The sequence below is a fragment of the Muscardinus avellanarius genome (genome assembly GCF_963383645.1).
Source record: "Muscardinus avellanarius genome assembly, chromosome: 17".
Classification (NCBI taxonomy): domain Eukaryota; kingdom Metazoa; phylum Chordata; class Mammalia; order Rodentia; family Gliridae; genus Muscardinus; species Muscardinus avellanarius.
Genome location: NC_137803.1, coordinates 62,853,080 through 62,924,257, shown reverse-complemented (window position 1 = coordinate 62,924,257; position 71,178 = coordinate 62,853,080). Strand labels below are relative to the sequence as shown.

The 71,178-nt window shown below is 48.0% G+C and overlaps 1 protein-coding gene across 2 annotated transcripts; it reads left to right on the top strand.

The window, feature by feature from the left end:
* Positions 1–19,619: 19,619 nt before the first annotated feature.
* Positions 19,620–57,637, top strand: VAPA (VAMP associated protein A; the record flags this gene model as incomplete). Of its 2 annotated transcripts, XM_080714541.1 has the most annotated exons (7): positions 19,620–19,698; positions 39,358–39,510; positions 43,516–43,619; positions 44,010–44,090; positions 51,052–51,186; positions 55,233–55,406; positions 57,479–57,637. In XM_080714541.1, the coding sequence occupies 7 exons, from the start codon at positions 19,620–19,622 to the stop codon at positions 57,635–57,637; spliced, it is 885 nt and encodes a 294-aa protein (XP_080570667.1). The 2 variants fall into 2 exon arrangements, with proteins under 2 accessions (XP_080570667.1, XP_080570668.1); XM_080714542.1 differs by lacking the exon at positions 51,052–51,186.
* Positions 57,638–71,178: the final 13,541 nt, after the last annotated feature.

The window sequence follows — 71,178 nt, the reverse complement described above, 5'->3', positions numbered from 1 at the left end:
CCAACACCTGGAAGTTAGGGTATATCTTTGCTTAGAATCCTCTTGTGAGTGGGCATGGTGACCCACACCTGTAATCCCAGTATTTGAGAGGCTGAGACAGGAGGATGGCAGGTTCCAGGCCAGCCTCAGCAACTTATTGAGGCCCTCACCAACTTAGCAAAACCTTGTTTCAAAATAAAAAATAAAATAGGCCTGGAAGTATAGCTCAGAGGCAGAATGCTCCTAAGTTCAATCCCCAGTAAAATACACACACACACACACAAAAAAAAAAAAAAAAAAAAAAAAAAAAAACTATTGTGATTTTTGGCAGAGTTTCCCAGAACTTGTAAGAGAACTATAGATATGACATTCTACATTCGATGGAGATGAAAATTAACTCAGAAACAAAGTGAGCCAAGAGGAGAAGTTCATGTACAAATCTTGAAACAATAATGGCCCTTTAACCAGGAGCTGCACCGAGTCCTGCGGTGAACAGAGACCCAGAAGGCTTGTTCCGGCAGCACTAGGCCAGGGAACGCCCACGCCGCAGACTAAAGGCTGAGGGAAATCAAGATTTTGAAATTCCAGAATAGACAAAAGGTGATTGCTTTGAAAATCAACGTGTTGATCATAGAAGGTGGTCAAGAGGGCAGGGATGGGGGCTGAGAAAGGCAGGTCCTGAAGACAAAGCAAATGCCACCCTGCGACACGTGGCCACAGGTGTGTCCTCCTACCTGCACAAGGTGAAGGGCATTTTCAGGTTGAAATGGCGGTTTCCAGAGAGACCCAGCAGGAGAAGAACAGCACAGGGCTGCTCTCCATCACCTGAACTTAGTGTTTAAATATGAAATAAATCACCAGGCATGGTGGAACACGCTTGTAATCCCAGCACTCGGGAGGCTGAGACAGGAAGATCTCAGTTCGCAGCCAGCCTCAGCTACTTAGTGAGGCCCTTTGCAACTCAGTGAGACCCTGTTTCAAGATAAAAAAAAAAAAACAAAAAAAAAAATAAAGCTGGGGATGTAGCTCAGAGGTAGAATGTCCCTGGGTTTCATCCCCAGTACCACAAAAAAATAAAAAAATAAAAAATAAATAAGGCTAAGTGTGTAGCTCAAAGGTAGAATGCCCCTGAGTTTAATTCCCAGTACTGCAAAAAATAATTAAATAAATATCTAAATAAATAAATCCCCCGAGGAAGGGATCTCTGGTCTCTCGGAAGACACTACTGGTAGGTATTCTGGTTTTTGTTTGTTTCTTTCTTTCCTTTTTTGTACTGGGGATTGATCCCAGGATCATTCTACCTCTGAGCCCCCCCCTTTTTTGGTGGTACCGGGGTTCCTGGAAGCCCTTCTACCTCGGGCTACACTCCCAGTCCTATTTTACATTTTTTATTTGGAAACAGGGTCTCCTAAGCCAGCGCGCACAGCTGGCTTCGAACCTGCGCGATCCTCCTGTCTCTGCCTCCTGAGCGCGTGAGCCCCCTTTTTTTATTTTTTATTTTGGAGTAGGGTCTTGTTAAGTGACTGGGAGTCTTGCTAAAGTTGCTGAGGCTGGCCGCGAAACCGCGATCCTCAACTGAGCCTCCCCATGCTGCGTTTGCAGGTGTGCAGATGACTTGGAGGTCTTGAGAAATGTCTTGAAAACAGGCTGTTTCTGTCTCCCTTGTCCCGCAGAAGCCACAGGGCTTGGCGTTCGGAAGCAAAGCTGAGTGCAAACCCAACACTCAGACATCAATCAGTCTGCCGCCAGCCTGGGAAGGCAGGGAAGCCGGATGCTTCTTAGCTTAGAGCACAGGTGAGCTAGCCGCCCACAGAAGGCTTTCAAATGTCAGGCGGCAGTGGCTGTGAGAGTGTGGTCTTACTGTCAGAAAGAGCTGGATCCAAGCAGCATCTCAGCGTAGCAATTCCAAATTCTGCATCTTCATGGCCGGCTCCTGATGACATTTCCTGGGCTAATTTCATCTCTTCCTATGAGCTCAGAGTTACTCACATTGTAAAGGTCCTCTCGCCAGGCACGCTTGGGATCCCAGATCGCAGGTTCGGCCAGCCCTATTTAGTGAGGCTCAATTTAAAAATAAAAAATAAAAAATAAGGCTGGGAGTGTAGCTCAGAAGTAGAATGCCTCTGGATTCCATCCCCAGTGCCCAAATAAAAAAGTCCTTTCTCCCCATCTTTCCTCCCTACCTTCATTTTATTTTATTTTTATTTTTGTGGTGATGGGGATTGAACCCAGGAGCATTCTACCTCTGAGTCATCCCCTGAGCCCTATTTTATTTTTAAACAGGGTCTTGTGAAGTTGCTGAGCCTGGCTCGGAACCTGCGATCTTCCTGTCTCAGCCTCCCAAGTACTGGGATTACAAGTGTGTGCCACCACCCCCTCTCCTTCCTTCTCTTTAAAAATATCAACCTTACAAAGAAACCTTATATATGATATAAGCACATAATCAGTGCCTTTATAAACCTTTGTTGAACTAATGAAAGAAAAAGATGCCACTTTCAAAGAGTCTGTTTTGGCACCTGAGATTTTAAAAGTATTTATGACCCCACACCGTTGGATTGCTATTTTTATATACTGTATTACACATCAGACACAAAAATGCTGAGATAGTGGTGGTTAAGTAAGTTGGATACCGGTTGCCATTATGGTCTTATTCTTTCCTTATTAAAAAAAAAAAAAAAAAAAGAGCCGGGCGTGGTGGGCACGCTTGTAATCCCCGCGCTTGGGAGGCTGAGACAGGAGGAGTGCACAGGTTCAAAGCCAGCCTCAGCTACTTAGTGAGGCCCTTTGCAACTCAGTGAGACCCTTCCAAAATAAAGAGAAAAAAAATAGGGCTGGGGGTGTACTGGAAAAAAAAACTAAAGGTGCTTAGCAGACTGAAAATTCTATTTTGAATTAAATAGATTAATTTCCAGTTTTTTTTTTTTTTTTTTGTAATACTGGGGATTGAATTCAGGGGCATTCTACCTCTGATCTATAGCCCCAGCTTCTTTCTTTCTTTCTTTCTTTCTTTCTTTCTTTCTTTCTCTCTCTCTCTCTTTCTTTCTTTCTTTGTTTCTCTTTCTTTTTCTCCTCTTTCTTTCTTTCGCAGTACTGGGGATGGAACCCAGGGGCATTCTACCTCCAAGCAACACCCCCAGCCCAATTTTAATTTTTGGTGGTACTGGGGTTCCTGGAAACCCTTCTACCTCCAGGCTACACTCCCAGACCTATTTTTTAATATATATTTTTATTTGGAAGCAGGGTCCCTTTAGCCAGCATGGCTGGCTTCGAACCTGTGCGATCCTCCTGTCTCCGCTTTCAAGCGCGGGAATTACAAGTGTGCGCCACCACGCCCGGCACCCCAGCCCAACTTCTTATTCCTTATTTTTAAACAGGGTCTCACTGCATTGCAAAGAGCCTCACTAAGTAGCTGCAGCTGTCCACGAACCGCAATCTTCCTGACTCAGCCTCCCGAATGCTGGGATTACAAGCTTGTGCCACCACACCTGGCTGTTCTTTATTTTTTTGAAACAGGGTCCCACTAAGTTGTGAAGGGCCTCCCTAAGTAGCTGAGGCTGGCCGGGAGCCTGGGATCCTGTCTCAGCCTCCCAAGTACTGGAATTAACAAGCATGCACCACCAGGCCCAGCTTAATTTGTTTTTATTTTGAAACAGAGTCTCCCTAGGTGGATGGGTCTCACCACTTGCTGAGACTGACCTCCAACCTGTGATCGTCCTGTCCCAGCCTCCCAAACACTGGGATCACAGGCGTGCGCCACCAGGCCCGGCTTTAATTTCCAGTTCTTAGGACTCTTTTATATTTTACTTGCTGAAGTGTGAGATTTGAAAATACTAGTTTCTCCTTCTGGATGGAGATTAGGTTGCTTTCCTACAATTCAAGTGAAACACTCCCAAGCCTTTCCTCTGCAGGGGAGGGGCTGACTGATAGGCAAGGAACAGGGTTCTTTAAGGTCAGGGGCTGGCGGCAGAGTCCAGCAGAAGAAGCCAGAGAAGCCAGTCGTGAGGCCTTCATGAAAGTCAGAATCTGGAGTTGGGTGTGGATGGAGAGGAGGTGACTGGCCGCGCAGGCCCTGGAGGAGCCGCGACCTGCACCGCGGCGGCGGCCGGGCTGAGGCTCCGCACAGAGTCCTGGGGCGAAGTCCTGGCTTCAAGGGCTTCCTGGGTGGAACAAGTCTACCCCTCCCTAGACCTCAGCAGCACACCTGCTGGACTTTCCAGGGTGTGATATTAGGAGATAGAGATGTATATATTTGTACACACACACACACACACACACACACACACACACACACACTGGGACTGAGCTCTGGCGCTTTCTACCTCCACATTACAAGTTAACTCCAGCCCTTTTTATTTTTCATTTTGAAACAAGGTCTCATGAAGACCTAAGGGTCTGATTAAGTTCCTAAGGCAGAGCTGGGACCTCAGTCCCCCCCCCCCAATACTGCAATTCCAGGCCTGTGCCACCATGTCTGGCTTATTTTTTAAATATATTTTAGTATTTCTCCGTGGATTTTGGCTCATAACCCCCCCTTACGCTCTTGACCTGAGAATGTCGTTCAACTTGTGAGCTTACCAGTGTGCGTTCACACTCCTTGCCATGTGGCATAGAAGGGGACATTGTTTTCAGTTTTCACACCCTACCTTTCTCAGTTCCCGTACCTGCTGTCTTGACCAACCTTCTTTGTACTTAGCAGTTTCTGTGATCAACATGTCAATTTTCAAATAAATCATCTGTTGTCTTTTTGTCTTTTCTGAAATTTCAATATCTTTTTTTTATGCTACTGGGCATTCTTTTATTTATTTATTTATTTATTTTTGGTGGTACTGGGGTTCCTGGAAGCCCTTCTACCTCCGGACTACACTCCCAGACCTATTTTTGCATTTTTATTTGGAAACAGGGTCTCCTAAGCCAGCACGCGCGGCTGGCTTCGAACCTGCGCGATCCTCCTGTCTCTGCCTCCCAAGCGCGGGGATTACAAGCGTGCGCCACCACGCCCGGCCCGTGCTACTGGGCATTCTACTTCTGAGCTATAGCCCATCCCTTTTAATTTATCTTTTATTTTTTTTGAAACGGGCTCACTAGGTTGCCGAGGGTCTTCCTAAATTGCCGAGGTTGTCCTAAACCCGTGGTCCTCCTGTCTCAGCCTCCCAAGTACTGGGAGAGGTTGTAAGCCTGCGTAGCCACACCCAGCTTCAAAACCTTGATTTCCCTAAGCCTTTAAGGCAGGCCTTTGGAACTCAGGAGGCCCCAAGACCCTCTTCATTCCAGAGAGAGCCTGCTCCAGACCCTTGGGGAGGAGCCGCTGAGGAATCTGAGTGGACAGCTGGCATTTGTGCCTCCACAGACCTCAGGACCGGGTGGGAGACTTTCAGGAAGGCCAACACCTGGGCACACCTGGAGGGCGGCTGTCCAGAGGCGTGCTGAGGCCAGCACCAGCGCTGCCGACTCCGTCTGCTTCTTTGTCCTCGCTCATAAGCCACTAAATGCAAACATTTCTCTGAGCTGCTGGAGCAACCGGACCCCAGGAGAGGGGTGGGAACCCTGATTTTTCGACCTGATTTGGTCCAAAGCACAGGTCAACAAGTGGGACGTGTGGCTCGGCTGGGCGGCAGTGCCAGGGACCAGAGTGCCCCGTCAGAGCAGCCTGCAGCTGAATGCAGTTTCAGGACGCCATTCCCGGTGCCCGCTGCGCACTCGCTGGTGTGGGGAGTTGCCACACCTTTGGGGTCACAGACGCCTTCTCTGTTAATCGTGGTAGTTTGAGGAGGGAAAAAAAGACAGTTTGTTCTTCCTGTAAAATCCTATAAACTGTCTGTGCCTGTATTCCACATTGTGTGTGTGGTACTGGGAATGGAACCCAGGGGCATTCTACCTCTGAGCTACACCCCCAGCCCTATTTTTTATTTTTGAAACAGGGTCTCACTAAGTAGTTGCAAAGGGCCTCACTAAGTAGCTGAGGCTGGTCACGAACCCCGATCCTCCTGACTCGGCCTCCCAAGTACTGCGATTACAAGCGTGCGCCACCATGCCCGCTTTGTATTCCTACGTTGGACTACACCAGAAACTTAAACCGTGCTGCGTGTACACAGGGAGAGGCGGTGCCCAGCTTCCCAAGGATCGCTGGACACAGGGACGTGGTTGGTGTGGACTCCCAGGGATCTGAGCTGCCATCTCTGCGTCCCCTGCCTGTTCCACAGAGTCCTGGCCAAAGTCAGATGCTTTCTTTGCCCTCTGTGACCTCACATCCGAGTGGCCATGTCCCTGGGCTCTGAGCAGCTCCCTCCCTCTCTGTCTCCTTGGCGTGTGGAGTAGAGCCTTCATAGCAAGGAGCTGCCTCCACCCTCAGGGCCAAAATAGCAAATCGAAGCCCTCAGTGCCCACACAGCGAAGGGACGGGGGCTGGCGGGCCCCCCTTTCCTGTCCAGCTGCTCGTGAGCCAGTATCTGCAGACTCCGGGCGTCAGGTGCCCCCGTGCCTCGCCGCGCCCCGCCAAGCTGCTGAACAGGGCAGTTCAAGGGTGATTTGCTAACGCAAACGAATAAGGCCACAGGCGCAGGTGTATGGCCACTGATTGGGCATACATGCCCCTCCCTGTTCCAAAGAGAAGCAGTCCGTCTTCAGGTGCAGTGGTCAGCAAGATCCACATACTGGTTTGCTGCAAGGCTCCGTGAACTTTCTACTGTCGGTCGTGACAGAGTAGGAAGAGACGCAGACCCCGTGGAGTGTCACGCGGCCAAGAGCACGGCGCCCTGCCCCTGGGCCAGGAAAGAAAGAGGAGGCAGGGGTCTTGGTAGCAGGTGGAGATTGGCTGCCTGCCACTACTGAGGTATCCAGGGCCACTGCTCAAAGATTGCTGCGATACCCCCTCCAGATTAAAAGATAAATTCTGCCGGGCGAAGTGGTGCACGCTTGTAATCCCATGGCTTGGGAGGCTGAGACAGGAGCATCTCAATTCGAGATCAGCCTCGCCTACTTAGTGAGGCCCATTACAACTCAGTGAGACCTGGTTTCGGAATAAAGAATCAAAAATAGGGCTGGGCTGTAGCTCAGAGGTAGAATGCCCCTGGGTTCAATTCCCAGCACCGAAAAAAAAAAAAAAAGATAAATTCGTGCCCCTCTGCCTCTGTCCCAGCCACAGAGAAGAAGGCAGAGCCCCAGCAGTAGAGCCCCTGAGACAGAGCAGTGTTCCCAGCGCAGAATGCGGTGAGCAAGAATGTACAGAAAAACTGCAGAGAAAGGGGGCGAGGAAGCCAGCGATTCGGGCTGAAGTGGAGCTAAACTCACTGCCGGAAAGAAAACGTCTCTTCCAAATGGGGTTTCACTGAGTTGCAAAGGGCCTCACTAAGCAGTAGCTGAGGCTGTCCTCGAACCATGATTCTCCTGTCTCAGCCTCCAAAATGCTGGGATTGCAAGCATTCCCAGCCTGGCTTATTATGCCAACCACATTAGTGCTTAGAACCATGCCAATCTGACTCCTGGAACCATATTGTCTTGGTCCACATCCTCACTGTGGCAATACAAAATAAGCAACCACGCAACCCAGGAACAGGAAGATTTTATTTGCTCACGGTTTCTGGAGATTTCAGGGTTTAGTCCATGTTGGGCTGCTCTGCAGAGCTCGGGCACAACAGCAGGGAGCAGGGAGGGAGAGTGAGGGCTCCGCTCTCACATAACAGAGGCCAGAATCCAGAGAGCCAGGAATCAAGGTGATGTGGGGACACAGCGAGGCCGCAAGGCCACACCCAGGACCCACCTGTCCAGCCACGCCCAGCTGCCTAGGTCACCACCCAGTACACCCATCACAATGGGTTTATCTAACCCTCACCACTTAATGGCATAAACTCTGAACGTTAATGCTTGAGCTCCAGGGGACATTCCGTATCTAATCATAGCAATACTAATGTTTGCATAGCCCTGAATGAACACCAAAACATTTTACCCCCAAAAGTGGAATGTGAGACGAACTCTATTACAAATGAATGCCCTGGGCACACCGAAGTGAGAGGGAAAGAGAAGCCTCATCAGAAGAGCTTTCAAAAACATTATTCTGATTGTGTGTTGCAAAGTAAAAACCAAAGTGAACTGAGCGCAACTACTGTACTCTAGCCAGCAAATCTAATTTTCACATGGGCCTGGGCTAGCGATAATATGACTTTCTTACGTGCATATTAGGGTTTAACAAATAAGCAAACCTATGGAGAATAATGAGGTCTCATTGTTGGAGAGGAGTTACAAAGAGAAAAGGAGGAGAGGGCCGGGAGGGCTCCACAATGTTGGTTGCGATGTTTCAGTATGAACTCACGGTTTTCATACCTATACAGATGGATATGTGTGCATAGGTTTGTTTTGGCATATGTCCTTTCTGAACTTTGTCCACTGAAAAAGCCAAGACTCTCCGGTTGCAATGAGCACACCTAGTGGCCAGATCTTGGTTTCTAAGTATCATTAACCAATAAAAGGGACCAGTGCCTTCAGGATGCGGCAAGGACGGTATAGGAGGGTGCTGGGAAGGAAGCCGCTGAGAAAAAGACCACTGAAGCCAAACTGCAGGTCCAGTGGCCAAGTGTGGGGGGAGTGGGCACTAGCGTAAACAATGAGAGGAGCGGGGTGAAAAAACATAAATATTTTTGCTGGACGTGGTGGCACACGCTTGTAATCCCAGCGTTCGGGAGGCAGAGACCAGAGGATGGTGGTTAGTGAGGCCCTTCGCAACTCAGTGAGACCTTGTTTCAAAAATAAAGAGACTAAAAAATAGGGCAGAGGGTGTAACTCGGAGGTGCAATGCCCCTGGGTTCCATCCCTGGTACCACACACACACACACAATTATGAGCTCTTACTTATAGATTAGGGAGCGAATAAAAAGCAACTGAGGAGAAGGGACAGTAGGTTCCAGTTAACAAGTGCAGGAGAAATTATGGAAACAGGAAATTATTGTGAGGCAAAGTAATTGTTACAAGCAAGCTACACGCCCAGCCCTATTTTCCATCCTTTATTTTGTAACAGGGTCTCAATGAGTTGCAAAGGGCCTCACCAAGGAGCTGAGGCTGTCCGCAAACCGGCATCCTCCTGTCTCAGCCTCTGGAATGCTGGGATTACATGTGTGCGTCACCACGGCCAGCTAGCAGGAATTATTAATGGCTGCGTCACTTAGAGCAAAGTCTGACTAGGAATGGGGCATTTGCATAGTCTTGGAGTGTTTAGCCACAAGGTAGTTATTACCAAAGGAAAGATGGTAACTTTACGTTGCAGGAACCTGTCAGACACCACTTTAACCCATGGCTATGGTTGTCACCATCAGTAATAAACTGGCATCGGGTAGCATACCGCCACCCAGGATACGTGAGGGTGTACCCTTGCCCAAACTGCTGGACCTCAACCTAACCAGACAAGAACACAGAGCCTTCCAAGCCTGGACTGCCGCGCAGGATAACAGACCAATGGCTTCAGAGGCGTCCAGGTCTTGGAGGACGAGGAGACTAAGGTCCCCTCACACAGCAGAGGGGACTGAGGACTCAGGACAGCTGAGCGCAAGCTGGTGTCTGACTGTACCTCTGACAAGCCGAAGGACACTCGTGGATGAACTGGAGGAGTTCTGATGAGGTGTAGAGATTCATTTTCAATACTGAATCAATGCCATTTTCTTCTTATCAATAATGGTTCTGCTGCCGGGCGTGGTGGCGCACGCTTGTCATCCCCGCGCTTGGGAGGCGGAGACAGGAGGATCGCGCAGGTTCAAAGCCAGCCGCGCTGGTTTAAGAGACCTTGTTTCCAAATAAAATATATAATAGGTCTGGGAGTGTAGCCCAGAGGTAGAAGGGCTTCCAGGAACCCCGGTACCACCATAATAATAATAATAATAATAATAATAATAATAATAATAATAATGGTTCTGCGGTTATATCAGATTGACTGTAGGAAAAGCTGGAGAAATTATCTATGCGGAAGCCTAAGATTATTTCAAAATACAAACTAGGAAACATATGTGGAGTGCATTCTTGTTCCTGATACTGGACTCGATCTGGAATGTTCCCCCCAAAAAACTCACGTGTTGAAGGTATGGTCCCAGCTGGGTGGGGCCAAAAGAAGTATGGTCCCCAGTGCAGCAGGTGGGGGTCATCAGCTCTGACCTCACTAGCCCCTCTCAGGGGTTCATCCTTCCCTAGCTGACGGACCACCAAGAGGTGGGGCACGGAAAAGAAGAGGGTCACTGGGCACGTGCCCTGGACGGACTCTCCCCTCCTGCCCCTTCCTCTCTTTCTGCTTCCCTGGCTGCTAGGAGCTTCCCTCTGCCACACCTCAGGCCAGAGCCAGGGAGCCAGGAGTCCAAACCCATCTTCCCCTCTACATTGTTCTTGGAAGGCATTTTCTCCTTCCTTTCTTTTCTTTCTTTCTTTCTTTCTTTCTTTCTTTCTTTCTTTCTTCTTTCTTTTGTGGTGGTACTGGGGATGGAACCCAGGGACATTCTACCTCCGAGCTACACCCCCAGCCCTATTTTTTATTCTTTATTTTGAAACAGGGCCTCACTGAGTTGTAAGGTATTTTTGTCACAGCAACAAAAAGAGTTATAACTAACACACTGACCATTTGTGATGAAGACAGTAAGAATATTATCTTTGCCCGGTGTGGTGGCGCATGCTTGTTATCCCAGCATTTGGGAGGCTGAGACGGGAGGACTGAGGTTCACGGACAGCCTTAGCTACTACTTGGTGAGGCCCTTTGCAACTCAGTGAGACCCTGTTTCAAAATAAAGAATAAAAACTAGGACTGGGGTCCACCCCAGAGGTAGAACGCCACCACTCAGAGGTGGAATGCCCCTGGGTTCCATCCCTAGTACTGCAAAAAAAAAAAAAAATTATCTTTTATAGATTGCATTACTCTGACTCATGGTTTACATAACTTCCAGGGATACTTGTCTTCCATCTCAAGGGTTTTACAAAAGAGAATGTACCATCAGGGGCCAGATATTGTTGACTACATTGCCAAACAGTTTTGAAATTTACATACTCATTTCCAAACTTGCGTGGTTACTAAGTCTCCTTGGTGGGCGTAATCTAATTTGAGCTTCATGTATTTCTTCTGAAATTCAATCACGCTGGAAAGATTGATGTGAGACAAGCCACGAATTATTCGAAATGCCCTTTGTAGACACTTAAAAGAGGATGAGTAGTGTTTAAACCGATGACTCGTGTCTGAGTCTGAAGAGTGATATCATCTCTAGTACGTAGGGTCACAATTCTTCAGGATCTATAATTCTATTGATAACTGACCAGATTAAAAATAGGAATAACTGCTGGGCGTGGTGGCGCACGCTTGTACTCCCAGCACTTGGGAGGCTGAGACAGGAGGATCCAGGTTCACAGCCAGCCTCAGATATTTAGTGAGGCCCTCTGCAACTTAGTGAGACCCTGTTTCAAAATAAAGAATACAAAATCATCAGAGGTAGAATGCCCCTGGTTTCATCCCCAGTACCACAAAAACAAAACAAAAAGGAATAATTGCAGCGGCCGTGGCCATGGCCATGCTCAATCCGTCTGTTGAGGTTGTGTCTAGTCAGTCTCCTCTGTTGGGGAAACTGGTCCGGGGATCCTGTGGGGTCTGTCTGTCTGTCTGTCTGTCTGAGACACATGCACAATACTAACTCTTCTCCAAAGCGCAGAGCAAGGTAAGGGTGTGTTGAGGGAGAGCCCCGTGGAAGGAGAGCCCCCGCTGGAGTTCTGGAGTCCGCATCCTGATGCCATCTCTGATCTTTTCGTGTTACCAGCATGCTCTGGTGTGAGCAGATCAGTCATTTAAAGGGTGCCGAGAGGAGAGATACAGAATCGGCAAAGGTGTGAGTCGTCAAGGGTTCGAGGGCTGTTGTCACCTCTGCAAGGAAGTAGTCCTGTGAGTCAACTTGGCCGATGCACGAAATCTCTTAGGATTTTTTTTTCTTAATTCCAAAGAAAGACCTCAACCTGAAGAACCCCTCAATACATTTTCCCAACAAGTTCCCATGGCATGGCTGCTTAAGACAAATTTTGGGTGTAGATTTTAACGATTCGCTAGTTATATTTCAGAGAAAACAGGAAAACTACCAAACAATTTTGATGATGGTTTTGAGTGTCTAACAAATTATATTTCAAAGAGAAATAAAAACTTACACCAATCATTTGTTAGAAGCTTACTATTTGCCAAACACTGCTAAGCATTTTATATACACGATCGCATTTAGCAATAAGTGACGTGGGTTGCATCATTACCACTGTACTGAGTTTAGTTGAACAGCAACCCCGTGGCTGGGATGCCGCTCTGTCTGATGCCCGGACACCTGTTGGTTCTGGACCGATTCCCGGTGTCGTGAAGGCCGCACACGGAGCCCGAGCGTTCAGCGACCACACGCAGCCAGGCAGGGCGTCAGATGAGGGCTGGTCGCTTATCGTATATTTCGGTTTCTTCCCACTGAGTTTCCTTTAAGAACAACTGTGCTGGTGGGAAAGCACGCTGGCCGCTGCAGAGGGCCTCTGGTTGTGTGCAGGGGCTCCCGTCTGCCACCTGTCCAACACAGGGTGTGCAGAGGACTCAAGGGTGTCGGGGCACAGGACAGAGTCAACGGCGATGGATGAACTCAGACTATTTTATTTTATACCCACACATACATACACATATATGTGCACACACATATATACACACACATATATATACATGTAGAGAGTGAGATACAGATATAGATAATATATAGGTGTTGGGGATTGAACTCAGGGTGAATAGTCTACCTCTGAAGTATACCCCAAGCCCCATTTTTATTTTGAAACAGGGTCTCACTAGGTTGATGAGAGCCTCACTACTTGCTGAGGCTGTCCTCGAACCTGTGACCCTCCTGTCTCAGCCTCCCAAGTACTGAGATTATCTAAGTACAGGCAAGCACCATCAATGTTAGAGGGACGAATGGCTGGCCCCTGTAGTAGGTGGAGCGGGAGTGGACGTGGCTCGTGGAGAGGATGGGGGGCCGGAGACACCCTGACATGTTCCTGTTGGAGTGTGGGCGGGTGGTCCAAGCCTTTGGATAAACAGCGCGTTCTGTATTGAAAGAGGAAATAGCCTTGACCTGGCCAGGCACCAGTGGGCTCGCCCTGTGGATTGAAATGACCTGATGGTCAAGAGGTGAGTGTATAAGGAGCTTCTCTGCGAGGCCACTGCTGTACGAGAGCCTGCAGCAATTCGCATGTTCACCGATAGGGGACAAATGACTGTGGTATGGTGCTCCACTGAATGGATAGAGTTCTTAGGAGATCCAGTTAGATCCGTGCCTACTGACCCGGTCAGATGGCTCTAAAACCTGTTAGGTGAGTGTGCCAGGATTCTTATAAACAGCAGCAGCAACAGCAGAAGTGATGTTTTTACAGTATGGATATAAAGTTGAGGAGTGACCATCACCTGGCAGTTTCTGGTTCCCGAGAGGAGCGGGCCTGGGAGGTCTAGGAGGGGTTTCTAGTTTTTTGCCTCGAATTGTGGCACCTGTTACAATGGCATGTATTGCTTCCACAGTAGAAAAGATTAACAGAGAAGCAGTTCTTTGAATTATCTGTGGCGCTAGGGATTGAACTCAGGGGCAGTCTACCTCCAAGCTACGTCCCCAGCCCTTTTTATTTTTTATTTCTGTTTTTTGAAACAGGGTCTTGCTAGGTTGCTGAGATTTTCTTCAATAAAATAAAAAATTAAATAGGGCTGGGGGTGTAGTTGGTGGTAGAACACCCCTGGGTTCAGTCCCCAGTGTGGAGGAGGAGGAGGAGGAGGAGGAGGAGGAGGAGGAGGAGGAGGAGGAGGAGGAGGAGCCGTTGTTAGGAGAGTCCTCGCAGTCCTCTGCTGGAGGAGCAAGGGCACAGACCTTCCTGGTGCACTCCAGGGCCCCTTACCAGCTTCCTGGATCCCAAGAGGCAATTAGTAGCCGCAGAAGTGGCGACCTGAGCCGTGAGGGCCGATTCCTGGGTCAAGGGTAAGGGTGTGTCTCAGTCTCATGTTGTGTTCCTTCTGTTCCGGGGCGTGGGTAGGAGCTGTCCTGTCTCGTCCCCACTCCTGGCGAGCCTGGTCTAGATCCTGTCCCTCCGGCCCTCCCAACAGTGTGCAGCACCTAATTGTCACGGTGACGTCACTTCCTGTTGGTGTGTGGGCGTGCAGAGGGCAGGTAGTCGGAGAGGCAGAAGATCCAGATTTCTCCACAATGTATAAATCTGCTGACTTGCCGAAGGCCAGGACTAGAAGGCGTTTGCCTGCAGGGACTGAATCTCAGCCTCCCAGATGCTGGGATGACAAGCGCGCCACCGCGCCGGGCTGCTTTAACTCTTTAAAAAATGACTTCATTGAGGCTGGGCGCGGTGGCGCGCGCTTGTCAATCCTGCATCTGGGAGGCTGAGACAGGAGGATCGTGGTTCAGTGACAGCCTCAGCTACTTAGTGAGGCCTCTGCAACTCAGTGAGACCCCGTTTCAAAATAAAGAATAAAAAGTAGGGCTAGGGATGTAGCTCGGAGGTAGAATGCTCCTGGGTTCCGTCCCCAGTACCACAAAATAAGTAAATAAATAAAATGACTGTTTCCTGTTTTCTTTTATCTTGGTGTGTGTGCAGGTACTGGGGATAGAACCCAGGAGCATTCTACCTCCATGCTACTCTCCCAGCTTTTGTATTTTTATTATTTATTTACTTATTTATTAGCACTGGAGATGGAACCCAGGGGCACTCTACCCCTGAGATACACCTCCAGCCCTATTTTTTATTCTTTATTTTGAAACAGGGTCTCACTGAGTTGCAGAGGGCCTTGCTAACTAGCTGAGGCTGTCTGCGATCCTAGATCCTCCTGTCTCAGCTTCCCAAATGCTGGGGTTACAAGTGTGTGCCACCACGCCTGGCCATCATTATTATTATTATTATTATTATTATTATTATTATTATTATTATGTGGTACTAGGGATGGAACCCAGAGGCATTTTACCTCCTAGCTACACTCCCAGCCCTATTTTTTTACTCTTTATTTTGAAACAGGGTCTCACTGAGTTGCAGAGGGCTTCACTAAGTAGCTGAGGCTGGCCGTGAACCGTGATCCTTCTCTCTTAGCCTCCCGAGTGCTGGAGTTACAAGTGTGTGACACCACGCCCGGCTTTATTTTTTATTTGAATCAGAAGTCTTTCTAGGGTGCCAAGAGTCTCGTTAAGTTGCTAAGAACCTACGATTCTCCTGTCTCGGCTTCCAAAGTATTGGGCTTACAGGCATGCCCCACGGCACCTGAACCCTCACTCTGGCTTTAGACAGTCTGAACGGCCCAGCCTTTCAGCAGTAGGTCCTGCTACTCATCACTCGCTGTTTTCCTCGTGGCTCATTACACTTTCTTCAGCGAGTTGGAAGGAGCCCTGCTCGTGTCCAGTCCGGCCTCCGCACAGGCCGTTCCCTTGGCCTGGAACATCCAGTCACCCTTCAGAACACGCGTCTCGTGGCTTCCCGAAAGAGACTGCCTGTGAACCCTGACTCCGCTCCCCCGGACGCGCTCACACTAGCCTAGACCTCGTGTTCCCAATGTTGGCCACAGTTCTGATGAACTTGTCATGTCGTTAGGGATTCCTCCTGGCCTCTCTGGCTTGAACGTGAGGCTGTAAGGCCAGGAACCATAGTTCATCACTAGCACGGACTCTGCCACCGTGCCAGGTCCACGGCAGGAATTTAACATTTAACTCTACTCAGCACCAGGCGTGGTGGTACATGCTGGTAGTCCCAGCATTTTGGAGGCTGAGACAGGATCCCGGGTTCGAGGCTAGCCTTGGCAACTTAGCGAGACCCTGTTTCAAAATAAAAAATAAAACAGGGCTCGGAGGTAGAAAGCCCCTGGGCTCAATCCCTAGTACCGTAAAACAAAACAAAACCCCCAAAACCGCCACTACTACCAACAACAATAGCACTACCAAGGAACAAGTGCTGGATTCAGACGCTATTCCAAGGTCCCGCGGTGTAGTGAGCCATCTGATCCTTGAACACACCGTAGGCTGGCCTGACTTCGCAGGTGTGAGACAGTGCGGCCAGCGGCAGGGGTCTGCTAAGCCCACCCGGGACGGAGGACGCCGGCTCTGGTGCACGGCCGCCACTTCTCTGCCTACTGTCTTGCTGCTGCCTCCGACTTACCCAAAGCACGCCCTTTACAAGTTCACTGAACTGAGCTATGCAGGGAATTCCTCATCTATTCAAGATTGTACAGCGCTTCTATGGTAAAGACTAACTCCTTTAACCGTGGAGAGGAAAATGGGTACACTTTGATACCATCTGTCTACACTGGAAGCTTTTTCTTAAAATGTTGCCAAACCCCAAAAAAGATAATCTGTCCCAAGGAAAATACTATTAATGATTCAAGTCAAAATAATGTACAAGGCCTTCAAAGCTCTTAGACTCATGAAAATTAACCTAGGGAAATATGCGACATATTTAAGAGTGAATATACATACATTCATACATACATACATATTTGCCAAACTTTAAGAGAACTATCTGTGTTGCATTAATCTAAATAGAGCAAACAGAATAAATATCAGGCCCCATTTTTCACCATTTCTAGCTTAAGTATTAAATAATAGATGTCAGTCATAATTAATTAGTGATACTGGGGATGGAGGGGCAGTCTACCTCTGAGCTACACCCTCACCCGATTTTTTATTCTTTATTTTTAATTAATTAATTTTTTCGTGGGGCTGGGGCTGGAACCCAGGGGCATTCTACCTCCGAGCTACACCCATTCCCTATTTTTTATTCTTTATTTTGAAACAGGGTCTCACTAAGTTGCAGAGGGCCTCACTAAGTAGCTGAAGCTGTCCGCGAACTGTGATCCTCCGGTCTCTGCCTCTCAAATGCTGAGATTGCAAGCATGTGCCACCATGCCCAGCTTCTTCTTCTTTATTTTTTAAACAGGATCTCACTAATCTATGGAGGGCCTCACTAAGTAGCTGAGGCTGGCCATGAACCTGGATCCTCCTGTCTCAGCCTCCCAAGTACTGGGATGACAAGCGTGCCCGCTACGCCCGGCTCAGTTATATTTTCAATTGTTGCCCTGGTCAGTATGGGGTGTCATTTGATCACAGCTTGGGGGGGGGGAGCAAAACTGCACAGAATATAAAATCGGACAAATTCCCTACAGTTTAGTTCTATTAATGACATGCAACGCTCCAACCTGTGTATTCATCTTCAAATTTGAGACAAAAGCAGCCCTTGCCAACTGTTATAAAGTTTTTCTGAGCAGGGTGTGACGATGTCTGCAAAGTTCTTTGTAGTATTAGAAGAAAGGTACCCATAAATACCAAAGCATAAACCACTCAGTGCACTGTTTGATGAGGGTGGATGATTCAGGAGGACTCTTAGTCATTATTAATACAAAGCCCTAATATAGTAATAGGAGGACTAATCTCAAGATGTTTCATGTTTTCTTAGACTATCTCTAGTATCTAGAATATACAAAGAATTGAAAAACTTAACTCTAACGAAACAACCCAATCAAAAACATGGGCAACTGGACTATATAGACACTTCTCAAAATAAAAATACAAATGGCCAATAAATATATGAAAAATGTTCAACATTATTAGCAATCAGGGAAATAAAAATAAAAGCTAGGTTGATATCCCACCTAACTCAAGTTCGGATGGCAGTCACCAAGAATACAAATAGCTGGGCATGGGGGCCCATGATGTAATTCCAGTACTTGGGAGGCTGAAATAGAAGGATGGCGGGTTTGAGGCAGCCGGGGCAACTTGGCCAGATCCCCAGCGACCTAGTGAGAGCCCGTTTCAAAATAAAAAAGGAGTGGTGGTGTAGCTTGGAGACAGAATGCCCCAGCACCACCAGCACCAAATCAAACAAACAAAGCTTCACATTGAGCATTAAGTCCTGGTGGCCAGGCAATCGTCGTCTCTTCCAGGAGGGACCAGGAGCCTCGGCACGCCGCCCTGTTAACTGGCTGCTTGCACAGTGAGGTGTCCCGTGTGCTCTCTGATAAAAGAGGTGTTTATCTGGCTCTGGAGGGGCCGTTTTAACAGGGCGAGGCTGCCAGTGGAAAAGAATTCTAGAGAGGCAAAAAATGGAAGTTTGAGAAGATTTTGAAGGTTGTCAGTTCACAGCTAAATATACGCGGGGCCCTATCATCTTAAAGACTGATTATCGACCCTAACTTCAAAAAACACATAAACCTGAAGCCCCTTCCGATGAGTGTATAATTTTCGTATTCTCCTTCAGCGATAACCGATATTTTATTTATTTTTATTTTTGCTGGTACTGGGGATGGAACCCTTCTACCTCCGGGCTACACTCCCAGACCTATGTTTACATTTCTATTTGGAAGCAGGGTCTCCTAAGCCAGCGCGGCGGGCTTCGAACCTGCGCGCTCCTCCCGTCTCCGCCTCCCGAGCGCGGGGATGACAGGCGTGCCCACCGCGCCCGGCCACGACAACGGATATTTTAACATAAATGTTGTGAATACAAAGACCTCGGAGTAAAGGGAAGCTCTTCCGACACGCCCACCCCGGGTTCTCCGGGTGACCCCCGAGTCCGCGAGGCGCGACCTCCCGCGGCCCTGCGCTGAGCGGCGGGCCGGGGCTCCGGAGGCGTCTACCCCGGCTCCGGGCCCGGCACTGCCCGGGCGCCGTCTACCCCGGCTCCGGGCCCCGCTGCCGCCGCCTTCCCGAGGCCGGGGTCGCGGCGGGCCCTCCCGGGATGGGCCGGGCCGGGCCCCGCTCTCGCCCGGCTTTCCCGGGCGCGCTCGCCGCTCCGGGGACGCGGGTGTCCTCATCTGCTCCTGCGCAGGAAGCAGAAGGTGCCGGGATGACGACAGGGCGTGCAGCTGGGGCGGGGTTACGCGGGCTCTGCCGCGCCTCTGCCTGCTTTCCGCAGGGCGGAACTTCCATTTCTAACCAGGGGCTCGGGCCAGCCTTCCCAAGACTTTTTCCCGTAAGCGCGGGGAGCCAGAGAGGGCGTCCGCGGGCCCCACCCCACTCGCCCCGCACAGACCGCGTTCGCCGGCCCGCCCCGCAGGCAGCCGCGACTCCAGCTCCCAGCAAGCACCGCGCGGGGCCGCCCCGCCCCGGAGCATGCCGGGAGTTGTAGTGCGCGGGCGCCTGGCGCGTTCGCCTTCCTCCCGTCAGGCAGGCCCACTCGGAAGACGGAGGGTGGAAGGAGTAGCTCTCTAGCGCCGTACTCGGAGCTCGTCGCGACGGAGCACGGCGGCGGTCGCCCTGGCGTCACGTGGGCTGCGCGGAGCCGCGCCCCGCCCGCTCACGCCCGGGCCCCGCCCGCGGGCGGCGCGCAGTGCGCAGGCTCCGCGGGCCGCGCCGCGCCGCGCCGGCGAGGGGGCGGGGCGAGCGCGGGGACGCCGGCCGCGGGGGCGCGCACGCCGGCCGCGCAGCCGTCACGTGGGCGCCGAGGATCGCAGTGCGCGCGGCCGCGGCGGCTGGTGTGGGGTCGAGTCGGTTGCGAGCGCCGGGGCTGCCGAGCCAGCGGACGGCCGCCGAAGCCGCGCCGGAGCGGCCGCGCCGAGGCTCGGAGCGCAGGCCGGGCCCCGTCCCGAGCGTGGCCGCGCCGCCGCCGCCGCCAGCCGCCCACCGCCGCCGCGGGCGCGCCCCCGCTCCGCGCTGCCTCCGATGGCGTCGGCCTCCGGGGCCATGGCGAAGCACGAGCAGATCCTGGTCCTCGACCCGCCCACAGACCTCAAATTCAAAGGTAGGCCCTCGCCGGCGCCGCCCTCCCCGCCCGCCCGCCCGCGCCGCCATCTTGCCGCGGGGGCGCTCGGTGCGCGGCGGCGGGCCGGGCGTGGGAGGGCGGCGGCGAGGGAGCGGCGGGGAGGCCGGCCGGCCGGCCCGCGGTGGAGCGGGGCGCGGAGCCCAGCAGGAGCGGCCCCTTCCGGCCTCGGGGAAGGTGTAAAGTGACTTCCCGGCGGCCGCCGCGCTGTAGCTCAATGCCTGCAACTTTGTTAAAGATGTGTGCGGGGCCCGGAGCTGTTCCCGTGCACACGTAAGCACTCCCGTTGCATCGAGTTGAGAAGGAAAAAAAAAAAACACAAACCTAGATCGTTTGGCATTGGGAAAGTCAGTCGTAGAAATCTTAAAAAATTATTATTTCTTTGCTGTGCTGGGGATGGATCCAAGTGGCATCCTCCCTCCGAGCTACACCCCGGCCTATTTTTTATCCTTTATTTTTTTTTGACGCAGGGCCTCACTGAGTTGCGGTGGGCCTCTTGAAGGAGCCGCTGCTGTCTTTGGGCGAACCGCGATCCTCCGTCTCAGCCTCCCAGATGCTGGGATTACAGGCGTGCGCCACCACGCCCGGCTGTATTCTGGCATTCTGAATACTTACTCTGCAGGCTTTTCGGTTTTAGTGTATTTATAAATTTCTCAGTGGGAACGAGTGAACTGTTAGGTAAGGATCTGGGTTTAAGGCAACTCTAAGAAACCTTCCCAGGTATAGTAAGGCAGTATTTTTGGAAGCAAATTTCAGTGTGTTACAGGATTTAACATAGTTTTAGATGGAGGGGCGCTTTGAGGAGGCATGGGATTTCTTTTACTAAAGTAGCCATTATCTTAAGTGCAAGGAGTTTTTGTGTGTGTGTGATATTGGGGAATTGAACCCAGAGGCATTCTACCTCCGAGCTACACCCCTAGCCCCAGTTTAAAAATTCTTTATTTTTGCCGGGCGTGGTGGCGCACGCTTGTCATCCCCGCGCTTGGGACGCAGAGACAGGAGGATCGCGCAGGTTCGAAGCCAGCCTCGCGCGCTGGCTTAGGAGACCCTGTTTCCAAATAAAAATGTAAAAATAGGTCTGGGAGTGTAGCCCGGAGGTAGAAGGGCTTCCAGGAACCCCAGTACCACCACCAAAAAATAAATAAATAAATAAATAAAATAAAAAATTCTTTATCTTGAAATAGGGTCTCACTAAGTTGCAGAGGGCCTCACAAGTTGCGGAAGCTGGTTGCGAACCTGTGATCCTCCTGCCTCAGCCTCCTGAGTACGGGGATTACAAGCATGCACCACCACGCCCGGCAGAAGTGCAAGGAATTTAATGTTAATCTTTATGATGTGTATTTTTCCCCCAGTATAAATTGCGTTTGCCTTTTGACAGAGGAAGTTTTTTCTACCACTTATGTGTGAATTGCCATTAGGGACTTAGTTTTAGGCCAGGAAATGCCTAAGACTAGGGAAGGTTTCTCCCTGTAAAGTTGTAGTGTTGTAAGGAGACTAATACCAGAGAACCAAGTTTCAGAAAACAGCCCAAGCCCACTTTGCACAGGGGGTCGCGAGGCAGCCTGAGAAAGCGACCAGAAACATTACACAGTGGCCGATCCGCGTTGCCATTGTTCTGGGTATCGAAGAGTTAAGATTCTAGAACAGGTTGTTCTGGTGCTGCCAGTGAGAGTAATAACAGCAAGGAGACCCAAAAGGCCTTATAAATGATAAGAGACACCTGCCGCCGGAGCCCAAAGGCAGGCGCCCTCCTGCCGGCTCTTGTAGGAAGTCTCCGAGGAGTAATCTCCTCCGCTGCTGGGGAAGTTGCTGGGAGGGAGTGGCTGGTCAACATGGCCCTGAGACCGGGCACGTGCTTCAAGGTCCCAGAGTTTGTGTGCGCTTCTGGTAAAGGGACCGGGGACTGGAGAAAAGGGGCAGGGTGAACTAGAGGGTGTCACTTGGTGTTTTCTTACTGTTCCCTCATTAGGGTGAATAGTTTGCAGTGATGGAAAGCTCCGTGTTAAGCACACCGCCCCACACTAAGTGGAAGACTCATCTAGAACCCAAAGTCTGAAGCCGGGTGTGGAGGGCACGCTTGCACTCCCAGCGTTTGGGAGGCTGAGTCGGAAGGATCGCCGCTCGCGGACAGCCTCAGCAACTTAGGCCCTTTGCAACTCAGCGAGACCCTGTTTCAAAAAAAGAATAAGAAATAGGGCTGGGGGTGTAGCTCAGAGGGAGAATGCCTCTGGGTTCCATCCCCTGTACCTTAAAAAAAAGAAAGAAGAAAAATAGGGCTGGTGACGGTAGATTGCCCCTGGGTCCCATTCCCAGTACTGACTGAAAAAAAAATAGAAAAACGAGAATGCAAGGTCTGCTGTGCTTCGTTAAGGACATCGGAGGTCCTTTAACTGCCTTGTTTTAAGCCCACAGCTCTCAGTTTACGTGAAGGTCTTAACAAGATAGTTTTGCAGAATTTTTTTGTCATCCTCTATGTTTATTTTAATTATTTTTGATCTACATTTGTCTAAGATGGTTTCTCCAGGTTTGCCTCACTTAATTCTGAAGTGGGATGGTTTTTCTTTTATCTGCATTATATGTCATCTTGATGAATTACTATTTTGCACAATTTTGGAGAAGTATATAAGAGCATAGTACATTTTTTTACATGATTCAATAGTTAAAAACTTGTATTTGTTTTATATAATGACTAGTATACAGAAGTGCTTTAATGATGACATAGCAGATTCTGGTAGTTGCCTCTTTAAGTTTCATTGTTTAATAAATAAATTTGACCTAGATTTTAATATTTTATGTGAAAAATTAATTTTTGTCCTTAAAATTTTTTGTCTACCTATTAGTTTGGGAATAAAGTTTGAATGGGAAAGTTTAGAAAATGCTAAATTCAGTATTCAGTGGTGGTGCAAGCTTGTAATCCCAGCCAGGTGATCCTTGTCGCAGACAGCCTCAGCTACTTAGTGAGGCCCTCTACAACTTCCTGCGCCTCTCTTTAAAAAATAAGGGATAAAGCCGGGCGTGGTGGCGCACGCTTGTAATCCCTGTGCTTGGGAGGCAGAGACAGGAGGATCACACAGGTTCAAAGCCAGCCTTGCTGGTTTAAGAGACCCTGTTTCCAAATAAAAATATAAAATAGGTCTGGGAGTGTAGCCTGGAGGTAGAAGGGTTCCATCCCCACTACCACATCCCCCCAAAAAAATTAGGGCTGGGGTAGAACGCCCCTGGATTTCATCCCCAGCACTGCCAAAAAAAAAAGTGCTAAATTCTAAACATGACATGTTCTTCCCAGAGATCAGGGAGAGGAGGAAAATAGACGAAATCATCGTTGAAGGTGCCCGTAACAGTGGAGAACGGCAAACAGCAAGCTCCCTGACCCGCGGTGTGGCGGCCCCCCGCGCGTCTTCCAGTAGCAGCACATTGCTGGGGAGCGGTGTGGGTGGAGAGTGTTCCTTGTTCAGATATTTAGTGACTTTTGAGGCGGTTCCAAAAGTTCCTCGTATTTCACACTGGCTACATCAGATCTCGGAAGCATCCCTTCACTGCTTCTCTAAAATACTACTGCTCCATTCCTTAAAAGCTGCCAAGGAGTTCTTTTTTTTCTCATTTGTGGTGTTCAGGATGGAATTCAGGCACATTCTACCTCCGACCTCCACCCCCAGCCCTATTTTTCATTCTTGATTTTGAAACAGGGTCTCGCTGAGTTGCGGAGGCCTCACTCAGTAGCTGAGACTGCCTGCGAACCCGGATCCTCCTGCCCCAGCCTCCTAGCCTCAGCTGGGATTACACGCGGCAGTTATCAAGTATTCCTCTAGCCTACTTTTGTCTTATTTTTTGTATGCCATCAGGCCTCGCCTTTCCACGGTGGGCTGCCTCCTCTATACACCCGCTTGTTTGCGTACATCCATAGCTGCTTCTCGCGTCTGAGATTCTTTGTTTCTTTGCTTTTGCCGGTAAAGGTGAAACCTCTCATAACTCATACGTGTTCTCTCAGGCATTTTCTCTATCATGCTTTCAACCACTGGTTGCTTCTTTTTTTCTTTCGTGGTCCTGGGGGTTGAACCCAGGGGGCGTTCTACCCCTGAACTACACCCCCTGCCCGATTTTAGGTTTTGCTTGGAAATTGGGTCTCACTAAATTGCAGAGGCTGACTGCGAACCTGAGATCCTTCTGAGTCAGCTTACCAAGGCCTGGGATTAGAGTTGTGTGGCACTTCGCCAGGCCCTCCTTCGACGTAACACAGTTTTTCATTTTGAAAATAAACAACAGCTCCTGCACCTCCATCCTGCTGGTCCATTTTCCTGGGTCCTCCTTTTCTTTTGCATTCACATTTCTTGAAAAAAATAGTTGATGTTTCCTGTCTTTGCATTTCCTCTTCTCATTGGCTCCGCAGTCAGCTGGAGTCCTGCTCCTGTCTGGATGATGCACACTCGGTGCCACCTGAATTGACGGCTCCCAGCTTCTACCTCCTCAAGCTCTTTGGCAGTTAATATCACTGACAGTTTTCTTTAAAAACTCAATTCTTGCCGGGTGTGGTGGCGCACGCTTGTAATCCCCGCGCTTGGGAGGCAGAGACAGGAGGATCACGCAGGTTCGAAGCCAGCCGCGCGCGCTGGCTTAGGAGACCCTGTTTCCAAACAAAAATGTAAAAGTAGGTCTGGGAGTGTAGCCCAGAGGTAGAAGGGCTTCCAGGAACCCCAGTACCACCAAAAAAAAAAAAAATAATAATAAATAAAAAAATAAAAGATAAAATAAAAAAAAATAAAAACTCAATTCTTTTTTTTTCTTCTTTTCTTCCAGTACTGGGGATGGAACCCAGGGGCATTCTAGGCTACATCTCCAGCCCTATTTTTTCATTCTTTCTTTCTCTCTTTCTCTTTTTCTTTCTTTCTTTTGCATACTGCTGCCAATTTTTTAGGGGGTGGTACTGGGGGTGGAACCCAGAGGCTTTCTACCTTTGGGCTATACTCCCAGACCTATTTTATACTTTATTTGGAAACAGGGTCTCACTGCATTGCTGAGAGCTTCACTAAGTAGCTGAGGCTGGCTTCGAACCTGCGCGATCCTCCTGTCTTAGCCTCCCAAGCGCGGGGATTACAAGCGTGCGCCACCATGCCCGGCTTGTATTCTTTATTTTGAAATAGGGTCTCACTGAGCTGCAGGTCTCACTAAAGTAGCTGAGGCTGCCTGTGAACTGCCATTGCTGTCTCAGCCTCCCAAATGGAGGAATTACAAGCGTGTGCCACCATGCCTGGCTAAAACTCTATCCTTTTGACCTTTATAACAATTATCTTCTTACTTTCTTCTTTGCTCTTTTTTTGGTCATTTGTGGCCTTTTTCTTAAATGCTCAATTTCCTGAGACTGATTTGGTTTAATCATTATCTCACTGAACTCTCCTTATTTAGATTTACTGTCTTGAGATTTTCTTTTTATTATTTTTCTCTACACATATTGGTCCACGCTCAAATTTGTGTTAATTCACTTTACAGTCAGTTAAGACTCCTAGCTGGGCCTGGTGGTGCATTCCTGTAAGCCTAGTACTTCAGAGGCTGAGATAGGAAAGGTCATAGGTTCAAGGTCTCAGCCACTTAACAGGACCCTCAGCAACTTAGTAATACCCTGATTCAAAATAAAAAACAAGCTTGGGGGGTCTAGCACAGAGGTAGAATGCCCTGAATTCAGCCCCCAGTACCATAAAAATGAAACATGGGACAACGTATATTTGGATTTGAATATTCCTTAGACTTTTTGAAATCAGCGTTCCAAACTTTCTTAGCTACCCGAGATTACCCGTCTTCCTGTATTTTTTACTTTGTTTTTAATGGCATTATGATTACTTAGGTCGTGATGCCAACAACACTGAGCACATCTAATAGTTAAAGTGTGTCCTTACCTGTGCGATAACACCTCGACTGTCGTCTTTAATGTGTCTCTGCTGCAACACTCATTGTTTTGAGAATTTATTCAGTCATGAACCTAATTAATATAATTTCATTAGATTTGAGTGTATGCTATGTGTCAGGTGAGATGAAATACGATTAGAATTAGTTTGCGTAGACAGGACCCTTGTTTTCACGGGGCGGTTCTAAGGGAGCGACGGACACTGGTCCATATTCAGATGAATGAAATGTAGTTAGTGAAGATGTTAGTCGAGCTGTGACATTCTAAGGGGGCCTTTGATCTGCTCAGGGAACATGTCACAGTTGAACTAGGAGCTGAGTAAGTGGACGTTATCTGGGGGAAGATGAAAGGAAAATGCATGTACAAAGATCCTTATGGTAGGAGGGAGCATGAAACATTTATAGGCTGAGAGAGGTTGCTTTGGCATTAGTGGAAATAACTCGAAGAGTGCAGTGCTGTTTTAGTAGGTCAGGTCAAGAGTTGCGGTTATCCTAGGCCCTGAGGGGTTTTAGGGGCTTGGGGTGAGTACAGGTAGAGGGAAAGCATTCAAATAAGCCGGCTCAACCCGAGTAAGGACTGGGAGTGAGGAGATGCGTCCGGGCTGCGCCGTCTGGCAGGAGGCGCAGGACTGAGGAGTGCTGTGCTGGGTGGGCAGAGTTGGAGGTCAGATCAGCCTGGGGCCAGCTGTGCCCTGGGAGATGGGCTGCTTCCCGGCCGCTGCCGTAGCTGGAAGGAGGGCGGGCGGCCTGGGGTGGGTGGAGGGCTGGGAGCCTCGCCTGGGTTTCCTTAGGTTTGTAGAGTCCTTTAGGTCTTGTCAGGGTGCTGGTGAGAGTGCCAGGTAGGTATTTGGTTGTATGGGTGTGTACTCAGAGTGCTGGCCTTTGGATTCCTTATTTCCGGTGATTATTTTTTATCTTTTCTCTCCTGGTCTATTTCTCAGTCCTGTTGAGCTTGACTTCCACATTGCTACTAGAACTACTGTGTGTGTGTGTGTGTGTGTGTGTGTGTGTGTGTGTGTGTTACTGGGGATGGAACCCAGGGGCACTCTACCTCTAAGCTACACCCCCAGCCCTATTTTTTATTCTTTATTTTGAAGCAGGGTCTCACTAAGTTGCGGAGGGCCTAAGTAGCTGAGGCTGGCTGTGAACCGTGATCCTCCTGTCTCAGCCTCCCAAGGACCGGGGTTACAAGCGTGTCCACCATGCCCCGCTATGCTTACATATTTTTTAAAAATTTTTGGTCTACTTGAGGATATAATCATTTCTTCTATCTTTACAGTTCCAGAAAATGGGTTTTGGAGTATTTTGTTGACTGGCCCTATTTTTTTGTTTTGTCCCTTTTCCAGAGTGAGAGGCAGTACTGGGTGATTTTTTGATCCCGATTTCAAGGTTTGCAACTATGACCAAAGGAGAAGGGCACTTTTCCGCAGGTAGAAAAGACAGTGGTGCTTCCCACGCCACGGGTTTTTTCTGTGGGTTCAGTTAACCATGATTAACTGGTCCCCACATATTTACTGAGAAGTTCTAGAAACGAACCATCCCCAGGTTTAAATTGCATGCCATTCTGAGTAGCTGATGAAACCCCGTTACCTTGCTTGAGACCTGACGAGCCCCTTGATGGCACCGCCACGTTGTGTATGCAGGTGACCCGTATCTTGCTTAAAAATGGTTCCAAGAGCAACAGTGGTGCTGGCACTTCTGAGAACCTGGGTGTATGCCACAAAGAAACCCTAAAGTGCTTACTTCGGGAGGGGATGAATGTTCTTGTCTTGATAAAGGGGAGAGAGGCCTAGGCTTGAGGTTGCAAAGATCTGCCATTAAAGTATTTGTGAATGTGTGAAGAAGGAAAAAGAAATTTATGCTGGTTTTGCTTTTGTACATCAAACGGAAAATTATGGCTATGGTGCGTGATAAGTACTTAGGCAAGTTGGAAAAACTATTAAATTACAGGGTTCGTCGCTCTCCTTGGTTTTAGAATCTCCTGTAGTCTGGAACATACTTCCACAGGCCAGGGGAACTACTGCATAGAGAATTGGGAAAGCTTGATTGATTCAAGTTCTTCAAAGTTTGTTGTTTTTTGATTGTTGTAGGTTTCTGTACAGTCCACCTTGTTTTAAGAATACAATTTACCATATATATTTAAGGTATACGGGGTACGGATACATACAGGTAGGAAAGTGATTAATGGGCACATGAACATTCCCAGCATCTCAGTTTCTTATTTTTTCTTTTATTCTCATGAGAAGAACAGCTAAAAATCCCTCTTGTGGCAGGAGTCCCCAATACAGCGCATCTTTACAGTGGCCATGTTGTGCTGTCTCTAGACTTGTCTGCCCTGGTGTCCTCCGTCCGCCCTCCACGCCCTCCTTGGGAGGCTGGCTGAGAGGAAGCACCCTTCCTGGTTTCTGGTTGCCTCTGTCTTCCCTTGACTAGCCATTCAGGGAAGGAGATAGGAGATGCCCTGTCCTTTCTTTGAAGCCAGGAGCATTTTACCTCCAAGCTGTAACCCTAGCCTTTTTTAGTTTTTATTTTGTAAAAGAGTCTCACTAAATTACTGAGGCTGGTTTCAAGCCTGTACCTGCATCCTCCTGTCTCAGTCTTCCAAGTATTGGAATTACTGTTTTCTTTCAATCCTAAAAAAGTTGCTTTGAAAGAAAATGAAAAGCAAAAGGGCGATTATTTGAAATGCTTGTTCATTGGATTTATTACACTGAAATGTGACTCCGGTTTAAACATAGGAGAGCTTTCCGTTTGTAAAGCATAGGCCCTCTGCCTTATCTTAATGATTCAGATTTAATGATTAACATTTTGACATGCTTGGTTAGTTGTGTTTTGTTGAATAAATCTTGGATAGCCACATTTTATCCCTTGATACTTTGAGTTTACATTTTGTTTTGTTTTCGGGTCTGAGGATGGAACCTAGAGGCATTTGACCTCCCAGCTACACCTTTCACAGTATAATCATGATACTGTTATTACTTCAGGTTAACTGTAAATCTTCAGTAGCATCTAATCTAGTCTTTTGAAATTTCCAAGTCTTACTGTATTTTAGGTGTTTTTTTTTTTTTTTAGTCTATGCATTGCATTTGGTATCTTAAGTTGTAATCTTAGGCGGTACCTCTGGTACTGGGGATGGAAGCCAGGGGCATTCTTTTTTTTTTTTTTTTTTTGGTGGTACTGGGGTTCCTGGAAGCCCTTCTACCTCCGGGCTACACTCCCAGACCTATTTTTACATTTTTTATTTGGAAACAGGGTCTCCTAAGCCAGCACGCGGGGCTGGCTTCGAACCTGCGCGATCCTCCTGTTTCTGCCTCCCAAGCGCGGGGATTACAAGCGTGCGCCACCACGCCCGGCTGAAGCCAGGGGCATTCTACCTCGGAGCTACACACCTAGTCCTATTTTGTATTCTTTATTTTGAAGCAGGGTCTCACTGAGTTGCAAAGGGCCTCACTAAGTAGGTGAGGTTGTCCATGAACCCAGATCCTCCTGTCTCAGCCTCCCCAATGCTGGGATTAAAGTGTTGCACCACCGCGCCTAGCTCTTACCTTATTTTTTTTAAGTCACCCTATTGATGTGTTGAGAAGACCGTTGTCAGCTGTTTTAATAGAATATCCCATATTCTGGGTATGTCTTAATGCAATTCCTGTAAATTTGAGCTTAAGTTTGCGTTAAAGTACTTCATAGACGCCATTGTGTCCATTCTGGTGTAGTCTGGTTGCTTTACTTTTAGTAAGAAGCTGATGGGTGGTGACAGCCTAACCCCCTTAGAAAGTTGCACAAGTAAGACATTGATTTTATTTATTTTTATTTTTATTATTTGCGGGTCTGAGGACGGAACCCTGGGGCATTCAACCTCCAAGCTACACCCCCTGCCCTATTTTTTATTCTTTAGTTTGAAACAGGGCCTCACTAAGTAGCTGAGGCTGAACCTTGATCCTCCTGAGTGCTGGGATTACAAGCGTTGCCACCACGCCTGGCTGAGGCAGCCATTGATTTTAATACATGGAGAAAAAAGGCTTGAAAGAAAACAGTGTCAGCAGCCTTAGCTGTACTTTAGGATAAGGTTATCTTTTGGCTTTGTGTTTTTACTTCTCTGTTTTTGAAGTCTCTACAGTGAATATGTAGTGCTTCTTGGAAGAGGAAAAATTAAAATAGTTAAACTTAATACTGTTGGAAGGTAAACCAGAGCTTTCAGTTTTCGCATATACAAATATATTCATTAATAACTATTTTTAGAGTTTGAAGTCATTTTTGTAATAAGGGAAGATACATAAAGACATGAAAGAAGTTACAGCCATCTGAAAGTCACCAGAATCAAAACGGAGTCACACCTATCAAATAGGAAAAGAAGCCAGGAGGTGGGACGGGTAGATGGCAGGCTTCTGCCGGGCCAGGAGCCACAGCCCAGCACTAAGGAAGGCCACTGCAGCCTTCTGCAGAGAGCACTCGGGCAGGGCTGCTGGTTCGCCGCCTGCCTCTCCGGCCCTGGACTGCTGCCACCCCGTTACTGATCCTTGTAGCCAAGGATTATTATTTCAAGCGATTTCTGTGCTCCTCATCTTGCCTTTCAAATTCTCCCTGCCTCAGCCTCCTTGAATGCATCGTTTTGGCAGGGATGTTCCCACTGCAGTGCGCTTCCAAATGTATTGATCTTTGGAGAATCTGTAGTTTAGGTTTATCAACTCACTAACAGTTGACAAAACAAAGTCTGAATGAAAGTAAGTCTAATTTATAACGACTTTGTGACAGTTAGGTTATAACTACATAAATGTGGTACATTTCATTGACCTCTGACTGTTAGCATCAGTTGGTGGTCCCTTGTGAAACTTTAAGTAGCTATGCGTGGGGTTATATCTGACAGTGCGCCACCGTGCCCGGCTAACGAGACCCTGTTTAAAAAAACAAAAGTTAAAATAAACAGTTGAGCTGGGCTTGGTGGTGCACACTTGTAATCCCAGCATTTGGGAAGCTCAGAGAGGGAGATTGTGGTTCACATACAGCCTCAGCTACTTAGGCCCTTTGCAACTCAGTGAGATTCTGTTTCAAAATAAAGAATACAAAATAGGGCCAGGGGTGTAGCTCAGAGGTAGAAAGCCCCTGGGTTCCATCCCTAGTACCAAAAAAAAAAAAAAAAGATAAAAAAGAGTTGAGTTGACTGTATCCATGGGTCCTATATTTTCAGATTCTACCAACTGCCTGAAAATACTTTTTTTAAAAAAATTTGTGACTATTGAACATGTACAGATTATTTTTCTTGTCATTCTTTGTAATTTATATGGCATTTACCTTGTATTTGCTATTGTAAGCTAGACAGAATTTAAAGAATAGGGGATTCTGCTGGCTCTGGTAACATATACTTGTAATCCCAGTACTTGGGAGGCTGAAGTTAGGAGGATCGCAGATTCAAGGCCAGCATCAGCAGCTTAGGGAGACCTTGTTTTCAAATAAAATTAAAAAGGGCTGGGATATAGCTTGAGGTTGTGTGCAGGTTAAATGCAAATACCTTTTCATCTTTTATTTTATTAGTTTAATTTATTATTATTATTATTTTGGTGGTACTGGGGGTGGAACCCAGAGCCTTTCTACCTCCGGGCTATACTCCCAGACCCTTTTTTTTTTTTAATATTTTATTTGGAAACAGGGTCTCACTAAGTTGCTGGAAGCCTCACTGAGTAGCTGAGGCTGGCTTCGAACCCGTGCGATCCTCCTGTCTCAGCCTCCCAAGCGCGCTCCACCACGCCCAGCTACCTTTTCATTTTATATATAGGGCTTAAGTGGCAACAGATTGTGTGGGGTCCTGGAACCAGTCCCTCACAGACACTGAAGCATCATGGGAGATGATAAATCTCGAAGAGGCTTCAAGGACTTCCTAGAGAGGCGGCAGCTCAGCTCGGCAGCAGCAGAGCCCTGGCCGAATGGACAGAAAAGGACGGAGGCAGGAGTCACTGGATACTTTGTAGGGAGGCAAGGCTTACACCTCAAGAAGAGTGGGGGCCGTTGGAAGAGTGAAAGACGCTCCTGGGTGGGGGTTGCTGACTCCCGTTTTAGGGGGAACCTGGCAAAGGGCGACTATGGGAAGGCGTGTAGGTGATCTCAAGGCAGGTGGTGATGCCCTGGTCATTTGCAGGATCCTTAGGCAGATGTGGTCCTCGGGATCTATCAGTAAATGGCCTGGGAGAATCCTGCAGCCTCCAGGGCTCTTAGTGTTGTGTCTCCGTTGCTTCAGGGATCTATTGATGGGCTAGTGAGCAGTGTACAGGGCAGGTCTGCAGGGCCCCAGACCTGGGCTGACAGGACGGGAGAGAGACTGGCGTGGGAGTGGCAAGCCTGGAAAAGTATTGAAAACGAGTTATAAAATATGTTAGAGTTACAGAATTAGGCTTCCTGTGCCAGGCATGGCACAGCCCTCTAATTCTAGTACTCGGGTGGGGGGATTTCCTTGATACAGGAGGATCATAGGTTTAGAACGGCGCCAGCAGTTTAGAAAGTCTTTCAGTAACCTGGTGAGATTGTTTTAAAATAAAAAAATTAGAAAGAGCTGGAGCTGTAACTTGGAGGTAGAGTGTCCCTGGGTTTAATTCCTAGTATTTCCTCCCCACCAAAAAATTGTTTCTTTGTTCTCCCTTTATGTCTCCTTTCTACCTATTTTTAGTCTGTCTTACCTCAGGAAGACTCTCTAAGCAGTCTCCGCGGCCAAGAAGATGAATCGTAGCTGGCCTCAGAGGAAGAAGCTGTTCGTAGCCTACACGGAGGGCCAGCTAGTACTAATATTTTGGTGTATTTCCTGTGGACACAGCTGTAGTTAGCTGTTTGACAGGTTTGGAATGTTTAGGGCCTGTACACTTGGAGATAGTGGCCCCTCTGAGAGGGGCAGAGGAAGCAGCCTTGGGCTCTGGTCCTAGGAGCCCCTTCCCCACGGCAGCTTCTTCCTCTGAGGCCATTTCTAAAGCCTCATTTTCTGAGCCACTGAAATTTCAACTTATATCTTTGTCATAAACTGCGTGTAGTTTGTTCTTTACAATAAAAATTCCTTAAAAAGGATTGGATTTTGTGATTTCTGAAAATACATTTGACTTTATGATGCTGTAACGTTTCATTTTGTGTGACATGTTTCACTTAGATTTTAAATGGTGTGAAAAATGCTTAAAGTTCTTCCAAAGTGCATTCTCTTCTGCTTCCTTATGCCTTACCTATCTAGGTTATAAAAATTAAACTTGATATGGATTACCTATTTCAGTGTTAATAGAAGTAATCAAATACATGCACATTTTTTTTTTTTTTTTTTTGGTGGTACTGGGGTTCCTGGAAGCCCTTCTACCTCCGGGCTACACTCCCAAACCTATTTTTGCATTTTTATTTGGAAACAGGGTCTCCTAAGCCAGCGCGCGGGGCTAGCTTCGAACCTGCGCGATCCTCCTGTCTCAGCCTCCCAAGCGCGGGGATTACAAGCGTGCGCCACCACGCCCGGCAAATACATGCACATTTAATGTTCAATTTTGAACACATTTTTCAAGTAATTTCTAAGTGTGTACACAAATTTTCTTTTAGAAGGCTACAAAGTAGAAGGATGCATAATTTATATAAAAATGATGCAAACAAAAATGTTCCGTCTCTGTGTAGAAACAGTTTATTTTCTCATTTTCAAGGTTGTTACCAGGATTGTTTCGGTTAGAGTGAGCGCTCTGCATGAGTCCTGAAGAGCATTCCTCAAATGTTTTCCGAGGTCACGCAGTCAGTCGACTTGTGCTGTCGGAGTGACCGATCACCTCAGGCTTCTCCTTGGGTGGACTGCGTTCTTTAAGGTTCCCAGGTGATCGCAGCGTTACACGGCGCAGTGCTAGAGCAGGGCCACAGAGTTGTGCACGCGCCTAAAGTGAAGGAGCGAGACTTGCCCGGCCTGGCCACCAAGTAAACGGATTTTAGATTTAAGCCATTTTAATTCAACTTACTACATTAAGAAAAAACCATAGTACATCAGCAACGGAAGCTCGCCTCTCCTCGCCCTCTCAAAGGTTTTCCAAAGGAATGAAGAGAATGATTGCTGGACACCCCCCCCCCCCCTTACGGGAATTAAATCCAGGGGCGTTCTCCAAGCTATACCCTCAGCCCTATTTTTATTTTGAAACAGGGACTTACTAAGTTGCTGAGACTGGTGGTGAGCCTGTGATCCTCCCCTCTCAGCCTCCTGAGTACTGGGATTGCAAGCATGTGCCACTACGCCTGGCTGGTTTAAGTTTCTTCATTTTCTTTACTTTTGTGGCACTAGGGATGGAACCCAGGGGCATTCAAGTTACATCCTCAGCCCTCTTTTATTTATTTTGAAACCGTGTTTCCCTAGGTTGATGAGTCTTCCCTGTTTGTGGAGGCTGTCCTTGAACTTCGATCCTCCTGTGTCAGCCTCCCAAGCACTGCCTGGCTGGTTTAAGTATTTTTATGTGAAGGTGATAGATGAAGATTTAACTGCATGTCCAGAATAGTACCATGCTGTATGAGAGTAACTCAAAGAAAAGACGGGGCCTGCTGATTTAACTTCTAGTTGGATCTTCAGGCCTCTAAAGTGGGAAACTTAATTTTAAGTGGCTTTCGGAGGTTTTTCTCATGATGTACTCTGAAGTATTTGATTATATAATACAATATGAATTGACAGAAGTAAGCACTTTAATTAAGCTTTCAAGCATTAGAGGATTAAGTAAAATAAGGAAGTCTTGCTCTTGCATTCATCTCGAGGTCCATGCTATTGTGAATTAGGGAAATTTTATAAAGGTATTTCTTAGTACCGAACCTTTGTGAGTAGGAAAGTGCGTGTTCACCGACATTGTCAGGACTGCCGAGGCTGCCGGGTGTTCCTAGCCGCTGGGGATCTGCGTGAGCCGAGGGCAGGCCCGTGCCTTGTGGCCTCACTTACTTTAAGCCCTCTCTTTCAGTGCAATCCAGGAAAGGTAAATAAGTTGTGTTCTGAATTTTGGTACCTGATACACATTCGAGGAAATGTTTAACGCTGACCTGTGGGACCAAGAGAAAGGCCATTTAGAAAGCTTTTTCATGTATTGCTAATTTGACTGTACTTTAATACTCTAGCAGTCTTGGTCTTGTGATAATTAGAAAATAAGTAGACTAGATGATAAAGCTCAGACCGCAGGGAGTGCAGGCCCTGCAGGGAGACGCGGTCCCCGCCCACCTCACCGCGCGCACTTGTGTCCCTTGGGGTCCTGTTGAGCTTCTCTGAGTCCATCTAACGTGGTGATTTTATTAGTGGAAGTGTCCCCCTTGTGTGCTTGTTACAAGGGTTAAATGACATGATTCAGCAGCCACACAGGAGGAGAGCCTAGAAAATGCTGTTAGGAATACTTTTATGATTACTGTTCTCATTACTGCTGTTACTAGGGAAGTTCTTAGTTATGCATTCCACATCCTGGATACTATATGTTTCATATGCAGTTATTTTAAAGATAACATGACATATATTCAGCAGTAAATCCTTAGGTAACGGGGAAACCGTTTAATCAGCGAAACAGCCTAACTTGCCAGAACCTGTGGGAGCGAGCAGGAGTCATCGCCTACGTGGCTGTAGCCCCGTCACTTACGTTTCTGAGCGGAGCACCCAGCCTTCCTGGGCCTCACCTTTCCTAGTTCATCAAGGTAGGATGAGAGAGGGCAAATGCAATGGTTGGAGCGAGTGATTAATGAAGGCCTACAGCCCTACGCTTGAAACAAAGCATGCAGTTTTGATAGTTTTTGTTGATGTACATTGATTAAAAAGTTCTTGTGAGCAGGCGTGGTGGCGCACGCTTGTGATCCCAACGCATGGGAGGCTGAGACAGGAGGATCGCACAGGTTCCCAGCCAGCCTCAGCTACTTAGTAAGGCTCTCAGCAACTTAGTGAGACCCTGTTTACAAATAAAGCATAAAAATAGGTCTGGGAGTATAGCCTGGAGGTAGAAAAGTACCTGGTTTCCACCCTCAGTACCACACACACAGACACACACACAGACACACACACGAATAAAAAGTGGTGATGGGGTGTAGCTTGGAGATAGAATGCCCCTGAGTTCCATCCTTGGTACCGCAAAAAAAAAAGTTCATGTGATCATTCAGCCATATTCTGGTGTGTAGCTATTCAACAAATGGGCACTGAGCAGTTACTGTGGCTTAAGCCTGTTGAATTAATGGTTGTCTTTTCTTTTTCTTCTGGTTCTGAGTATCAAACCCAGTGCATTCTACTTTGAGCTATACCCCAACCTTTTTATTTTAGACCAGGAAGGATCTTGCTAAGTCGGTGAGGGTCTTCCCAAGTTGTAGAGGCTGGCCTTAAACCTGTGGTCCTCCTGTCTCAGACTCCCAGCACTGGAGTTACAGGAATGAACATACCACCACATCTAGCTTGAGTAGTAGAATGAGATAAAGTCTCAGTAGAAAAAGGACAGCTGAGTCACGAGACGGGTGTGCATTACGTTCCATGTGAATTGGACGGCCCAGCCAGATTTCTTCTCAGATAGGTATTCAATGCACTTTGCGTTTCATTTTGTGCTCTTAATACCTAGAAGTCACTGACTTCATCTCTACATCACAGCCAACGACCTGGAGTGACTCAAGAACTCCAAGGCCTGGAAGTCCGGCCTGCTCAGCTTGTGTGTGCTGGCGGAGGAGTTAGAGAGGACAGAGGCCTTTGTAAGGAGCGCGCGAGAGCAGCCTGAGCTGCGCGTTGGTTTGGGGTCGCCTTCCCGTCCTCACAGGGAGCGATGGTCGGGGTTCCCTCTGGGCTGCACACACTGGATTTGCGCCCGGCTGAGAAACCCTGATCTTGGAGAACTGGGCTTTTTCATAGTGTGCTGCACAGACTCCTGGTTCCAGAAGGCCTTAGCTCATACTGCACGTACAGGTACCTGTGCCTGTCCTCAGGAGGGAGGCATTGTCATATATAGCTCCGTTCCTGGCACAGTACCTTTTGAAAGGGTCTTTGGGGTGAAGTTCATCTGCTTGTAAGACCTGCAGAAGTGCTAGGCACCCATGGTGCCTTGTCTTCCAGACAGACTTCAGAATAGCTGCCCTGAATGTGGTCAGGGATGACCGTATATGTGTGCTGCCCATTCTTAACCTCTATCTCAGAGTCCTTTTCTATAGCTTATCATTCTTGCCTGAATCTGAAATGCTTCACACTGTATACCACTGCTTCTTCTGAATCAAATTGTGTGTGGGGCTTATTGGGGATTAAAACTAGGGGCATTCTACCTTTGAGCTCCACCCCCAGCCCTACTACATTTATTTTTTAAAATTTACTTATTTTTTGGGGGGGGGTGCAGTGGGGATTGAATCCAGAGGCATTCGACCTCCATGTTATACCCCCACATTTTATTTCTTATTTGAAACTAGGGTCTCACTAAGTTGCCAAGGCTGGGTTTGAACCTGTGATCCTCCTGTCTCAGCCTCCCGAGTTCGGGATTACAGGTTTGAGCCACCAAAGCCAGGCTAAAATTATATTCTGTATATGATAAATAAATACTGAATTCAGGTTAATGATCTGTATCCTGAAGTGCTTAGGAGTAGTATCTTCAACTTACTTTGGTCTACGTAAAAATGAAGTGGATGGGCTGATGAATGAATGGGCAGAGCTGGCTAGGTAGGTCTCAAATATAGCAAACTACTGACATTAGAGCCGGGAGGTGAGCGTGTGAAGGTTCACACTACGATTACTTTTGTGTGAAAAGGTTATAATAATAACGTGTGCGGGAAGCCAGCTGCTCCCTGCCTTCATCTGATCTCTTTGGAGCTGAACTCGTCTTGGCATTTCCAGAAAACTATAATTCACTTCAGAATAATAGATGAGTGATAGCTATTTATTTTGCAGTACTGGGGATGGAACCCAGGGACATCGTACCTCCGAGCTACACCCCAACCCTATTTTTTCTTATTTTGAAACAGGGCCTCACTGAGTTGCAAAGGGCACCACTAAGTAGTAGCTGAGACTGCCCTTGAACCACGATCCTCCTGTCTCGACCTACCAAATGCTGGGATTATGAGCGTGCGCTGTCACGCCCAGTTTATTTTTTTCTTTTGTATGGAATATTACTACATTATAAACGAAGACATTCACCTCTGACATAGAAAGTGTGTGTCCAACAGTGCCTGTGCCTGGTGACTAGTATCCACGATCTTGAAGTGGGTTGTTTCAGCAGTTACTGCCTTTTCCTTAATCTTTTTTTTTTTTTTTTTTTTTTTTTTTTTACTCTTTGAGGTACTGGGGATGGAGCCCAGGGGCATTCTACCTCAGAACTACACCTCCCAGCACTATTTTTTTTTAATTCTTTATTTTGAAGCAGAGTCTCACTGAGTTACAGAGGGCCTCACTAGGTAGCTGAGGCTGTCTGCAAACCTGGATCCTCCTGTCTCAGCCTCCTGAATGCTGGGATTGCAAGTGTGTGCCACCACGCCTGGCCTATTTCCTTAATTTTAAACTAAGCATTCATCCTATTGAGCTAAAGACAGCTTTTTTTCACGTATAGGGATTAAACTTTAGGAACACTTTACGTAAGTTGTTTCAAATATTCAATTTTTAATCTAAATTGCATTTCAATGTTTTTCAGTTTTTATAAATCATAATCAACTACCAGCTTTAAAAAATCCTTTTTATTGTTTTGCATAAAGGGAAAATGGATACTGTTTAAATCATCAAAAAGTAAATACTCACAGTTACAGTTCCCAGGAAAGTTCCCCTTGTAGTTTCTTTCAGTTATTCCCTCCTCCTGTTGAAAAGGCAGCTGTTCTTCTTTCTGGTCACTACTTACTTGTTTTGTTTAACCACTCCAGTATTGCGCAGGACAGATTTTCGTTTAACCTAGCGGGAGATGATTGGCATAATGCAGTGCTTTTTGCCTGTATTTGACCCTGATCTTCATGTTTATAGTTTGTTTCATGACATTCCCTTTACTGTCCCAAATGCGATTTGCATATAAAATTACTTAACATACACTTTTTTGGGGGGGGCATTACTTAATAGGGATGGAACGCGGGGGCACTCTGCCTCCAAGTGACACCCCAGCCCTATTTTTTATTCTTTATTTGGAAACAGGGTCTCACTGAGTTGCAGAGGGCCTCACTAGGTAGCTGAGGCTGTCCGCAAACCACGATCTTCCTGTCTCAGCCTCCCGAATGCTGGGGTGACAAGCGTGCCCACCACGCCCGGCTGGCATTTTCATCATTATGTTAAGAATATACTATAAGAAATGGAATTGTGCACAGATCTCTTAGATTGAAACTTTTAAAAGAAGGCTTAAAAAATAGAAATTGAAAGCCGGGTGTGGTGGCCTACGCTTGTAATCCCAGCATTCGGGAGGCTGAGACTGGAGGATTGCGGTTCGTGGACAGCCGCAGCTACTTAGTGAGGCCCTCTGCAACTCAGTGAGACCCGGTTTCAAAATAAAGAATAAAAAATAGGGCAGGGGGTGTAGTTCAGAGGTCGAATGCCCCTGGGTTCCATCCCCAGACCCGCAAAAAAAAAAAATAAAAAAAAAAATAGAAATTGAATTCGTGTTTACTAAAGAAATTTTGTGAATTGAGTATGAAATGAAGAAAACACACTTCATGTGTCAGGTTGCCACCGGGTAAGGGTGTCATTGGCCATTTGGTAATACTTGTTTGCATACAAACTTCAGTACGTTGTTATGTTGAAGTTATATTCATTTAGTTTTGAATTCTTCTTTTGTTGTGAATCTAATTAAAAATTCCTTGTCTTTCACTTTTACCTTACAGGCCCCTTCACAGATGTAGTCACTACAAATCTTAAATTACGAAATCCATCGGACAGAAAAGTGTGCTTCAAAGTGAAGACAACAGCCCCTCGTCGGTACTGTGTGCGGCCCAACAGCGGGATTATTGACCCAGGGTCCACTGTGACTGTTTCAGGTAGTAAAGTGTGCCTTGTATTTATGCGGTCTTGCGTTTTGACATTTTATGATTGGTTTATTTAATAATGTTTCATCTGAGGGAGGAAATAAGACTTTTGTGTGTGTGGTGCTGGGGATTGAACTCGGGCATTCTACCCTTGATCTATACCCCCACCCCTATTTTTATTTTTATTATTTATTTATTTATTTTTTGGTGGTGTTACTGGGATTCCTGGAAGCCCTTCTACCTCTGGGTTACACTCCCAGACCTATTTTACACTTTTTTATTTGGAAACAGGGTCTCTTAAGCCACTGCGGCTGGCTTCGAACCTGCGCGATCCTCCTGTCTCCACCTCCCAAGTGCGGGGATGACAAGAGTAATTACGCCCGGCCTTATTTTTATTTTTTATTTTGAAACAGGGTCTTGCTTAGTTGCTGACAACCTCACTATGTTGCTGAGGCTGTCTTTGAACCTGCGGTCCTCCTGTCTTAGCCTCTCAGATACTGGGATCACAGATGCATGCCGCCATGCCCGGTTGGAAATAGTTTTTCTGTTCTTCTGGTTGTGTCTTTAAAGACTTCCCTCTGTTATCACACATTATGCAACTGGTACAGAGAAACTGTTACCCTCATCTGTGCGGGGTGTGGTGATTATTGTCCATTTCAACTTTGTACGGAGCCTTTATTCCTGTAGTTCCCCACCGCCTTCTCTGTCCTTGTTATTTTACCTTTGACAAATGACACCGTTTGGGGGCCTAGGTCTCTAGGGTATTCTGTATCCCAGGGAGCTGTAGAGGTGTTCGCATTCTTTTGTTAAAAACACACTGCCTCTTTCTGCCTGTTGCTTTACGTCATGTGAGTCCTTATGTATGGCTTGCACTTCGAGTTTTAGTGTTATGACTCCCTTGTGTGTTTACTCATGGTTGAAACGTATCCTCGGTTCCTGCTATATGTGGAGTCCTCACTGCGTGAGAGGTCTGCTGCGCCATAGTTAACCCCCTGTGAGCCGCTTCTTGCCTCGCTCAGGCCCTTGGCTCAGGCCCTTGGACTTGAAGCAGCGCACCTCGTAGCCTTGAAAGGTGGCCCAGGAACTGCAAGAAGTAAGATCTTGTGAGCCTTCCTGGAGGCGGGGCTGCGCGGCCTCTTCCTGGAGGCGGGGCTGCGCGGCCTACCGCGGACCCTTGGCTGCACAGCAGGATGCTCACTGGGGAGGGCAGTAACTCACCTGGACCCCTGTCGCAGATCAGAACTCTGCGGGCGGGGCCTCAGTGTGCACAGTAGGGGAAAAATCCTGATAAGAACTCCAAAGAGACCAAAATAATTCTCTAATCCGTTTTCTGGTTTTCACATCCACAGCAGATAAAAATAGCAAATTATACAGCGAAGAATGGAAACCTAGAGCAGGCCTATTGAGAGTACTTAGAAGCCTGACCTGAGCTGGGCGTGGTGGCTCATGCTTGTAATCCCAGTATTTGGGAGGCTGAGCCAGGAGGATCATGCAGGTTCTTAGCCAGGCTTAGCTACTTAGTGAGGCCCTCTGCCACTTAGACCCTTAAATGAATAAATATACGGCTGTGGGTGTAGTTCAGAGTTAAAATGTCACTGGGTACAATCCCCAGTACCGCAAAACAAACAAGCAAACAAAAACAAACAGTGGAGCCCGACTGCACAGGCACAGTTCCTGGTTAAGTCCTTCCTCGGTGAGTAGGTAAATCCCCAGATGCAAGAGCGAGGGGGCTGTGAGCCTCCTCGCAGTGCTGTGTGGGCCTGGTGGCGGGGTGGTCGGAAAGGAGTGCGTTCCTGGCGCCAAGTCAGCCTCGCTGGGTTGCCCTGGGAGAGCTGCCGAGGAGGATGGAGGAAGGACCAAGGACCCTTGGTTTTGAATGTTGCTCTCTGTTTTTAAGCCTTTGGCTAAATTGGAAGAATAGGATTACTTCAGTTCACATGGCAAAACTGCTGTTTTTTTGAGGGCTTCTCATTAAGGACATTTTACAGCATTAATATTTTTAAAGAAAATTTCTACTTCTCAAAGCACTTTCTCCCATATCAATCCCTGTATTGAACACTGGACTTATTAAAACTTCTAGTTGAGCCGGGCGTGGTGGCGCACGCTTGTAATCCCAGCGCTTGGGAGGCTGAGAAAGGAGGATCGCGCAGGTTCGAAGCCAGCCTCGGCTACTTAGTGAGGCTCTCAGCAACTTAGTGAGACCCTGTTTCCAAATAAAATATAAAATAGGTCTGGGAGCATAGCCCGGAGGTAGAAAAAAGCCCCTGGGCTACACCCCCAGCACCACCAAAAAAAAACCCACTATAAAACCTCTAGTTACTGATCCCATGAGTTAGGGTTTCTGTCCACCAGTTACCACTTACCGCTTTCTCAGTCAGGGTTTCCCAGGACCGTGCCTCCTCCGGCGCCGTCCCTGAGCTCTGATGTCCCGCTCCCCACCCAGTCCCTCTAGCAGTGTTGTGAGGACTGGCTTTTGAAGTAGACCCCAGAGTACTTCTGAGACTGTCTCCTTTTGTCACCTGGGTTGCGCTCTTAACTAGAGCATGACTGTCATAAGGATATACGTGTTTTTCTTTTTATCCACAAGTGTTTGAGTCACGGTGATGAACAGCCTATAGCGATTGTGTGGCAAAGGGTGTGACTGGAATTCCGTGTGCTTCATCTGCATTCTGAGTCATTTACACTGTGCACCTTTGGTACTGTGTATCTGCCCCTTTGAAAACATTTTTTTAACCATGGTGTGAGTTAATGGACTTCTCACACGTACCATATGAATAATATTTTCTTATATAATTGGTAATTATTATGTTTTTTTAATGTTGTCTCACAGTATTAGCAGGGAAATGATATTTAACTGTTGGGCTATACCCCTAGTCCTGATTTATTTCTTATGGTCTCTTACAGTGAATCTTTGTTACATGAGTTTAACATGACATAAAAACCCAGGGATTCTTTAAAAGAATAAAAACCTTATAGGCTACTGAAAATCATAAGTTCTCAGAAAAAAATTTAATGTTACTGTTGGGACCCTAGAATAAATTCTAAACATCAAGAACATATTATTTACTCTCATATTTTCTTAGAATCAGATTTAAACAAATAGGTGAACTTTACTTGTATAATTGTTTAAAATCTATTTTGGGAAATGAATTAAAATAATATGTGATAGTAAGTTTTAAGTTACTGTTTCTCCTGTAAATACCCAGTAATCTAATATAAAAATATCAGTAAGTGCTAAAATGAAGCCTATATTCATACTATAAATAGTTTTGATAAATTAAGTTTACAGACTAGGCTTGGTGGCACATGTCTGTAAGCCCATTACTTGGGAGGCTGACACAGGAGGATCACAGGTTCAAGACCAGCCTCAGCAACTTAGCCATACTCCCGGCAACCTGGCACTACCCTGTTTTCAAACAAAATTAAAACGGGCTGGCAGTGTAGCTCAGAGATAGAACACCCCTGGGTTCGATCCCTAGTATTACAGAACAACACCAAAAAATAAACAAAACAAAAAACCCTGCGCTTACAGACCCAAGAGTAGCTAATGTTGGCAAAGTTTTGCAAACTTGTACGACTAACTTGAAAGGAGGTAGCCATAGAGTGTTTACTAAGTAGCCTGTGTTAGGTTGTGGGTTGTTAAGGACTTAGGAAGCCAGGTGTGGACAGTCTAAAAGTGATTGGAAACCTGGGCATGGCGGTACATACTTGTAGTCCTACTACGTGGGAGGCCGAGATAGGAGGATCAAAGGTTTGAGGACAGCCTCAGCAGGTAGTCTCATCAGCCTAGCAAGACCATTAAAAAAAGGGGGGTGGGGGCTGGGAGTGTAGCTCAGAGGTGTAATACCCCTAGCTTCGATCCCCAGTACCACGAAAATTAAAATAATTAGGATCTATGAAGTTAATTTTGGATCCTTGTTGGAGATAGTCCGGTCTTGGTGACCTTTAAATTTTCCTGTTAGGTCATAGGAATGGTGACTCTGCAGAAGACAATATAACGTGTCCTTTCTTCTCTAGTAATGCTGCAGCCCTTTGACTATGATCCCAATGAAAAGAGTAAACACAAGTTTATGGTCCAGACCATTTTTGCTCCACCCAACACTTCAGACATGGAAGCTGTGGTAAGTATAGAAGGCACATGCGATTTACTGGGAGGCGTTTGGTTTAGACCATGGGTTTTGTTTAGCTCTCCACAGGGAAGCCTAACTTTTAGACTAAAAACAACCCTTTGAATGTATTTGTTACAGATGATGCTAATTTCAAAAATGGAAAGGCTTTGACATAGTGTTTCTTAGAAACAGTTTAGAACGGTGACTACCAAGAGTAAAGCCCTGTGATGGCTAGCGCCGGCTGTCGAGGTCTAGGCTCACGCAGGTTCTGTGCCTTCGGCAGGGACCGCGGTGGTGGTCGCCGGCCGTCCCCCAGCGCCCGGAGCCACTCGGCTGGAGCCGGCCCTGCAGCGAGCCTGCCGCCATCTTCATTGTCTCATGTGTGCTTTTGTTTGATTTTAGTGGAAAGAGGCAAAGCCTGATGAATTAATGGATTCTAAATTGAGATGTGTCTTTGAAATGCCGAATGAAAACGATAAGCTGGTAAGTAGGAGAGCGAGGGCGTTGGAGCTGCTGAGCTCGGATGCTTCGATGGCCTTGGCGGGGTGTGATCCGGCTGGCTCGCTGGGGACAGTATTCATTTGAGCTATTTTGTAATATGCTTTTTCATCCAAGGAGGAGGAAATGCTTCTTCAGTCCATGCTGCAGGATGGGGGGGTTAATTTAATTCTCCTAAATTTTGGCCACTTAACCACTTAAAGGTTTTTTTTTTTTGAGATATATAGATGATATAAATGTATATATATGCACACACATATGTACATGTATACACACACATAGGTATAATTAAAGAACAAGATAATATAAACTACTTTTTGGTAACTGTCAGTTTAGCGATAAAGAATTTAATTTAAGGCCGGGCGTGGTGGCGCACGCTTGTAATCCCCGCGCTTGGGAGGCAGAGACAGGAGGATTGCGCAGGTTCGAAGCCAGCCGCGCACGCTGGCTTAGGAGACCCTGTTTCCAAATAAAAATGTAAAAATAGGTCTGGGAGTGTAGCCCGGAGGTAGAAGGGCTTCCAGGAACCCCCGTACCACCAAAAAAAAAAAAAAAAAAAAAGAATTTAATTTACCTGGCTAGTTCATTCTCGGTTTGGTGTTTCTCAAGATTTTGCTTTTAATTTTGGTCAAAATTGATGTTATAATATTTTTTAGTAAATAATCTATTGTTGCTTATTGATTGGTATGAGGCAAATAGGAAGCGGGCACTAAGGAATAGATGTGTGTAGTTACAGCAAACCAAGCCAAATATAGTTATTTTTTAAAAATTAGGCATTAAGGAAACACCTAGAAGTGTAAACAGGAAAAGCACATGCAGTGAGCCCATGGAACCTGTGGCCAGCTGTAATGGTCCCCGCTCTGTCGTTATTCTTACTAAATCCCCACCACGTTCTCTTGCTCAGGTTAAGGCAAATCCCAGGAGTTAGAGGAGTTAGCCTATTTCTGTCTATCTCTTTCAGAGGACTGTAAAAGAACAAAGTATTTTAATATCAGTGCTGCCATTGACCTGCCTGTAGAAGTCTAACGTGCCGCTTAGTAAGACTGTCCAGGCCGCGTTCACACTGTCTCCCGTGTGATGGATTTGGGTGTTTTTTTGCAGCTGGCTTGACTTGAGATAAAAACAAAATCCAGATATGTGAACGTTACTTAAATTTGGAATTCCCCCTCTGTTTTTCTCTTGAAAAATTATGAATACCACCTGAACTAGGTTTGCGTGTAGACTTTCTCACATACTGGGCTCCACGGATTCTGTCCTTGGGGCGCCGTTGGGCTTTTTCTCTGTCCTTAATATTTCCTAGATTCAAGTTGGATAGAGGCCTCATCAGCTGAGGTGCGCTCTGCTGAGGTTAGGGTGGTGAAGACTGCTTTCTGCTCTGTGTGTGTGGTTCGTTTGGTGACGTGAGCAGCCATTGCTGTGCAAGTTCTGAGTGCTTTTCACCAGAGCCACCCACTTGCCCAGGAGCAGTGTCTGAGGCCGCTCAGTCGGCACAGCTGAGAGGTGGGAGGGGTACTGCAGGCCGCTGGTGCGGTGGGTCAGGACAGGGCCGCCGCTGTGCTGGTGCGGTGGGTCAGGACAGGGCCGCTGCTGTGCTGGTGCGGTGGGTCAGGACAGGGCCGCTGCTGTGCTGGTGCGGTGGGTAGAGGACAGGGCAGCTGTGCTGGTGCGGTGGGTCAGGACAGGGCTGCCGCTGTGCTGGTGCAGTGGGTAGAGGACAGGGCCGCCGCTGTGCTGGTGCGGTGGGTCAGGACAGGGCCGCCGCTGTGCTGGTGCGGTGGGTCAGGACAGGGCCGCCGCTGTGCTGGTGCGGTGGGTCAGGACAGGGCCGCCGCTGTGCTGGTGCGGTGGGTCAGGACAGGGCCGCCGCTGTGCTGGTGCGGTGGGTCAGGAAGGGCCGCCGCTGTGCTGGTGCAGTGGGTAGAGGACAGGGCCGCCGCTGTGCTGGTGCGGTGGGTAGAGGACAGGGCCGCCGCTGTGCTGGTGCAGTGGGTCAGGACAGGGCAGCTGTGCTGGTGCGGTGGGTCAGGACAGGGCCGCCGCTCTGCTGGTGCAGTGGGTCAAGACAGGGCCGCCGCTGTGCTGGTGCGGTGGGTAGAGGACAGGGCCGCTGCTGTGCTGGTGCAGTGGGTAGAGGACAGGGCTGCCACTGTGCTGGTGCGGTGGGTCAGGACAGGGCCGCTGCTGTGCTGGTACGGTGCAGGGTCACTGCTCTGAGGGAATCTGGCCACATGGCCACAGCTGAGGCGGCAGTGTAGCCCAGGTGTCTGAAACGCACCTGGGGCTACATAAAAGGTGAGCTTTTGTCACTCCCCAGTACACTGCAAGAACAGTTGTGAGGACCCTGTGCTCATCTAGTACTGGATCAGTGGTTGTGTTTATAAGGGGGTAAACGCGGAGGATTTCTTTAGTGTTTTTTTTTTTTTTTTTTTTGTGGGTCTGGGGATGTAACCCATGGACATTCTACCTCCAAGCGACACCCCCAGACCTATTTTCTATTCTTTATTTTGAAACAGGGTCTCACTGAGTTGCTGAGACTGTGGACGAGCCTGGGTCCTCCTGTCTCAGCCTCCCCCTGCTGGGATGGCGAGTGCGCACCGTGCGTGCACCCCTGGTGATGCACGCCCTTCCCTCCTCATGCTGCGTCTGCTGTGCTGCACGTGCTCCGGGGGCTCCGTGACGGCCCCTTGCCGTCATTGGTGCTCAGACTGCTGGAGGTTCTTCAGGTTGGTTCTTTTGACCTGACAGTCTTTGGTAACTTTCTTGGTGTCTCGTGAGATTTCTCCAGGCCCGGACCTGGAGTTCTTGGAGCAGCTCTGGGCCCTTCAGTGGGAGGAGGAGTCTCGGAATCCAGTGTGGGCTGGGCCCTGGGCTTGCCGGGATGTCTGCCAGACGGTCCGTTCTTCTGGCCAAGATGAGAGGGCATTCATTTGTCATTTAAGGTATTTTTTCCAAGGGCGGGGTTTTATGGATGAAGCCACATGGCAGCAGCACAAGGATGCTGTGGAGATTTTGGTTTCCTATGATTGCATTTTATGGCTAGGATTTGTCTTTGAAGATACTGGATAATTTGGAATGTGTAAAGTCTTAACTGATTCTGAGAAGGGTGAGCACTTCTGTGAATCAGCTCAAGCAGTATTTGGCAATAACTGCCTGATGACTCATGGTTTATTAATCTTGCCGTTTTGATTTTTGATGGATATTTTTAATTGTTTGGAATTTTCAAGTTTTGCATATCAAATAAAACAGCACTGCTGGGAGTGGTGGCGCACGCTTGTAATCCCAGTACTTGGGAGGCTGAGACAGGAAGGTCACAGGTTCAAAGCCAGTCTCAGCAATGTAGAAAGGCCACGGAAACCTAATAAGACCCTGTTTCAAAATAAAGAATTAAAATAGGGCGGGGATGTATCTTGGAGCTAGAATGCCCTGGGGCTAACTCCCCAGTCTCCCTCCCCACAGAAGTGCTTTGTGGGCGGGGGAGAAGCATCACCATTTCAGATTTATATAATCCAAATGTATGAAAAATTTATAATACACGCAGGTTAGAGGTGGCCATCACTGATTCACGTGCCTGTTATGAGGACGAAGGCTAGGCGTAGCTGGTATTACGACGCGGTGTTTCCTAAGCGGGGAGAGTGCTCGTGCGTTGGGAACTGTGACTCGTACGCGGAGTCACATTGTGTATTTATGTGTCAAAGGATCTTAGAAGACCTGCAGTAAAGAAGTATGTTTAACCAGCATTTTCATGTACTGTAATTAACTTCTGGAATATCCAGTGCTCTGAAAAAGAACTTTTTGGAAAGAACTATTCCTGCTTTAATTCATTCTTGTGGTGTTAACCTGAGGATTCCGTAAGAAATGCTAAGCACTGAGAAGTGTATGTAAATTCAGTGCACAGACTCAGTTCCATCTGTTGCTTATGTGACTGTCGGGTCATTTTAATGCTGTGTCTCATGCTCTTTGGGAAATAGGAGCGTCAAGCATCACATGTCGTCTTCATGATAGTGGGAAGTGTGCGACTTCATAACTACAGATGCACACAAAACACGCTTTCATATTACTTTCTGAAATTTGGTTTTAGGGAATTTGCGTATCAATGGATAGTGGTTCCTCGTGATAGTTTAGTTTTAGTTTAGGTTTTGTTTTGTTTGCTGTTTTATTTTTTGTTATATTCTTTGGTGGTACTAGAGATTGAAATGAGGGATGTTCTTCCTCTGAACTACACCCCTAGCCTTATTTTTAATGTTTTTCAGTTTTGAAACAGCTTCACTGTGCAAGATTAGTAATGCATACTTATAAAGGACAGTATAAAATATGTTTTTTAGTTTATTTTTTTGTGGTACTGGGGTTTAAACCCGGGGCATTCTACCTCAGAGCTACATCCCCAGTCCTGTTTTTATCCTTTATTTTGAAATGGTCTTACTAAGTTGTGGAGGGCTTCACTAAGTAGCTGAGGCTGGACACAAACCTGCACTCCTGTCTCAGCCTCCCAAGCGCTGGGATTACAGGTATGCACCACCATGCCTGGCTCTGCTTTTTAGTTTATAACTGTGATGGCATATATTATTTGAGATATTCTGAATTTTTTTAGTGGTTTATTTACTTACTTTTTTTTAGTAGTTTATTTACTTAGCACTAGCAATGCTGGGGATGGAACCCAGGGCCTTGTGCATAATAGTTCTAAACCTACTACTGTTCCTCCTTTCCCTCCCCCTCTAACGCCCTAGCCCAGTTTTTCTTAGCTTCTATATTGCAAAGTGTTTTAATATGTAACTCTCCCGATGGCATATATGAAGCAGTGGAGAGGTTTGCATCAGTTAGTAATCCTGACTGTGTATTATTACTGTTGTTTCCACTCAAGTGTACAGTGTGCATCATTGCCATTGCCAGGGATGTTAATGTATACACCCTTCATCGGGTATAGTTACCAGTTTTTTGTCACCTTAAAAAGTTTATCATCAGAATTTAATATTCAACTTAGAAAAGTTTGGTTATTGTTAATAGTTTTTGTGGTCCTGGGGATTGAACCAAGGAGCATCCATCCCCAAGCTATACCCCTGAGCCTGTTTTACTTTGAACCAGTCTTGCCAAGTTTCAGAGGCTGGACTGGGCCTGCAGTCTTCTGTCTCAGCCTCCTATGTACTGAGATTACAGGTGTCGCCACCACACCTGGCTAAAATGTGGTTATTATTGAAAGCAGATAGATTTGAAATAAACTGTCACAGTTGTAGATGTTTTTTCTCAAACATGGTATAGCCAGCAGGTCAAGGTGACTTCTTTTTTCTTTTCTTTCTTTCTTTTTTTTTTTTTTTTGTGGTACTGAGGATTAAACCCAGAGGCATTCTATCTCTGAGCTACACCCCGTGGCCTATTTTTTATTCTTTATTTTGAAACTGGTTCTCACTGAGTCGCAGAGGGCCTCACTAAGTAGCTGAGGCTGTCCGCAAACCGCGATTCTCCAGTCTCAGCCTCCCAAATGCTGGGATTACAAGCGTGTGCCACCACGCCCAGCTTGTGAGACCCTGTTTTAAAATAAATAATAAAAAAATAGAGCTGGGCTGTATCTCAGAGGTTAGAATGCCTCTGGGTTCCACCCCCGTACCGCAAGTGAAAAAAGTATTTTAAATTACAAAATGGTTCTAATTTATGTGCACAGTAGAGTGAATTTTGTTTTGGAAATTTGCTCTCTGATTTGAATCACAGATGAGTGACCAAGGAAACCGAGGGACCATTTTATTTTAAAACAAAAGGAGTAAAAAAAAAATTATTAAATTTTCTGGGTGGCAGGAATAAGCACCGACTGCCTTTGGGCGTGCTGAGCGTGCGTCCTCGCCGCTGGAGCAGCGTGTGGCGGGCTGTGGTGTGAGCAGTGTGTGCCGGCAAGGGCCTGCAGTGTCCCCTCGAGTTACTCCATGCTCACCTGAGGAGCACCAGCGCCCTCCTGCACGTGCCGCCGCAGTGCGCACCGGTGCTCAGGTGGCTTCCAGCCATGAGCTCATCTGGTTACGTCAGCGCTGGGTTTTGAAACACTAATGTGCAGTTAGTGATAGCAGGACTCATTGTGTTCTTAAGGATTTAATGATATTTATGACATTTTATGACCTATTCAGTATATTGTGATAATTTAAAAAAATGTTTAGGTGTCCTTACTTGTACTGGACATTTTCTATATTCCTTAAGTATATTGCATTTCATACATGTCCTCCATTGAATATTTGATAATGACATATTTTCTAGGAGAAAGTATTTATTTTAGTGATGATTTTGGGCAATAAGAATAGAATTTTAGTGAGTCGTACATACTTAGACATTTGATGGTTAGAAGTGTACATTATTTTATGTTAAGGTATAGAATACATATCAATTAGAAGTTATTTCAGAGTTTGTTTAAACCTTTCTGTATAATTTTTTTTTATTTGTACCAAAGGAATTTGAGAAGATAGGAAGAAAACTGTGGAGTTTATGGTATGCTAAGAGTTTGTGTGTGTGTGAGTATGAGTTCTTGAGTAAAAAGAGGTTTATAAATCATTACATTTTTAACCTCAGAGGAAATTGTCCACGTTACGTGTTATCAAAGGTAAGAACAGTGGAAGTGCTTCGTTCAGGTGCGGATGAGCGCGTAACTCGTAAAATGAACCGCAGAGCTAGAGAAGCTCTCGTGTCCAGACGGCATGAGGCTAGAGCTCATGTTTGTATATCTGGTAACTGGACATGCAGGTAGATCGTAGCTCATTTTGTTTGGGAAATAATCTAAGAAGCGCGTTCAGAAGCTTTGGTACTTTTTGCTTTAACAGCCAGTACTTATTAATGCTGCTTCTTATGCTAGCACAGTTACGTTGAGTAAATGTGAACGGTTTGGAGGCTAATGCTTCTGTGTTGTCAGTCATTCCCAGTAAGCAGGAGAAGTCGGTTGGGTTGAGCCTGAGATGTGTTTCCCATGCCGCCTCAGGGTCCCGCCCCTCCAGGGACTGCTCCGAATGTCACCTCGGTGAGCAGCGCCACCGACACAGCCGCGGCAGCTGGCAGTTACCACACGAAGAACGAGCCCAAGGGACTCACTGTGTTCAAACGGGAAAAGCAGAAGGTTTGTTAGAGGGCGCTAACAGGCACAGGTGCCTTCCGGTGCCGCTAAGTTATGTACGGAAGCGCGTTGCGGCGTGGTATACGAAACAGGTAGAATAAGAAAACTTGGGCTGTGTTTGAGTTACAGTAGAACCACAGAGCATTGGCTAATCATTCCTACGATGACTCTTCAAACAGTGAGCCTTAGAAAGCGGCAGCAGTGAGCAGGACACTAGCATCAGGTCTCAGTCCTGGGGGAGAGGTCTGGGCAGCCCACGGTACAGGGGCTCTAGCTTGTTGGGCTTAGGGTAGCAGCGCCCCAGTTAGGCAGGTGCTGCAACACTGCTCTTCAGACAGGCCTCTGAGTCTGTAAAAAAGACAAATGAGATTATATTTTATATTTTCCTATCAAATACAATTATAGTAACTTCCTCATAATGGTCATGGTTGGGTATTTGCAATGCCCCAGGCTAGGAGAATTTTTAGTTAATGCCCTTAGTTCATGAGAGAGAGAGGGAGGGAGGGAAGGAGGGAGGGAGAGAGAGAGAGTGAGTGTGTGTGTGTGTGTGTGTGTGTGTGTGTGTGTGTGTGTTATGTTTAACATTTCCTGAAGCAAAATGCCACCCCACCCCCATCAGTAAAGTAATAGGAACCTTTTGGTGGTGGAATGGGTACTGTGTGATTCTCTTGACCATTTCTTGTTTACCTACAAAGAAACCCCCACAGTTCTTTTTCTGGTATTAGGACTTGAATGCAGAGGTTTCTACCACTGACCTATACCCCCCAGCCCTTTGTATGTTTTCATCTTGAGACAGGGACTTGCCCATACTGACCCTCTGCCAGTGTGTTCCCTGCTGCCTCAGCCTCCTGAGGACCGGCTTACAGGGAGCGCCAGCACCTTGCAGGAACTCACAGCCTCCTTAGGTTGTCTGTAGAGCAGGTGTGCGGGACCCCTGGGGGCCGGCGTCAAGGACAGGCAGTCGCAGAGAAGGCAGACACAGGTGCTCCTGAGTAATATTTTTCTGAAAAGGGGGCTGTAAGCCGATTTAAGTTTGGGAACCTCTGGCTTATATTTTGATTTGATTTAGCAGATATGCATACTAATAAGGCTTTGAAAGAAAGAATCCTTAATCTAAATGTCTAGTACTTTTTTGATTTGTGATGTTGAGTCATTTACTTCTGGGAATCCTGACCGTAGAGAAAACAGTAAATTGTTTGTTGGAGTGGGGAAGAACATTTCAGGTGACTTTTATTTAGATACTGTGTTTTAGCTCACTGGTTAATATTTTAGTTCTGACAGCCATGCTGTAGTCCTTGCTTTTTAGGCTTATTCCCTTCCTATACACTGACATCCTTAGTCCTAACAGTCACAGGACGCTCTTGCAAACACCTCCTTACAGTTTGCCTTGCCCTTCCGTTTCCAATCCCAGTGGAGTTACCTGGAATGTTGGGATTGACGTTCTGATGGCTGTTAGATAGGAAAACGACAGAAGGTGGGTGGATGGAAAGAGGCACACGGTGGGAACAGTGGGACACGCACAACATGCGTGTCGTCTTCGTAAGCTGACGCACAGCCGTGAGCGCCCTGTGTTCTAGTTGCAGTGTAAGTATATTGTTAACATAATGCTACTGTCCGAGTGTGTAAGAGTCACAGCATGTTGAATCCTTCTAGTTTCCTTGTTTCACGGTTCTCAGAACAACCAGTCTCCTCTTTCTGGACCAGTCTGAAGCAGCTCTCAAGGAACAGCCAGACCTCACTAATGGAGCTCCCGAATGGCAGCGTTTCCTTAAGGTCACATCCGCTTAGTGTTTCCACCAGCCCGCCCCTTAGCCTCCAACTAAGCTAGTTATATGTACTTAGCCATGAAATATACATAAATAAATTAGATTTCTTTGCATCTGCTGTGTATGTTGACTGGTCTGTAGGGGATTGAAGCGTGTGTGGCTCGCTCACTTGTGAGGTGTGGCCGCGCTTCACTCTATCGTCTTTATATTCGCACCCCACAATTGGTCATGCGACTTTTTTTTTGTTATAGAAGCGATGTTAAAATCACGAAAACTTTCAATATAAAAACAAAAAATCGCCGGGCGTGGTGGCGCACGCTTGTAATCCCCGCGCTTGGGAGGCGGAGACAGAAGGATCGCGCAGGTTCGAAGCCAGCCGTGCTGGCTTAAGAGACCCTGTTTCCAAATAAAAATATAAAAATGGGTCTGGGAGTGTAGCCTGGAGGTGGAAGGGTTTCCAGGAACCCCAGAACCACCAAAACCAAAAACCCACCACCATTCAAAGATATTCCTCCATGCATTATTTAAAAATCATAAAGAACGAGAAGCTACCCATCAAACTTTAACAGAAGTGCAGTGTTTAAGTAATTTTGGTAAGGCCCAGAATAGATGTTTAATGACATTGTGTCATTTAAAATAACTAACCGGGTGTGGTGGCACACACGCTTGTAATCCCAGCATTTTGGGGGGGGCGGAGACGGAGGTTCGTGGACAGCCTCAGTTATTTAGCGAGGCCCTTCGCAACTCATCGAGACCCAGTTTCAAAAATAAGAAGACTAAAAAATAGGGCTGGGGTTTAGCTCGGAGGTACAACGCCCCTGGATTCCATCCCTGGTACCGCAAAAAAAAAAAAAAAATAGTAATAATAAAATAAAATAATTAAAATATAAGCATATAACTCAAAGCAGGGTAGGGTTATATGGCACTAATTTTATAATTGAAAATGATAGTTAAAATATAAGCCTATATGAGCCAGGTGTGGTGGTGCATGCTTGGAATCCCAGCATTTGGGAGGCTGAGGCAGGTGGATCACTGTTCATGGGCAGCCTCAACTCCTTAGCGAGGCCCTCTGCAATTTAGCGCCTGTTTCAAAATTAATGATAAAAAGTAGGTCTGGGGATGTTGCTTGAAGGTAGAACGCCCCTGGGTCCCAGCATTAGCACCACAAACATTACCACCATCACCCTTCTCAGCTGAAAAGTCTGCAAAGTAGAAAACTCTACAGAGAGATCCGTGCACACCGAACCTCACTGGAACGTGACTCTTTCTGCGTGCATTTAGACCTGCTGGCCAGATCACATGTTCTTAAATACTAGTTTTGCCCCTGAGCAGTTTCTTTACACTTAATATAAACTTGGCGGCAGGGATGGTATGGTGGGTGTGTGGCCTCTAACCTTAGGAGTTTTGTGGGCTCTCAAGGGTAATGTTCTAAATGTCTTTGTTACCTGAATAAAGCAGGTTTGTGTCCATCTAAGTTTTTCTTTTTAATCTCTGGTTGCTGGGCTTGGAGCGCGGCCTTTGCGTGCGTCACCACGAACCGTCCCCAGCCTTGTGAGGGCTTTGACCTTTGGAGCTTTCATGAGATGAGCAGGGCTGCGCTCCCTGCTCCACCCTCACTGTTAGGTGTGGTGCCTGCTGTTGGGGGACGTGCAGGGGGCGGGGAGAGCACAGGCTCGGACCACCAGGACCACTGCGCTTTGTCCCGCCCTGTGCCGTGCTGTGTGCGGTTCTTCCTCCATTCCAGTCTTGCCTCCGTTTCCTGCTTTCATTAGCAGAAGCTGCGCCTTTCTTGGCATGTCGTTTTGTCGGTGGTTTCTCCTTTCTCTGGGATGCTTGGGGTCCGCTCCCGTCTCCAGAACCTCCTTTGGGCCGCAGGGTGGAGCGCTGTAGAGGACCCTCCTCGTTGGGCTTTGGCATTGCTCAGCATACTTTGGCCGAGTCACTACGGAGGCTCAGAGAGTTGGGTTTCAGGGTGAAGTGGTTCTGTTCTCCCAGCCGCTGGGGTACTTAGGAGCGAGCTCCAGAGGCACGTCGCTAGGATGTGTGCTCCGTGCTACGGACGGTAAGTGTGGGCCGGTGCCTGGCGAGTTAGTTGGTATTACCTGGCCTAGTCCTTTTCAAACTGTTGCACATGGCCATAACATCTGGTACTTTAAAAATTCTGTTAATGAAATTAAAGATGGTCAGAACTCTTCAAGAATTTCAAGAAGTAGAATTTACATCTTGTTTGTTCAAAATCTTTGAGGTTCAGTGTTTAAAAATTCCACTGTCTCTGTACTACAGAACGATATGGAGCCTAGCAAAGCCGCCCCACTGAACGCATCGAAGCAGGATGGACCCATGCCAAAGCCGCACAGTGTTTCCCTCAACGATACGGAGACCAGGAAGCTGATGGAAGAGTGTAAAAGACTGCAGGGGGAGATGATGAAGCTCTCGGAAGAGAACCGGCACCTGCGAGTAAGTTGCGCCGGTGGCGGCGAGCTCAGGAGCCGTGTTTCGGCCATTCAGCCGCCGTTGTCGCGCGCGCGCGCGCGTGTGTGTGTGTGTGTGTGTGTGTGTGTGTGTGTGTGTGTGTAAATAGAGCCTCCCTAAGTTGCTGAGAGCCTCACTAAGTAGCTGAGGCTGGCTTGAACCTGTGCTATCCTCCTGTCTCAGCCTCCCAAGCGCAGGAAGTGCAAGCCTGCGCCATCACTCCTGGCCCATTCAGCCGTCTCCCTAAAGCTCTTCCCGGGCGCTGTTCTCCTCTCTCCGGGTATGACTGTGTCCCCCTCTGTCTTGGTCCTCCCGGCCCTCCCACTTTGAGCACGCCAGGCTTCGCCTCAGCACCTGCATGGTCGGGACACGGCTGCGTGCCTGGCTGGTTTCTGCTGCCCTTCCCCTCACACAGCTCCCCGTCCCACTGTGCTGCCAGTCGCTACTTACGGAGCTGTTGAGCGTGTGAATTCAAGTCGAGAGGTGCGGTGAGTGTAAAGTACCCGACAGTGGTTACTACCAAAGAAGAAGGGGATCTGTCCTCCCTCTCGTGGGCAGTAATTCCCTTGGACAAGAACTACTTCATGTGTGTGCGTTCACTACACAGACACATGGCAGTCATTCACAGCTTTGAATGTAAAGGTCAAGGAGCATTGGTTTGAGTGTGTACAGTTCCTAAATAATTTGCCTTTAAAAGACCCGAATACTTTTAAGCTTTTCACATCAAAGTCGAGGGCACAAAAATGTATAAATAAGTAAGCTACGTTCTGAAGTTCATCTGCATTTGATTATTTCTTCTGTTAAAAGTATGTAGAAACTACTACACTCTTAAGTCAGAAGCACTGAATTGCGAATTGCGTCTCTGACTTTATCTCGGGTTGCAGTGCCCCTTGAGGGCCCCTCCCCGCAGGCCTGTCTCTAGATCGTGGAAGGGCATCTCTGTTTCACACCCACCCCACGGGATCGTAGGGCGCTGTTCTGGTATGTGTGTACGTGTGGGCGGCCATGGGACCAGCGCCACTCTACATGGAGACCCACCCTCAGCCTTGCCGAGTTGCCGAGGCTAGCCTTGAACTTGGAATCCTCCTGTCTCAGCCTCTAGGGCACTGGAATGACAAGTTCTGGTCTTTGAATGAAGTGTATTCTTTAGAATGTTCAGTGGATTTTTTTTTTTAAAGGCCACTGTGTATCTCCTGATGGGGAGGCAAGAATGGAAACCATAGGAGCAGCATGGCTGGGGAAGGACTGGGAAGCAGGCGAGGGAGCAGGAGTTGGCTGCCAAGGCTTACTCCTTGTCTCTCTAAGTGGTTATTTTGTGGTGCCGGGGACTGAACACTGTGGCCCTCTGCCTCTGAGTGACAACTTCAGCCCTACTTTATGTTTTGCTTTGAGGCAGCGTCTAAGTTGCTAAGGGCTCACTAAATTGCCGGGGCTGGCCTGGAGCCTTGGAGCCTCCTGTCTCAGCCTCCCAAGGACTGGAATTCCAGGCCTCCATCCCCACGCCTGGCCCCTCTCTGCTCTTTGTGCAGGTGTTCTAAATGGCACTTTATTTGAAAGAGGAATCTGTTTTTTAAAAAAAAGAAACCTGACAGTCCATGGGCTCATCGAGGGCTTCAGCTCCTTGGCGTGTCCGCAGCCGGCCCTCACTGTCATGTATCCTTGCCGCCCTGTCTGAGCAGCCCCTTTGACTGCTTCCAGTTCTGTGGTACTTACTCCAGACTGGCCATCTTATAGGAGTATAAGCACAGAATCTGTGTTTTGGAATGTATTTTTCAGTTCCAGCTTGTGAAGTCAGTATTACTGAGTACTTATTGTGTACTTTACCCCCTCCTAAAGGTCCTCACGGTGACGCTGCAGTTGAGTGGTTCTGAGCCGTGTGGCCGTCACTTCAGTCTGCTTTTAGACTCCGTCACTCCGGGGCGTTTCCTGACGTGGTTACAGTGAATCCCTCGCCGTAGGCACCCACAGTCGGCTTTCTGCCCCAGTAGACTTTGAGTGCCGGTAGTCTGCTTGTGTGAATGTTTGTTTTAAAAATCTCTCTGCATTTTTCCTCCTAGGATGAAGGCCTCAGGCTCAGGAAGGTAGCGCATTCGGATAAACCTGGGTCCAGCTCAGCCGCGTCCTTCAGAGATAACGTCAGCAGTCCGCTTCCTTCACTTCTGGTTGTGATCGCAGCCATATTCATTGGGTTCTTTCTAGGGAAATTCATCTTGTAGAGTGGAGCATGCAGAGTGCTATTTCTTTTTTTTTCTCTTGACCAGAAAAAGATTTGTTTACCTACCACTTCATTGGTAGTACGGCCCGCGGTGACCATCTTTTGTGTGTACAGCGTCATATAGGCTTTGCCTTTAATGATCTCTTACGGTTAGAAAACACAATAAAAACAAACTGTTCGGCTCCTGGACAAGTTGTATATTACCAGATCATCACTAGCAAATGTCAGTTGCACATTCAGTCCTTTATGAAATTCATAAATAAAGAATTGTTCTTTCTTTGTGGTTTTAATAAGAGTTCAAGAATTGTTCAGAGTCTTGTAAATGTTATTTTAATAATCCCTTTAAATTTTATCTGTTGCTGTTACCTCTTGAAATATGATTTATCTAGATTGCTAATCCCACTCATTCAGGAAATGCCAAGAGGTGTTCTGTGGGGAAATGGTGCCTCTTACAGTGTAAATTTTCTCCTTTACCTTTGCTAATATCATGGCAGAATTTTTCTTATCCCTTGTGAGGCAGTTGTCGACTGAGTTTTTCATCCCTACAATCCTGTCCCGTGGTATTTAACATAAAAAATAAAACTGTTAACAGATTCTTGCTCGATAGCTCGTCTGTGTGTGTCGTGTCATTAGGGGGGTTCGAAGCCAGTGCGTGTGGGCACGGGCATTTATAACCTGTGCTTTTCTCTTGCTTTGAGCCCTTTTGTAATTAGAAGTCCTCATTCTATGAAGGGAAGGAATTGGTACACTTACTTTCAGGCTACTTCTGATATTTTGGAAGAAAATTATTTTTAAGAAATGGAAGCCGGGCGTGGTGGTGCAGGCTTGTCATCCCAGTACTCAGGAGACTGAGGCGGGAGGATCACAGGTTTCAGCCGGCCTCAGCAAGTTGTAGCACCCTCGCGACTTAGTGAGGCCCTGCTTCAAAATAAAGAATAAAAAATAGGGCAGGGGGTAGAGCTTGGAGGGAGAGTGCCCCTGGGTCCCATCCCCAGTTCTGGAAAGAAATGGAAACTGAGTAGCTGCCGGTGCTGGTGCCGGGAGAACGAGCGCGCCTTGGGCAGGAAATGTGCTAGGCGTGCGTCCTGGTTCTTGCCGGGAGGAAGGCGTGCGCTCCTCAGTAACAGCCATGTTAAGCAGATTATTTTACTGCCAACAGTCAGCCTTTTGGAAGAGGCCAGCTGCCTCAGTTGACCACAGTATACAGATTGGGTTGTCCTCATGCCTTATTGTCTGGAAGCTTTACTCTGCGCCCTGCTTGCTGGGATCTGGCTTCGGGGAGGTGCGCTGCTGCCGCCCGAGACCCAGTCCCGAGACCAGGGCCTTGTTTGTGTGACAGCCCTGTGTGCACCACGCTCTCTTTATTCTTCTGGAAGCAATGTACTTTAATTTTGCCCATTCTTTTGTTTACAGGAAACAAGAGTTGTGTTGAACGTGTGGTGTGTTCTTTCAACAATAAAATGACACTTAGAGAAAAATGTGTATGTAATTCAGAATTCTGGTAAAAGAAGTAATGTTCTTAATTTCTCTTTCAAAAGTTTTTCTGAAATTATTATATGGTATGGAACTGCTTTGGGGCTGTAATTTTGAAAATACACTACGTAGGAAAGAAATTTTAACAATAAGGTAAAACCTTTAGAGATTATGTCGCCAAATTGTTATCTGTCACTTGAGAAACATTCAAACGATTGTTTCCCGAGCTTTGCACATCCTGTTCGCTGACTTTGGTGTGTGCATAGACTTAAAAATTGACTTTTTTGAAATCACCAAAATCAGAAGATAAGTAATCGTTATTTTCTAGCGTTCAAGGGAAATTAAACCATTGCGTGAATAAATAAGCTATTTAAAAATGTGGCGAAGTGTTATTTTTCTTTCCACAATAAAAACGAAATTTAAACAAATGTCAGCTTAATATGATGGTTCGTCTGTTAACCTTCTGTTAAGCACTCACAGGCCTTGGCTGGGCTGCCTCCATCTCCTGCTTAGTGACCTAGAGGTTGAGTATCTTTCAGTAAGAGATGGAAGCCGCTCATTTCTCAAATCCACACGCTGCCCCGCTGTTGGAGAGGCCAAGCTTCTAGGCAGAGACGCTTGGACGGAAATCGCTAAGGGGGGGGACTTAGGTTTTTCCTGCATTTCTTTTTAAAATTAAAATTTCCCTATATTTCTGATTGCAGGAATAATGTGCACATTTTAAGCAAGTTGGAAGTGTTTTATAAAGAATAAGGTTGCTGGGCGGTGGCACGCGCTTGTAATCCTAGTACGTGGGAGGCCGAGACAGGATTGCCGGTTCGTTGACAGCCTTAGCTACTTGGTGGGGCCCTCCCTACTTAGTGAAACCCTGTTTCAAAATAAAGAATAATTAAATAGGGCCGAGGGTGGAGCTCGGAGGTAGAATGCCATCCCAGTACCACCAAAAAAGAAGGGGGGGGGGTCGAATTCTGCCATTTAGTCCCAGTTACTGCGGACATTTTATTTCCCTGTAACAATCTCAACCCCTAGACAAAACTAACGAACATTTGGTCTATAAGGTCATTTTTTTATTTCTATTTACTTTCTGGTGCTGAGTAATGAACCCGGGCACTCTGCCTTTGTCTGCATCCCCACCCTATTTTATTTTTATCTTGATCCAGGGTCTCACTGAGTTGTGGAGGGACTCACTGAGTAGCTGAGCCCAGCCATGAGCCTGCAGTCCTGTCTCAGCCTTCCAAATCTGGGGTCACAAAGGATGTACTCCATGCAGGGAAGATACAACAGCCAAGTGTCTTAATGACTGCTTAACCTTCTCAGCACTGTTGGTAACTTAATAAGTAATATAGGCTTTTAAGAACTCGGAGCACAAACAAAATTATTTTTGGGGGGAGAAGCTGCTAACAACCTAAGTTCTAAAACCAAAGTGGAAATGAAGTGGCAAAGTACAGAGGTCGGTTCTGAGGCACTGAGGTTTTCTAATTTTAGTGCGTCCCAATTACACAAAAGTCACTGTAGCCGTGGAGGGTGAACTTGTTTTGTGCGTGCTGCTGTAGTTGAGAGTGTAGATCCTATTGTGGGTGCACATATGAGAGCCAAGCCTTGGTAAGCTTACAGAAGTACGCCACTTGAAAAATGGCAGATTTTTGAGAATCAAAAGAAAGTGTTTTGCAAAGTTTTTCTTTGTGTTTTTAGGCACTTAACCCATCAAGCATGTTTTATGAAATTATTGAAATAAAGTTTAGATTTTTATTTAAAAGTTCAGTGATCGATCGCTTTTAATGTGTTTAATGAATTTTCATCCCTCCGAAGGAAAAATCCACTCCCTTTGGACTTTCTTGGAATTCGTCAGCGGGAGAGTTTTATTAAATATGTCTTAAGAAGCCATGGTTCCTTACTGAGAGAATGTGTTCTGTAATGAGATGTCTAGTGGTGGGTGCTGGAGGGGGATACCCAGGAGGAAAGTATATTGGAACATAGACCTCAGGGTTCTCAGCACATACTTTCCAAGTGCAGATTGCGTTTGCATCCCAAGGTGATGGAAGCGGCCACTATTTTTCAGTGTTCAACAAGCTTTTTTTTTTTTTTTTTTGGCGGGTCTAGGGATGGAACCCAGGGGCATTCTACCTCAGCCACATCCCCTGCCCTATTTTTATTCTTTATTTAGAAACCGGGTCTCACTAAGTTGTGGAGGGCCTCACTAAGTAGCTGAGGCTGTCCGCGGATCACGATCCTCTGGTTTCAGCCTCCCGAATGCTGGGATGACAAGCGTGCGCCACCACGCCCGGCTCCACAAGCTTCTTAACACCCACATGTGGTTGAGGTAGAGAATAGTGCAGACGCTCCAGACAAGACATACTTAAATATGTGAGCGTGTCTTCACCCAGCACTCGCAGAGTCCTGGTGGAGGAAGCTGCTGGCCCACCCTGGGGGCACGGCGCGCTGTCGCCAGAGGCGTCCCTCCCCTATTCTGTTTTCGTATTTTAGGGAGCAAGCCCCGTCAATGACCCGGGGCCTTCGCCCTTTTCCTGACCACGGCCGCAGCTGCTCGCCGAGGTTCAGGTGGCGCTGAGCTGGTGCTGCGGCACGTGTGCGGGCAGCGGCAGCCTCGCGTCTTCGCCGGGGCCTGCCTTCAGGGTGTGTGTCCTCTCGGCCCCACACTTCGCGTGGTCTTCCCGTGGTGTCTGGTGCCCGTGGTTTCCCTGTGTGGCAGCAGCTTGGATCCGCAGTGGCGATGGTTTCGGCTGCGGGCAGTACTAGCGTGGAGTGATGCCCCGTGGTGCCCTGTGAACAGGCCCCGCCACGGCTGCTGAGGCACTGCTGGTGCCGACGGGTGTGCCGGAGGCCCCTCTGGCACAGGTGTAGGTGACGCCACGCAGGACGTGTCCGCCCCTGACTTCCCTGGATCTCGTGTTGGTGTTTCCCGGCCTCAGGACTGCTGAGGACCGTGGTGTGGCCGCGCCCTCGTCCTGCTCTGGAGTGCAGAGCCAGCCTAAGGGGAGTCGGGCGTGCAGTCGGGTGTGACGCCTGCTTCCTGCACGTCCTCCGTCCACGCGCTGCGGGCTGGGTGGCCGGGTGGCCGTGGAGGTGTTTCTTCTGGGCTGGAAAACCAAGAAATGGCATAACGGTGGGATTCCTGCATGTGGAAAGTGTTAAGGTTTGGAACGCAGCCCTGCAGTGCCACGCGGCGGCCATTTCTGGAGCAGGGAGCATTGTGCGGACGATTCCAACTTGCTTGGAGCCCGGTTACCTGCGTGTCCCCTGTATTCATCTGAGTCTGCGGCCCCTCCTCTCTCAGGAGGAAGGACCTTCTCCCCTGCAGGGTTACACCTGATGACATATTGGGCTGTAGGGGATCCTGCCATCGGGGGTAACAGCCATGTGTCCCTGGACAGTCCGATTATGGACTCTGAGTACTGGGAATACGTGTGAAGTGAACGGTGCAGTTACCAGGGCATATAGAATTCAGAAAACTTTGTGGTTTTGGAAAGCAGGAGGAATAATGTACTGAAACCTAATTCGGCTAAAGGCTGGAGGCTGGCTGTGAAGCGGCTCAGGGTTTGCGGGGTTTCGAGTGGGGCTGCAGCTGGCCTGACGGTGGTGGGGTGTGGGGCGTGAAGCGGGGGCCTCGGGCTGGAAGCTTGTCTGCGCTGCATGACCGCCCAGGAGGTATAATTCTGGCTCTGCCACTCTGAGCATGACCCGGGCAGTTTATCTCTCTCCCCAGCTTTCTCTCTACAGGAGGGATGATAACTGCCTGTTTGTCGGTGTGGAAGGGTCACAGGTGCAGCCTGGTCTGTGGGTGGCTTGGTCGAGGGCTGAGCTGAGCATCCGTGGGGGAGAAAGCAGGTGTTCAGCTGAGGAGTCGTGTGTGTATAAACGGAGTGGGGAGTCGGGCAACTGGGTTAAACTATAAGGTGTGGGGGGACAATGGGTATTTGCCACTAAAGGCCTCATCAGACTGTGGCGGAGACAGCAGGAGGAATAGCCGTGCGGGGGGCTCAGCAGGCTTGGCTCCAGGGCCCCAGTCTGCGCTGGGGCAGACCCAAGCCCACCCAAGGATGGCCGCAGCCCCACTGAGCTCTGCTCTTTACACACCTTTCTTAACCTCTAAGGTTGTGAAGACCAGGCATTTTAATAAGTTACATGTCTACTCTCTAATCAAGGAGCAGGGTATCACCGCAGTTAAAACTAATAGCTTAGTCTAATTTCAGCGTTCGGGAGACAGAGATGGGAGGATCACGGTTCGCGGACAGCCTCAGCTACTTAGCGAGGCCCTTCGCAACTCAGTGAGACCCTGTTTCAATAAGACTAAGCTGGGCATGATGGCGCACACTTGTAATCCCAGCGCTTGGCAGGCTGAGATAGGAGGATCACACAGGTTCAAAGCCAGCCTCAGCTACTTAGTGAGGCTCTCAGCAACTCAGTGAGACCCTGTTTCCAAATAAAGTATAAAATAGGTCTGGGGATATAGCACAGAGGTAGAAAAGCCCCTGGGTTCCACCCCCAGTACCACACACACACACACACACACACACACACACACACACACAAATAAGAAGACTTATAAAAAAGGGTTGTGGGTTTAGCTCAGAGGTAGAATGCCCCTGGGTTCCATTTCCAGTACTAAAACAAACAAAAAGCTAATAGCTTAGCATGGTACCACTAAATAAATAAATAAATAAATAAATAAATAAATATTAATAGCTTAGCCGGGAGTGGTGGCGCACACTTGTAATCCCAGCACTCGGGAGGCTGAGACAGGATAGTGGTTTGTGGACAGCCTCAGCTACTTAGTGAGGCCCTTTGCAACTCAGTGAGACCCTGTTTCAAAATAAAGAATAAAAAATAGGGCTGCGGGTGCAGCTCAGAGGTGGAATGCCCCTGGGTTCCATCCCCAGACCCGCAAAAAAAAAAAAAAAAAAAAGGTGTAAAATTCCCAATCTTCTAACAGACGCTCAGGCATTTTGATAAACTTTGAAGTAATTTTACACGGGTGTTTGCATAGAACTCCGGCCTCAGAGCGCACTGTTTCTCTTTTCTGGGGTGGGACTAGGCTCCCTTCTGTCATTGGACGGGCAAAGGACACCTCTGTCTGGACCCTCGGCCTGCACTTGCCGAGCTACTCCCCGAGAGCCATCCTGTGTCCAGCATCGACCACGTGCCGTGGAGGACGGGGCTGCCCTGTTGCATCCCTGGTTCTGCTGGGAAGCTCTGCAGCCTGGAGGTGCTTTCCTGAAACTCGGGGATTATGAATGAGTTAGAGACAGGCCTCCGCAGGAAGAAGACCTCCAGAAGACCCCCAGGGGAGGCCGCCTGCCCAAGTCTACGAGAACCCCACCTGCCCAAGGGCCCTCCTCCGCAGTCCGCGAGAACCCCACCTGGCGGCGTGCCCAGCACAGGGAACTCGCCCAAAGAAACTTCTCCAACTTGCGGTGGTTCTCCCTCGGGGGCAGTGGGGGCCTGCTCAGCCGCCCCGCCGACCGCCCCAGCCCTCTGTCAGCCCAGCCTCGCGGCCACAGGCCCATTCAGGTCGCCATCAACCTTGCCACTCGCGCGGCTGCTCCTGGGCCTGGTCCTCGCCGACCCTTCCCCAGCCAGGCCCTCAGATCAGGGCTCCCGTGCCCGATCCCTTCCGAATCAGAGACCGGCGAGGGGCACGGTTTCCTGACACTGCGCCGTCTCTCCCTTCTCCTGCGCTGCGAGGCATCGTCGTGGGGCCATCTCAAGGCCTCCCCACAGACCCCGCAGCAAAGGGCTCCGCTCCTGCTCCTCCTCGGGCCAGCGTCACTTCTGTCTCCCTTCCTCCTCCATCCAGCCCGAATAGCTCCCTGAATTCAGACTCACGCGCACAACCGTCTCCACCATCCGTTTGGCATCTCAGGCTAGATACAGCCTATCCTTGTGGATTCTGCATTTGAAGACGAACCTTGTCTTGTAATATTTTAACCACTATGGGATGTTTGAAACAGGAGTCACAAGCGTTAACAGGATCCCAGCGTCACCTGTGGTTGGCGCTTCCTACGCCTAGGTAAGTACTGTCACCCCCATCTAGAGGGGAGGGGGCTAGACTCCAAGACCCCCAGTGGATGCCTGCAACCGCACAGGCAGTACCAAACCCCTACACATACAATATTTTTCCTATAATTTTTTTTGTGTGTGTGTGTGGGTCTGGGGCTGGAACCCAGAGGCATTTGACCTCCGAGCCACACCCCCTGCCCAAGTTTTATTCTTTATCTTGAAACAGGGTCTCACTGAGTTGCAGAGGGCCCCACTAAGTAGCTGCGGCTGGCCTCGAACCGCCATCCTCCTGTCTCAGCCTCCCAATGCTGGGATGACAAGTGTGCGCCACCACGCCTGGCTTTTCCTATACATTTATAAATTAGGCAGAGTAAGAGTTACCCACTGTACTTTCACATTTTCATTTGAAGGAGGAACCTCATCGCTTTTCCTTGGCATATCCTATGGCCAGGACCGCTACTCTTGAGCGTCGGGGCCATAGTGGAGTCAAATCAGTGTAACTTAAACAAAGCACTCCACAGTTGATCTGGAGACCACGATGGCTGCGAGGTGACTGGCGGGCAGAGAGTGTGCGTGTGGACTCGCTGGACTAAGGGAAGATCTGTGTGGAGACGCGGGAGCAGAGCAGCACGGGTCCCACCCTGCTACTCGGAGTACGTGCAGCTTAAAACTTACGAGTCATTCATTTCTGGACTGTTCCATTTAGACTGTGGTAAATTGTGGTACCCAATCCTTGGAAGGATAACCATGAATTAGGAGTACGCTGTAGCGATATATGATTTCCTAATCTCCCAGGACGTACCAACTCAATTTTTCTAGATGGTACTGCTGAGTTTAAGGTGTACATAAAAGGGTTCTTTTTAAAATTTTTGGTAGTGAGGGTTGAGCCCAGGGATGTTCTGCCTCTGAGCTACAACTTTAGCCCTTTCTATTTTGAAAGAGTCTTGCTAAGTTGTTGAGGCTGGCCTTAAACCTGCAAACCTCCTGTCTCGGCCTCCCAAGTACTAGTGCCTGGCTCATAAAGGAGCCTCAGTGGTACCAGTCTGTCTCTTCACCCAGGGGCCATTTTCATTGAGTTGGAAGTTGAGCAGAAGAAATTGGGCTTGTGGATTTTCTAAGAAGCCACAGAAAGAGTTTGCACTCAGAAAAAGACCTTTGCTTTAATTATGCGCCTCCAGCACCTCGCCTAACATTTTTATACCATAAGTTATACCATAAGTACCTAAACACTTATACGTCTCTTTATTTATTTATATATATTTATTTATTTATTTATTTATTTATTTATTTATTTATTTATTTTTCCAGTACTGGGGATGGAACCCAGGGGCATTCTACCTCTGAGCTACACCCTCAGCCCTATTTTTTATTCTTTTTTTTTTTTTTCAGGGTCTGGGGATGGAAGCCAGGGGCATTCGACCTCTGAGCTACACCCCCTGCCCTGTTTTTTATACTTTATTCTGAAACAGGGTCTAACTAAGTTGTGGAAGGCCTCACTCTATAGCTGAGGCTGTCCGTGAACCACGATCCTCCGGTCTTAGCCTCCCGAATGCTGGGATGACAAGCGTGCGCCACCACGCCCGGCTTATTCTTTATTTTGAGAGAGGGTCTCACTAAGTTGTGGGGGCCTCATGAAGTAGCTGAGGCTGGCCGTGGGTCTGTGATCCTCCTGTCTCAGCCTCCCAAGTACTGAAGTTACAAGCATGGGCCACCACCACGCTTTTTAACCAGTAAATGAAAAGCTGGGAGCCCTCAAAATCAATTGTAACAACATGTGGTCCTGCCACCAGGTGGCAGTGTGGTCCTATTCTGGAGGTACAGAAGACCCAAGATGGGTAGCTGTGCTAATACATACATTTCTTTCAAAACCCACATCTTGAGCAAAATCAGACTATTATATTTTTATTCCAACCTTAATTACAGATTGAAGGAAGCTTTCATCTTGATTCTAAGAATAGACATAAAGCACCTCCCTCCACTCTCAGAAAGATGCCGGGTATTGAAACCGTTTGTTTTCCCAATATAAAATCGGGCGCATTACAGCAATAAAGTGGGCCGGCCCTTCTGAGGAGAAGGAACAATAGAACAACACCTTTCATCACCTCTGCCTTTCACCTGTATGGTGTATGTTGTCTAAAGCATTAATTTTTTAATAATACCTTATAATTCCAGGAGGTATTAGAAGCTTATCTTCACCTGGTCCTTCCCTGAAACATTGAAGAACTCTGATTTAATGATTGAATGATTAGATTCTAACATATCTACAGATTAGAAGCTAATCATATATCTCTATATCTCTCCTCTCACCCGCCTACCCAGGCTAACACACTTATGGCCCGTCTTGTCCCTCAGTTGTGAGTGTGACCTCCAGCCGAGAGGAGAGCACAGCTCAGACAAGGACGGGAAATAGCAGCGAGTTAGAACAAAAGCACCTCCATGTTTAGGACATTGCATATGCTTGTCTTCGGAACTCTAACGGGAGGAGCCTCGATGGCCTTAGTACTGTGGAAACTCGATTTTACCTCTTTTTCTCTGCTCTCAGCAGCCGTAGCCCCTGCTGCTGCCCACAGCCCCGGGGCCGACTGTCAGCACAGACGCCGCACACCCACCACCCTTCCCCAGAGCTGAGGACCGAGGGATCCCGAATGCCTGAGTGGAGCCTGGAGGGACGGTCACTGCACCAGGTGGAGGTCGCAGTAGGGGAGAGGCGAGGCCCTGGGCTGGTGCAGGTCTCGGCCCCAGAGCGCCATCCGGGGACTCAGCGTGAGCTCTGGCAGCCAGGTAGCCCCTCCAGCCCGCCTGGACCCTCCCATCCAGAGAGGTGAAGGCTGCTTGGCCAGGGATGTTGGCAGAATGGGCCGCCAAGTGCCCACAGGCCTGGGCGCTGTGCATGTGCTGGGAGTTAAGCTTGCTAATGAGTTGACCGTAAGGAAGGGGACGACTCTGTGTCGTCTGGGTGAGCCCAGAGTCCTTAGAAGAGGGACCCCTGAGACTGGAGCGAGGAGAGCCCCGGGCCGGGTGTGAGGGGCTGGAGAACGGGCTGAAAGTCAATGGAGAGCTACATGGCGGCGGATGTGCACATGGGAGTCCCAGCACTTGGGAGTCTGAGGCAGGAGGATCGCAAATCCAAGGACAATCTCAGAAAGTAGCAAGACTTTGAGCAACCTAGTGCGACCCTGTTTCAGAATAAAAAAATAAAATAGGGTTGGGTGTAACTCAGAGGTAGAATTCTCTTGGGTTCAGTCTCCAACGTACCCCTTCCCCAAAAACACAGCCAAGGGAGGCAGTGGCCTCCAGAATCTGGAAAAGCAGAAACAGATTTATCCCTGGAGCCTCCAGAAGGGGTCTACGTATGGGTCTGGCCCTTGGATTTAATCTTGGATTTAATCTACTTTTGACTTCTGATGTCCAGACTTGTAAGATAATGGCTCTGCTTTTTTGGTGGTACTGGGGGTGGAACCCAGAGGCTTTCTACCTCCGGGCTATACTCCCAGACCTTTTTTTAAAAAAATATATTTTATTTGGAAACAGGGTCTCACTAAGTTGCTGAAAACCTCACTAAGTAGCTGAGGCTGGCTTCGAACCCGTGCAATCTCAGCCTCCCAAGCGCGGGGATTACAAGCGTGCGCCACCACGCCTGGCTACAGCTCTGCTTTTTTTAAAATTAGAAGATTTTATACAGAATCACGGATTTCACTGTGCCATACGGGAACATGCAAGTAATATACCTGATCACAGCCACCCTCCAGTCTCCACCCTTTCTCTCTCCTTCCTCCCGAATCTGTGCCGTTTTAAGCCACTAAATTTGTGGTGATCTGTTATAGCGGCTGTGGGAATCTAACACGCTGGTGTTTTATATTGCAGGTCACCCATGCGGTGCGTGCGGGGTGGTTCCAGGCTTAAATCACAGCTCAGACAACCCAGGTAGTGCGCCTTCTTCATTTTATGGTAAAGTGGTGTCTTCCACCTGATAGCTAGGGGATGAAGGGAAAATTCACTTTTAGTTCTCTTTGTTTTGAAATTTAGTCTTAACCCACTTATCCTCACAAACTCCCCGGAGGCAGTACTGTTTTTAACAAATTTTCCCTGTTTAAATGGCCTCCTTAGTCACCTGCTCTGTCCTGATGGAGTGGGTGTCAGGTGACTTGCAGCAGGGGAGGGGGGAGGGGGCCCGCCCCGGAGCTCCTGGGGCTTCTCAGAGCCTCCGTGGGGTGGGCAGGGGCAAGGGGCGGGGCCTAAGATGCAAAATGGGCGTGGCCTTGTGTTTGCACGGGCGGGGCTATGGTGATGACTGGGCTGTGGGCGGGGCCTCTGGGCACTGCTATTCTTGCCTGGTACCCACTGGCCCATGCGGCCTCTGCAGACACCCAGAAACTTGTGTGGTGTCTCCGCAGCTCCGTAGACCCTTCCCCTCTGGGTGTGGCCACTCCACAGCGCCCCGAGCCCCCGGGGCCGGTGTCCCCTCTCCACCCCTCGTCCCTCACTGCCCCTCGCAGCTCCCTGCTCCGTGCAGACCCTTGTCTTTTCCTCCCAGCAGCTCCTGGTCTAGCCACGGCGCCCGAGGGCTGGCTCTGAACTGAGGTCCCCGGCTTTGTTGCAGCGCCTGTCCCAGACTAAGCCTGTTTCCCAGCTTCTTGTTCAGTAAAGGGGCCAAGCACTTCCCCTGTGTCCCCAGGACCATACTCTGAAACCTCAGAGCCTCGAGCTTTAAGGGGTATGTTTAAATGCAAGCTTCCCTCAGCAACTTCGCAACCCTATTTCAAAATTAAACATAAATTTTGGCTAGGCATCCAGCTCAGAGGTAGAAGGCCTGTGGGTTCAATGCCCAGTACTAAAATAAAATAAAATAGCTTTCCAGCTGAGCATGGTAGCACACACCTTAGCAAGGCGGTCAACAACTTAGTGAGACTCTGTTCTAAAATAAAATATAAAAAGTGGGCTGGGCCTGGTGGCACGTGCTTGTAGTGCTTGTAATCCCAGCATTCGGGAGGCTGAGACAGGAGGACCACAGTTTGTGGACAGCCTCAGCTACTTAGTGAGGCCCTTTGCAACTTAGTGAGACCCTATTTCAAAATAATAAAAAGTAGGGCTGGGGTGTAGCTTGGAGGTTGAATGTCCCTGGGTCCCATTCCCAGTACCGAAAAAAAAAAAAAAAGGCTTGGAATAGTTCTTGGAGGTAGAACACCCCTGGGTTCAACCCCCAGTAACACACACACACACACACACACACACACACACACTCACACTCACTCACACACACGCTCACACAACTCACTCTCACTCTCACACACACTCACTCACACACACTCACACTCACACACACACACTCACTCACTCACACACACACTCACTCACACACTAACTCACTCACTCACACAGGCATGCTTTCCAATTTGCTGTAGGCGTCTCCGTGGCAGAAGCAGAGCTGGGGCGGGAGCAGGTGTCTGTCAGTGAAGCCTGCGTCCCTCACACCCTACAGTGTCTGGCAAGCTGCAGGCAGTCGAGGCTGGCTGGGCACCGTCTGGTGCGGTGGCTGGCATCTGGTGGGGGAAGGAGGGCGCCTGCCTCCCATAGTCGGAGGGACATCTTCCCCCCACCTGGCCAGGTGTACTGGAAAGAAGGAGTCCCCTCCGCGCTGCAGAAGCGGCTCCTGCCTGAAGCCGTCTGCATGGGGTGGAGGCAAGCTGGGGCACCGGGCGTGCCAGCTGAGAGGTTCACGGAGTTCACTGGGTAGGTGACCTGGGGAGGATAAGCACGTCTCCTCCACCTCAGGTACTTGCAGTTAAAACTCATTTTGATTTTAACTCTTTGGAGGGGAGTAGCTTTGTGTCCACTCTTTAACGTGTCATTTTCTAGTGAGGTTCTTTGATCCCTAAGATTGCATTTTTATTGCTCACAAAGAATAAACAGTCTCTGTTGTGTCCAAACCACAGTCCGCAAGTTCATCACGGAGCCCTCTGCAGAGCAAGCAAACAATGTAGAAAAAACACCATGCAGACCTGAGAACGAAATGCAATTGTTAGGAAGACCTCGGCACTCAAACAATGTAGA